The sequence below is a fragment of the Grammomys surdaster genome, unplaced genomic scaffold, assembly GCF_004785775.1.
Source record: "Grammomys surdaster isolate TR1022 unplaced genomic scaffold, NIH_TR_1.0 62, whole genome shotgun sequence".
In the NCBI taxonomy this organism is placed as follows: domain Eukaryota; kingdom Metazoa; phylum Chordata; class Mammalia; order Rodentia; family Muridae; genus Grammomys; species Grammomys surdaster.
Window position 1 is genome coordinate 13,475,274 of NW_021604564.1, and position 52,300 is coordinate 13,527,573.

The 52,300-nt window shown below is 40.9% G+C and overlaps 2 protein-coding genes across 3 annotated transcripts; both read left to right on the forward strand.

The window, feature by feature from the left end:
• Positions 1 to 3,489: 3,489 nt before the first annotated feature.
• Positions 3,490 to 14,333, forward strand: Eif5a2 (eukaryotic translation initiation factor 5A2). The gene is made up of 4 exons (XM_028754812.1): positions 3,490 to 3,654; positions 4,163 to 4,267; positions 13,404 to 13,535; positions 14,244 to 14,333. Exons 1-4 carry the CDS (start codon positions 3,490 to 3,492, stop codon positions 14,301 to 14,303), a joined length of 462 nt encoding a protein of 153 aa, XP_028610645.1. The 3' UTR covers positions 14,304 to 14,333.
• A 12,760-nt stretch (positions 14,334 to 27,093) lies between these two features.
• Rpl22l1 (ribosomal protein L22 like 1) lies at positions 27,094 to 29,059 on the forward strand. 2 transcript variants are annotated; one of them, XM_028763858.1, is made up of 4 exons: positions 27,094 to 27,203; positions 28,193 to 28,285; positions 28,430 to 28,551; positions 28,821 to 29,059. In XM_028763858.1, the coding sequence occupies exons 1-4, from the start codon at positions 27,195 to 27,197 to the stop codon at positions 28,963 to 28,965; spliced, it is 369 nt and encodes a 122-aa protein (XP_028619691.1). In that variant the 5' UTR covers positions 27,094 to 27,194; the 3' UTR covers positions 28,966 to 29,059. The 2 variants fall into 2 exon arrangements, with proteins under 2 accessions (XP_028619691.1, XP_028619699.1); XM_028763866.1 differs by having other exon boundaries at positions 27,174 to 27,203; positions 28,196 to 28,285.
• Positions 29,060 to 52,300: the final 23,241 nt, after the last annotated feature.

Here is a 52,300-nt window from a genome sequence, read left to right on the forward strand (position 1 = left end):
GAGTTTGTATCAGGAAGCATCTTCTCCCCATTACAGTAGAAGCAGAGAAGACAGAAAGATGCAAGGGAGAATATAACCTCAGAGGTTCTCATCAGTCAGGTCCCACCCACTAAAGTTTCCAGAAATCTTCCAAAATTGTGCTACCAGCTGAAGATCCAAGCTCTTGGTCTATCTGTCTTTTGGGAGAAACTGCACATCCAAACTTTAACAGCTTCCTACTGCTAGCTTCTACCCAAACTTCAACTCTCAAAGTAAGACTGTCCCCTCCAGAGAAGCTATAGCTGTACTTTCCAATCCGTGATATCCATCACCAGCTACAGACAGCTTACTATTCACCTGAAATGTGGCTACTGTGAAGTTAGATGTTAAAGGAAAAATACACACCAGATTGTAAAAACTTAGTACTAACTTAAAAAAAAGAATATACAACAGCTTAGTAATAATTTTATAGTTACATGTGGAAGAATATTGGAACATACTGACTAGGTTAAACTAAACATATTGATGGGACATTAATTTGAGCTTAAAAAAACTTTCGACCTATCTGAAAGAAACTCAAAAATTACATGCAGATCACCTTGGATTTCCCTTGATCAACACCCAGGCTAAAGAGGAGGAGCTCCTATTGTCAGTGTTTTGTAGTTATATCTGTACTAATTTATCTTTGGAAGTTACTAGACTGACAGCCTGCAAGCAGCCTATGACAAAGGGCTGACTTTATCTATCTAGAAATAAGTAAGTCAGTAAATTACAAAAAAAATAAATAACATACTCAGTCCTCACTATTTTTGGATTCTACATTTGTGGGTGTGCATAAAGACACTAAAGAAAACCTCCAGAACAACACGATTTCTGCATCAGGAGATCTGAGCTGAGGCCAAACAGCAGTCTTCTCTTTTATGGTTTCAACTATCAAACTGTGTGTACGTGTTCTTTCCGGTCTATTTACTATGTTTTTCAGAGCTTTGTTTTCTGATTTGCACTTTATGCCTTCTGATGGTGATTTTCCTGCTTGAAATGCCCCCCCAAATACCATGCTGAAAAGTTCTCTGGTGTTCCTATGCACAAGGTTCTGTTGTGTAGAATAGAGAAGACAAGTGTGTAGATAAAATACCTTCAGGCTCACCATGAAAATGTGGCCATGGGAACCTACAAGGAACCTAATACTGTAACTCTCCTAGAATCAAGGGCTCAGAATTTGCTACTTCAGTGTTCCAGAGATCTCAGGAGAAGTCACTGTATTTGTTTAATTAGTCATTTGGGTCCACATACAAATCTTATGTGAATATGGTGATAGACAAAGAAGTGATTTAACTTAAATTCTGACTTTTACAAGCTCTATGATTCAGGGCAACTTACTTCATTGTCTCAGTCTTTTCCCATAATTCAAAATGAGAATAAAAGAGTAACTGTTAATGATTGGCAGGTCTGGCTGGGTGCAAGGTGGAAAACAGAGCTGATGACCAAGAGGCACAGGAAATCTTAGAATGAGAAAATATTCTCTATTTCAATTATGGGGTTGGCTGTATATGATTTTCTTTTTCAAAACTCAGAACTAAAAGTAAAACTTATTTCATATAAATTCTAACATTAACCTTAGATTAAACAAAAACTTTAGTAGTCAAGATTAAATAATGGAGATGAAACAGTACACTATGTAATTCTTATTTAAGTATTATCAGCAGTATTAATAATAATAATAACAACAACAATAGTAGGGAAAAGTTTGGCAGTATAAGGAAAAGCAGCAGAAACTCAGAAGCCCGGGGTTCTAATTTGGCTTTTTCATATAGTAACAAGAGGTGGAGTTTACTTTAAGGAAGCTACGTGTTTACTGTTTCTAAACAACACAAGTGAAATATGTTCTGCATACGTAAATATGAGACTGGATTTGCTTACAAGATAGCAATACCAAATCACTGAAGGACATGAACTAGGTTGCGGGGTGTTAAGTTAATTACCTTGATTCTCTCCAAGGTAAGAGATGAAGATATGGTGAAACTCTGAAAGGAAAACACACTTCTCAGGGATCTTTGTCTATAATCCTTAACAATACAAACAACAACAAAACCCCAAACTCTAGGGCACACCGATGGCAGGAAGATCAAAAGAAAGTGTAGAATCTCGGAGCACATGGGGTTTCCTGCCCCTAGGAACACTGCTGTCTCTACAAGCTGTACCAGCACCTCACCATAGGGTGTTAGTCCCCTGAGGACCTACAATGGAAAGTCACAAAACAGCACACCACACCTAGAACTCTGCGAGCTCCAAGCATGGATTCCAACCCCAAGGAGGGCTGCACGCTGTACCAGAAGCTTGTATCAAAGTTCCACTCCACCGACAGTCGGGACACTTGCAAAATCCGCGGAATTTCAGAGCATTAAGACCATTAAGTGACAGCATCCATGCACCTGCGTACTAGGGCCCAGAGCGAGCTACCTGGTCCTAATGGTCGTCCCCAAGGTCATCTGGGCCCCAAACTTAAGATGAGGATGCATCCCGCCCGGGAACACAGCGAAGCTTCAAGCAGTCGACTGCAAGCAGCTCAGCACGCCGGAAGTGCACTAATCCGCAGCACGTGGGGTTGCCAGGGCGAGCTTCACGTGACTGGGCGGGACCTCGGGAAGCTTTGAGCCAATGGGAGATCTGGAGGCGGGGCCTGTGGCACGCCCCGGCCTATCCCGGAAGTGTGGCCGCGGCGGGGCGGGCCCGGGCGGGCCGGGCCGGGGCGGGGAGCCGAGTGTGGGAAGCGTGGCGGCCCCGCCCCGTCTCCTGGACCAGCCGCGGCCGCCAGCGCCGCCGCAGCCGCAGGGACCGGCGGACGCAGCAAAGACGTGCGGTGCGGGACGGAAGGTGAAGACCTGGGGCCGGGCCTCGGGGCGGGGGATGCAGCGGGTGATGCTGGGGTCCCGGCGAGGGGAGGAGCCGAGATGCTTGGAAACTAGAAGGCGGGCGAGCGCGGGACCGCCTGGGCTCGGGCCCTCGCCGCTGGGCCGAACCGGGATGCCAGGGCGGCGCCGCTGCGGGTCCTAGGCGCGCTGAGGGCCAGGTGCAGCCGGCCGGGTGCCCGTGCCCCGGTCTTCCCCAGACCTGCGGCCTGGCTGATGCCTTGGCAGCGGGGATGGGGCGGAGGGAGGCGCCGGGCCCCGCATCCCGGCGCAGGAAGGTCGTGGGCACTTCTTGTGGTGGGGTAGTGGGGACAGGACCTGCCGGCCCGGCGCGTGTCGCCTTCACTCTCAGGCGAGCTCTTCTGCGGCTTCCTTCCCCACCTCCCACCAAGGGCTGGAAAAGTTTTCAGAGGCCTGATTGGCAAAGTATTCACCACTCAGAGTGGGTGTCCTATAAATGCAAAAATAACGGGCTAGTGATGGTCCGCTCGTTACCTGTCTTCAAAATGAGACATACCCCTGCCTACATGCCCGTTATTAAAAAGCGAACAAACTTTTCGCAGAGTTCCCTCAGAAAACCCACACATCTCCCCAGCTCACCATGGCAGACGAAATTGATTTCACCACTGGAGACGCAGGGGCTTCCAGCACTTATCCTATGCAGTGCTCAGCCCTGCGCAAAAACGGCTTCGTGGTGCTCAAAGGGCGACCATGCAAAATCGTGGAGATGTCAACTTCCAAGACTGGGAAGCATGGTCATGCCAAGGTAGGCCCTTCCAGGTCATCCTTTGGCTTCACCAATAAGATCATTTGTGTTCCATTCTGCATCATGAGGTTTCTATATTTAAAATAACTTTTGTTTTCTTCCCTCAGTCTCTTGAATGATCAGGCATTACTCTCAATAAAGCTCTCCCTTAATTGGGCCCTTAGAATGTTTCATTAACTGGAAACTAAAACTTTTTTAATCCTGATGATCTAAAACATCTTCTTTAGTTGAAACAAGCCTGTTCTTGTAATTCTAAGAGACTTGGTTTTCACTTTCTGTGGACTCTTGTAATTGAAGTGCTGACATGTATGATGTCATGAAACTGTTCAGGTTTTGGGTACTTACTGAATCTCAGTTCTGTGCCACTGCAACTTTTTTAAAGAAAGTAAGATGACCTTGGAAAGAGATGAAAGGATCCATTACTATCAGTGTTAGGATTATGCTCCCGTATAGGGTGACATAGCTGACAGAGCTTAAACATGTTCCCTGTTGTTCTTTGCTCTGTCAGGTACACCTTGTTGGAATTGACATTTTCACTGGCAAAAAATATGAAGATATTTGCCCTTCTACTCACAACATGGATGTTCCAAATATTAAGAGAAATGATTATCAAGTAAGTACTGATTTCCTTAACAGTGTTTCAGAAGTGTGTAAACACCCTCTTTAGCAGTAGTTTGACAAGACTTGAGAGTAGTTTTATAGAGTATATTCCTTACCAATTACTAGACTTCACTTATACAGATTAGATAAATGGTGTTTTGTTTTGTTCTGTTCTGTTCTGTTGTTAATATTCTGTGCCTTTTTTCTTGTGAAATAGGGGATCATATATTTCAAGCTGGCCTTGAACTCACTATTCATCCAAGGATGATCTTCAGTTTCTGACCCTCCTACCCCTGTCTGTGAATGCTGAGATTATAGGTTGCATCTTCAAGCCTGACTATCCTATACTGGAGGTCAAAACCCAGGGCCTTGTGCATGCTTTAGACAAGCACCCTACAGTTGTGCTACATCTCCAGCCTCTATTCCTGCAATTTAAAAATGCTTTGTTGGACCAGTGAGTTGGCTTTAGTTAGTAAAGACACTTTCTGTGAAGCCTGATTCTGGAGCTCAATTCCAGAAGGAGAAAACTATTCTCCACATGTGAGCTGGGAAGCACACATACCCACATACATACATTCACTAGATAGATAAGTGTGAATAAGAATTTTAAATCCAGTATCCAGAGGCAGGGGAATCAGAAAGATTTAAGAAGGTTGATATCAACTGTATTTACTCAATGACTTCCTTTAATGCTATCCATGTATAAACATATTTTTCTAGTTTTAATTTGGTGAATTATTTTATATTTTCACAGTGACACTTATGAATGTCTTCTGTACAAATTTAGAATATTTTTGATAGTTATATCACCAAAGGAAGTGACATTTTGAGTCAAGTAGATCTGGGCTTGCTTGGGATCTAGTTCTGACACTTTCTAGTTAGATGGTCTTTTACAAAGTGTGTGTCTTCTCTAAACCACGGTGACGTGGGTGGGATGAGAGAGTGTGTGACCATAGCTAGCTATGCATAACAGCAAGTACTTTTGTTCTGCTTCACATTTCCTATATCAGAATCCTACTTTCATTCTTAGATCATTGGTTGTAGATGTGGCACATTGTAGGTGCTCAGGAAGCACCAGTTAAACAAATACACCTTTATTCAGTGTAGCAGTGTGTAAGATTAACAAGTCAGATTAAGGCTAAATACAGAATTGACTTTGGTCAGAATGGGTTTCTTTTCTCATCCTGCTTTGTGAGCTCTTTGAAATCTCAGTATTCATTATATCCAGTAGTTTTTATTCCATGTTTCTACCTGTTGGATGTTTCAGCAGGCTACACCAGCAGTTTACATGATAATATTACCAAATTAACAAACCATTGGATTGAAGCTTAAAATTTAACATCAGAGGACTAACTTTGTTTGGAGTTTATTTGGGTACTTAGTAAAGTCCCAGTGTACTCAACTCCTGTGCAGAAGTGGCACACACACAGTCTAATAACAATGCCAAGCCACATATCAGCCTTGGGCAGAAGAATTAGTAATTGTGGTCCTATCTCCATCTCAGATTCTTGTTTTGTCATGTGATTTTTACATTCTCATGTTAAGTTTTCCTTTAAGTGTTCTGTGGTTGAGGTGATTGGGTGCCTCCTCAAGCATGCACCAAGAAGGTACCTTGGTAGTTTCCCCTAGTCCTGCCCTAGAAGTCTACATGGCAGAGCAGATAGCCAAGGATGGTGTTGGTCAGGCCGCTGAATCTAGGTCTGTACTTTGGGACTCACTATGGTGTGACCTCAGTTGGCAAGTTACCTGACCTCTCTTGTCTCTTTTACTTGATAAAATTGAGAAGTGAAATCTAACCTCTCTAGGTTTGTTTTGAGGCTCAGTGGATACTTTGGACGTAGGAAGAACTCAGGACCTCAGTTTCCCTGTTATAAAATTGCCAGCAGATATTTATTTCTGGTCACTCATTTAAAAACTTAGTTCTGTGAGCTTTCTAGTTTATTTATTATGCACTGGTGATCTTCACTTTTCTATCCATGTTCCTTTGTTAAATCCCAGCTTCTGTTATTATCTGGCTACGTGCAGTTCCTTTACAGCTACTGAATTCAATATTTTGAGTGCCAGTTTGGCAGCCAGCCAAAGTGGATTGTGAACATCTATTCATTTTAATCATTTAAAAAAATAAAAGAATTGGGAGAAAATATGTTAATATTTACAGATGTAATTTGCATGTTCTTAAAATAAGTTCAGGATACAAAAAAAGTCTGTCTCCTGACTCCCATTCCAAGATTGGCTCAGATTACAATTGGTAATTTTCATTAGTTTTCTCAAAAGAAGTTATAATTGTCTGGGGCTCTCTGGTGGCATAAAATAGATCCCAGATCCTTTGAGGGCGTTCCCAATTTGTTAAATGTAGAAATGTCTTGTTTGGCTTCTTCTTTGGAATCATATTTTAAAAAAATGTCTGTACTGCTATACACTCTACTCTAAATCAAATATTTTCTGGGTTTGCTGTACTTTTATCTGTCATTTAAAGACCATTCCTTATAGGGAAAGCTTCATAGTATAGGAAATATAAAGTACATGTTATAGCTCTTCAGATGATTAGTGGATTGCCAGAACTAGGACTTTTAAATCCATATTATACATTTATTTCACTTAGTATATTTGTGTGCCTGCATGCACACATGCACATGTACATACACACCACATACACATGTGGAAGTCAGACTGTGTGTGTGTGTGTGTGTGTGTGTGTGTGTGCTCACACACATGTACACATGAAGGTCAAACATTTAGTGTATATGTGTACCTGCATGTGCACACACATGAGGAGGTCAGAGGCCTGTCCCCAGGAGTCAGTTCTCACTCCTAAAGATGTAGGTCCTAGGGACGTAAGGCAGGACGTCAGCCCTGTAGGCAAGCACCTTTACCCCCTGAGCCATCTCACAGACTCCATGCTGCAAGTTAAAATAGTAGTAACAAAGAAGGTATTGATGCTGTGATTTCCCTGTGCTTTAAAGCCTTTTTTATCATTTTAATGTGTTTGTGAATATCTCATGTTCTTCATGGAACCATTCTTTCTCTGGGAATGGAAAACCACTGTACCAGAAGAGCCCGGTGTTATAGGGAAAAGCAGCAAATGTGCTACAGGATTGTTAAGAATAACAATGAAAAAGTCATGTTAGGTTGCTAAGTCAGTATGTTCTACTTATAGGAAAAAGACCAGCATGTAATATACTGTAACCTGTAATACAGAACCCTAGACCCACAAACCATTACCCAGCAGGTACCATAAATGAGTCTTCAGGGTCAGTCCAGTAGGCAGTCTGTGCAGAGGTGGAGTTCATGAACCATCGACTTCTCAGTCCAGCATCTCACTGTTTCATTACTTTGCCTATAGCCAAGTATTTTACTCAGAAAGTATGAGGTGCTGTAACGGAGATAAGGCATACTCTTAAACCCTGGTGGAATTTTAGCAGAAGCACCACAGGCAGGAAGAGCAAAGCCATTTGCAGACTGAGTCTACTGGAAGAAGTGTAATGCCCTGCTTCTGCAGTGTTATCAAGTACTAGCTGTTCCCACTGGGCAAAGCTGCCACATCAGGGACCCTGTATCATTCCTTTCTGTGAAGCTTAGTGCCCTGTCAGCCTTAGTGAGAGAAAGCTGTGTCATTAAGCTGTTGAGGCAGCAATAACAAAAAGCTGAATGTCATCCTCTACTTTTTATCTAATTGAGAGCCTCAGATATACAGCTGGCACCCGCCACTGGACATCTGCTAACATTTGGAGAGGTCTGTACACGTACCACTACCCTAGACCTCACTGACAATTTCTGTAGCTTGGTTTTCTAGCATCCTTGACTTTGCAACCCAGCTCTTGACTCTTTGCCCATGTTCAGTAGAAATGCACACAGTACAAGTTTCCCCACCCCCACCATTTTTCACAGCCCTCTCTCCATGGTCCGTTGTATTATGCATGGCCATTATAAACCATTCTTGTTTTTACAGTCAACTGGTCAGGGAGAGTTCTCCATCAGAACACTGGTGTAAGCTCCAGGGGAGAAGTGGTCAGTGTGGGAGAAAGTACTTTCGGAGTTCGAGCCGTTTATCAAGCTGTTGGTGCTCTAGGACCCATTCACATCATCTCATGCAGGGTTTCTCCACATGCTGATGGCGTGTATTGTGCGCACCCAACATAGTGACTTGCTGGGTCTGAGGTTGTCTTATTTATTTAGGTGATATAATAATGTTCAAGAACTCACTGTTCCAGGGACCAGGAACTTCTGGGAAGTATCTGAGGGGTGCCAGGGGAAGAAGGCAGATGTTGACAGAAAGAAGTCTTACTGTGCATAGTGATGGCTGCTTGTTTTGGAATAGAACTCGAATCCCAAATTCAGAAGCTGGAGCTAAGGAAGCACTCGTATTGATAATCTTCCCCTGCCGTCTATAGTATATTAATAATACAAGCAGAGGCAAAAGGAAAAAAAACACCCTTCCCATAATCCCTGCCTCTATGTTCTTCTTACTTTGGGCACATCACTGGCAGGACCTGTAGCTACTCATGCCCCCTGAATCCTTCTGCATCCCTTCTTTCTCAGCCCACTGTGCCTCCGAGCTTTCTAGAATCCTGCATCCTTTTTTCCCATCCATCTTACTGTTTGATTTTGTTCTGGTGCCATGGTAGAAGTCAGTTCTCCCTCCACCATGGGGGTTCCTGCAATCAAACAAGACACCAGACTTCTGTAGCAAGCACTCTTACCTGCCAGACATTCTCCCTGGCTGTATTTTACTTTTGTGTGAGAGTTTTCTAAGTTTCAAAATCCTATATGCACATCAACCAGGTGCAATACTTATCAATATATGACAAATCTTGCCTTATCTGTACCCCATTCCTTGGAAAAACATTTTATTTATTCTTTGGTAATTCATAGACTAATGCAGTGGAGTTAGATGCTGTCCATTCCCTTTCTTCCAATTCCTCCTGGGCCAACCCGTCTCCTCCGAACTTCACATCAATGGATGGATAGATAGATAGATAGATGATAGATAGATAGATAGATGATAGGTAGATAGGTGGATAGATAATAGGTAGATAGATGGATAGATAGATAGATAATAGGTAGATAGGTAGATAGATGGATAGATAAATAGATGATTGATAGATTGATATACAATATTGTATATATACAATTGTATTAGTGCTGTCATATGCACATGGCATAGGGCACCATCCACAGGAGAATGGGAAACCAACCAAGGTCCACCCTGCTGAAGAAAACTGACTTTCTTTTCTAGTGGCCATCAACTGGCTTCGCAGTTAGCGTAGGGCCTCGTATGTTCTTTCCCTCTTTCTGTTGGAGTGTTGATGGCTTATCGTGTGCAAGTCTTGTGCAGGCAACCAGAGCCGCTGTGAGCCCATGAGTACAAGGCTCTTTTTGTCTAGATGATACTATTTCACACAGCAGTCATCCCAGACAGCTGTCTCTCAGTCTTTTCCTCCTCTTCTGTAATATTGCCTTTTTGTTATGACTGTTTGTTTTTGAGACAGGATCTCTTCAAGTACTAAGGTTAGCCTTGAACTCACAAACCTCTTGCTACCTCCCAGGTGCCAGGATTAAAGGCATGTGCTACTATGCTGGCCTGTATCCCACATTTGGTATTTCTTCATATGTTCTCCTCCTCTTGATTATTTTGAAGCAAATCTCAGATATTTAGCATTTTACCTATATTTTATTATAAATTTCTAAAGGCTAAGGACTGAACAAAGCCAGACCCACTTTTGGACCTAAAGCAGTTGTTAGTTCCTGGAGAGGGGCTCAGCATTCTCACAGTTTGCTGGTTGTTTTGGGTTGCTGTTGTGAGTGTGATAGTTCCTGGTTCTGATTTATAGTGTAGGAAACTAATGCAGGGCCTAACTAAGGTCTACACAGTGAGGTTGGTGTATAGGGCTCGTGAGTCTGTATTCTCTCACAGGCACTGAATTCTCTTCCTCCCCCTCCATCCCCGTTACCTGCCTTCAGGGTCTGAGTGAAGGGACTGGATCATTTGTTCTGTAGATTTGCAGTAGTCTACATGTTACTAACTGCGTGTCCTCACCATCTCCAGCTCCTCTTCTGTATTTCTAAGACAGAGAACTCAGAGTCAGATTAGCTCTTGTTTCCTTCTTTGTGGTCGTGGCTTCAGTAAGGCTACTCCACAGTTGAAGTTCTGTATACCCATCAGGTATTAGGTAAATTAATCTTACTTTTCTTCATTTTGTTTTTATTGTTGTTTTCGAGACAGGGTTTCTCTGTGTAGCCCTGGCTGTCCTGGAACTTGCTCTGTAGACCAGGCTAGCCTCAAACTCAGACCCACCTCCTCTGCCTCCTGGGTGCTGGGATTAAGGGGTCAAGGGCATGCACCCCCACACACACCCGTAGAATCGTACTTCTTTCTGTAAGGTTATTATATACATATCATCTTTGCCTCACTCCATTAACTTAAAGGAAAGAAAGAGTGATCATGATAGACACTCCTCCATTTCTTTGAGAGCCAGACTACTGCTATGGAAACTCTTCATCGATTGTTGGTTTGTTACCTCGAGGACCTGGGCTGTATCACCTGAGTACATCCTCGTGTGTGAGTATATACATACTATATACATACATACGAGGAAGCCAGGATAAATACTTCCCTCTGCCTTTTATTATCAGAGATTTTAATATTTGAAAAAACATTTATCTGTGTGTATGTATGCATGTGCACATACATGTGTACACAGAGGGCCACATACATATACTGTGATGTAACTGTCGAGGTCAGGAAAGCATAAAGGAGTTCTTTCTCCTTCTACTTTGTAAATCCTGGACATCAAACTCAAATTGTCATCCTTGGCAGCAAGTTCCTTTACCCACTGAAGCATCTCACCCTCTCCGGTTATCAGTTTTGAGATGACCTGTTCTCAGTACCAACTGAAGTTGACCAATAAATTGATATTTTACTATGAACTCAGGCAACAACACACTTGCATTTCAGTACATTTTTTTTGTCATCCATATTGATTTTTGGGTTGTTTTGTTACTGGCCAATGGGAGCTTAGTCATGCTAATTCCTGAGTCCTTTGGAATGTACCTAATTAATGATCTTGGTAGTTCCTCATCCTCTAGTAAAAAGCTCCCAGGTTCCCACTCTGGATGTGAGATTGCCTGTTTTCCAAGTAGCCCTCCATTATTTTAATAAGACCTTTCAGTAAAGAAAAGATGCTACATTCTAGTACCCTGCTTGTCAGGAGTCTGGAAAGGCCATGAGGAAAGATAGAATTTTGCACAAAACATACTCAAGATTTAACAGTAACACCATTGGCTTCGTCCTTCTTCTAAGAGCAAGTTATACTTAGACTATAAAGATCTTGCAGATACCACCCTTAGCAGCCAGTTGGTCAAAGTTAGCGTCCCCAGTAGTGGGATAGATACTCCGAGGACACATCATTTAGGTAGTATTTCTGCCCAAAGACGCATTACATGAATTTTGAGGTAACAAGGCAGATCCAGACTGAGAGACATTTTGTTAACCAAATGAGTGTCAGTGCCTTGAAAGACAGGATGATCAAACTGTTCCACGTAAAAGAAAACACAACCCACATGACAGCACTAAGCCATAGGTGTCATCCAGGAAAAGATCAGAACAACTGGCACATTTGGAAATGGATAACAGATTAGTTTGAAAAGTAACAAAGAGTGTGTCCTCATTCTTGGGATAACCACACTGTAGAATTTATGTCTGAAAATTGTGATCAGTGAAGTGGTGCAGATGGAGGAGCACTTGAACACTCCTCCTGCATGGTCTGCTGCCTTCTAATCACTCTGGTTAGAGACATCAAGGCCCATGGCTCATTCCTTTTATGTGTGCTAGCAGCAGATAGTCTGAGAGATAAATGGCTTTTGCAAAGTCTCTCAGACTTGTAGGCACACTGATGGTGGGGACTTGCTGTTTTCCTCCTTCCTGAAATAAAAGAGTTGTGTCAAGGGGCTGGAGACACAGCTCAGCAGTTAAGAGCAGGGACAACTATTCTGCAGGACCTAAGTTTGATTCCCAACACCCTGCCTGTACCTCCATCTTGAGGGGATCTAGGTACTTCGACTTCTGTGATCTGCACAGATACAGACACAGATGCACACAACTACACACAAATAGAAAAACTAATTTTTAAAGCATTATATCAAAATATGCTTTCTACAAGTTAGATCATGACTGGGTTTGTCTCATCAATAACATAAGATAAGGTCATGTTAAAAGTGTGTCACTGCTACCCCTCCCTGAGGGTCTATAGATGGTCACTGGGCACTAGTAGAAAGAGAGACATTTACTTCTGTCATGTAGCCACTGAGAAGGTGCCCAGGCTCCTGTAAAAAACCTCTTCCCCACTTCCATAAGCAATTCTAATGAAACTTACCAGGTCACCAAGAAATAAAAAAGACAAAAATAGAAGAGGCATTAATGAGATCAGCTGCAGAGGAGGGATCAAGAGATGGTAGTGTAGGTAAATAATAACAAAATATTATATATATGTAAATATTTTTTTAAATCTGTTAGCAATGGCCTGAAGACCAAAAGTTTCTACTTCACTTTGCTTGTAACCAAATTATAAAGTACGTCATTTTAATAGTGAAAAACTAATTTATGCCCACTAACAGGAAAATTTGCTCACAGTATATTCATGCACGTGTGTGGTGGTAAGAGGAAGATAGGCCTATATTTTCTGACTTGGATATTTTCTAAAGCATTTAAAAGCTTACTGAAATAGATGATTTTTCTTAAGAATAGCTCTGTGTGTATTGTGTGTGTGAATATAAATGCCTTGGCAGTGCAGAGAGTGAGGAGGCTGGTTCCAGGAAGTGAGTTACACATCTCTGCTAGGTGTGTCCCTGTCCTCCTGCGTTTTCCTGTTCGTTTTTGTTTGTTTTGTTTTTCTTTGTTTGTTTGAAACAGAGTCTCACTATTTAGTTCTGGCTTTCTGGCTTAGAGATTGCAGTGTAGACTAGGCTAGCCTCTGCATCCCTAATGCTAGTACTGAAGGCTTAAGCTGTGTTAGCATTTTTAAATGCCACAAATCTGTTAACATATTGCTGTGTTCTCATCCACACTAATGTGTGTTGCAGTTGAGCTGTGTAAACATGACAACAAGGTGGATGTGATCTAATCAGTATGCACCTGTAATTTCTTCTAATAGCTCATATGCATTCAGGATGGCTACCTTTCCCTGCTGACAGAAACTGGTGAAGTCCGGGAGGATCTTAAGCTGCCAGAAGGTGAACTGGGCAAAGAAATAGAAGGGAAATATAATGCAGGTGAAGATGTACAGGTAAGGCCTATGGTGGGCTGTGTCTTAGAACCATTGCAGAAACCGCAGGCCCTGGACAAGTTAGCATGAAAGACTATGGGAAACATCAGCTTCCCAGTGCCCCTCTGCTATGAGCAAGCTTTTTCTCTGTGCCTTGTTGTATGTGTGCTTCTTCACCTTCAATAAAAGGAATTTTTTGCCAGACACTGGTGGCGCACGCCTTTAATCCCAGCACTTGGGAGGCAGAGGCAGGCAGATTTCTGAGTTCAAGGCCAGCCTGGTCTACAGAGTGAGTTCCAGGACAGCCAGGACTACACAGAGAAACCCTGTCTCAGGGAAAAAAAAAAGGAATTTTTTTGTCTGGTAACATGCACAAACACAACAATAATATAAATTTCATAAACTGAACTGTAACTTCAAAGCACTGTTGAAATGTTGAAAGGATCTCCACACTCTTAAAGGCCTATGACCAGAGGAAGTAGCAAGTTTGGGAGGTGCTGTTGGTTGGTTGGTTGGTTTTCTTTCTTCGGGATTGACAGGGAACTCCATATTGTTTTGGAGATCCACCTATGAGTTTAAGAAATAGGAAGGTAGACGGGGAGGAGAATTTCTGTGGATTGTACCTTTCCCAATTCAACATAAAACATTTACAAGTATACAGTATTTACTCTGCACATCTTTCTTGTGTATGACCTCCTGAGTAACTCCGCCTGCCCTTTCTCCTCTTAGGTGTCTGTCATGTGCGCCATGAGTGAAGAATATGCTGTAGCCATAAAGCCCTGCAAATAGGCAGGACCATTGGCACAAGCAAGTCTACTGGGTCTGGATCTAGTTGTCCCAAAGCTATGGCCTTCATAAGCAACCTCATGTTTGTTATGTTTTTATTGTTTTAAAAATGTGCTGGCTTAGGTTTGCAAGCAGTAAGTTTAAATGAGTATACCAAGATGTATAATTTTATAAGTATCTTTCCTATAACACTCCTGTGGTTTTCATCATGTGACCATAAGAAACAAATACAACAGCTTCAGTAAATGTCACTTGTCTGAGCAAATCTCTCCTGAACTTAAGTGGTTAACAAACCAGGGTTTTAAATCAGCAATGTAGCATCTTGTGGAATGGAAATATCATGCATTTCATTTGAATTGCTTTGTGCTGATTTTAGACTTACTATCTAGAATTCATAGATTATAAAGTGGTCTGTGTAGCAAATACACATCTTGAAACTAAACTCTTGTTATCAAAAAAAAAATGTCATTCTCTTGGTGGCCAGGCATCCCATGTGTTACCTTCATCATGTTTTCCTGTGCCAGATTGGTGATGACAGACCTACATAGTGGTTTTGGTTGATTGTGGGAACAGAACTGCTGAGTAAGTCTGAGCAAGTCCTCCAAGCGGTGAGGAAGACACAGGGGCAGAGGCAATGCAGGGGTTAATGCTGGAGCTTTTATTTAAGACCTTTTAATCAGCACACAAAGTAAAGAAGCTCTGGTTGTTTTTTTGCTTTTGGCTATGTCCCCAGCCTCTGCCTCAGCACAGGAGTGACCTTTGCAGAGACGCCCACTACTTCCAGCCGTAATGCCTAAGTGGTCATGATGTTGGCAATCCAGCCCTTCCAGCATTTTTTAAAGTAATTTGTTTTCAACATTAGACTAAAATTAGGAATTTTAAAGTTGCTTTGGAATTCTTGACTTTAAATTGATTTTTAAATATATGTACACTTTTTCCATTGTGGAATAGGAGTAAACTATGGAAGAAAGATTACCTTATTTGAAAATTGTTTTGTGTGTGTATATACTTTTATTCTCTTGTGACTTAATTCTATTACTAATGTGAAATACAACTAGGAAAGGATTCTGTGACTCGGATTATTTTACTGTGTTGTAGGTAATGCTCCTGTTTCTCTTTAGACTTTTGGATCATGTGTAAATTGTGTCTAAAATTGTAGACATAGCTGTGGGCTTGGTGAGGAACAGACGAAGTAACAATCATGGCATTGGAGTGCAGCTTAGAGCAGAATCCTTCTCCATGACACCTTGATTCTCTGACGCTGGCTCTCAGGTCCCTTTCCTCATGTCTGGACCCTTGGTTCCCATCTAGAAAAAATGTGTAACAATGTGACTTATCTAATCAGCAACTTGAAATAGCATTATAAATGGAAGACTCCAAGATTTTAGATGTTTAATTTATGCAGTTTTAAATCTTGTCTTGTTATCAAAAAGTATCATTCTCTTTTTGATAACAAGAAAGACCAATCCACAGATGGAACAAGATCCTAGAAGAGAAGTGCCAGGAAAGCACAAGAAGGTGAAGTTGTAGCCAGTTGACTTTAGTGTGACCCTTTAGCTTTTGCCCATGCAAAGCACAATTAGGAATGAGGCTGAATTCTTTCCAGGTATCTGCTCTATCCCTCTTTAGATTTCTGCTGTTGGGATGTACCTTGGTGGGACTGATTAACATGGTACCCACAGGAATTCCAGGAAGTCATTTCTCTCTGCTGTCTTCTGGTCATTGTCTGGCCAATAAGTAGCCACACTGGTGTTTTGATTTCGTATTTCTTCAGGAGTAGCATGCCCTATCCTTCCTAACTTATCAAACTTCACATGCATCTCTATTTTTCATTGTAGTGTATGCATCTAAATTAGAGCAATGTACCTCTAGCTCCACACCTTGAATGGCAAAAGCTACTTAGGCCTAAGTATTTCATTTTAAATATATAAGTGTACATATTCCAACATGTAACTATAGGGTTTAAAGATACAGAACTGTTTATTTTCACATAAGTCAGGAGATGTTTCTCTTAAAGCAAAATATTTCATTGAGTAAAGCTTTATAAATTATATTAAAGGGAAGCAGGGAACAATTATTTTTTAACAGAAAAAAGAAATTACTTCTTTTGACATCAGAGAAATGCTAACAGTTGATTCCTAGTATTTATTGTACGTGTAGCAGATCTGCAGTCTCCCAGGCACCATGTCAGGAATGGAGGTCGTTGAGACATCCCCATGCATCCGCACCTACACGTTTCTTTCTTTCTTTGCCATTTAGACAGTATTAACAGGGTGAGCATTTGTGTTTGAATAACAGCTTAATTTCTGTCATGAAGATTTTGCCACACTGGTACAATTATTTGCCCTCCAACCTAGGTCAGACCATTTTGGCTTTGACTTGGCCTTTGTGTCCTTGATGCCCCCTAGGGGGCTGCCAGTCACTTGAAGTGGTTACCTAGCTCTTGACTCCGTTCCCCTTTGTAGTAAGATTTCTATACCAGTGCTTTATATCAGTGACCAAAATGCTGCAGCCAGATGTGATATCTTCAAGAGAACATGCTGCAATGCGATGTTTAGAAAATTTGGGGGCACATGCTTTTCATTAGCACACAGTGTGAGACTGTGTACAAACGCACATAGCTTTGTTCACTTCTCAAAGTCCTTCCAACTCTTAAATGTACTGTAGTCTGGTAGTGCCGCAAATGTTGGTTTGATTTTTGTTGTTTTTTAATTTATAAGTTTTCCAGAATTTGTTGTTGTACTTTTAAGGCTACTCAATTAGATTATGTCTAGTTGAGCTGGAATTCAAACGCACTGTTCTCAGGGCTGTTTGTGCTAGGAGCTAAAGTGTCATTATTTTAAAGAGAGCTGCCTGCAGATATATTGCAAGTTTTTCCCAAGTCATAATACTGTAATACATGCAAATAAAAATTCTTAGTATGAAATATTTAAGCTATCTGGTAAGCATTTTTAAAATGGGAGCATTAGTAGCAGCTGTCCTGGAATCTTGCCATATTGTTTACTTTAGAGTAAAATCCCAGGGATCTTACCATGGAACCCTGTCCTTGATGATGTATCTGACAGCATGCTTTTGGCCCAGACGCCAAAGAGAGTTTTGGAGCTGGACATTGATACAGTGGTTCTCGGGCACATTCAAGAACAACAGGCAGGAAATTCCTAACCCTTTTGGGTATCTTAAAATGTTTACATGCTGAATTCACACTTGCTATGAGAAGATATGGATGTCTAGTATAAGATCAAAGCTATCAAGGCATATTTCCATAAACAGTATATTATACTGATACAAACTTTTAAATCTTCTAATTTAAATATAATATTTCATAGTTCTCAAGCGCTTTTTCTGTTAACATTTCAATGAGTAAGCGGTAACAAAGACTTTTTTTAATCTATGGTAGACAAATCTTAAAATTGAATCTATTAACTTAAATCTGTGAAATGTACTCTCTGAATTGGACAAGCAGCATTATTATTTGATTGTAGAAGGCACATTGGGACTCAGCTTACGGAGCACAGATGTTCTGTGGAAACAGGGTTTGAAGTCACTAGGTAATTTAATTTTTCCACTAACCCAAACACCAACATAACTACCAAGTGAGGTCACACACATGAAAAGAGCTGTACATATCTAATAAATATGTTTTCTTCGTGTGGAGGGCACATCATAGGGCAGTGCACACAAGGCAATCACCTGTTCTAAATGTACTTATTGCCAAACCTCTCCATCACTACTGTTCACACTGAAAACAGGCCTGCACCTATTTCACAGTAACAAAGGAGACTCTTTCATGCATATGGCATGCTTAGAAACCATTTCTAGATGTCGGTGAGATTTGGTTCATCTTAGTTGAAACTGTACTTTTAAAAACACTGGATACTAAACTATTCAGCAGTGACTGAAGAGCCTATAAGAGATTGTGGCTGTGCTCTTTCTTAAGCTGATTCCTCATTGTGTTACTCTACTACACGTGAGCACTCTTCACTATTACAAAGACTACGTCACATTACCAGCTCTAAACCATGGTTAAAAAGTGACTATTTCCCTATTCTCATGGACTCTTACCCCGCTCCCTAGAAGAAAACAGATCAAATGGCATTGTCTAATCCGTTGGTACTTTGTTAGTATTATTTTTGTCTTACATATAGGATTTCTTGAATTTACTTGCAAATGTTTTGTTAAAACTTTAAAATTGTAAGATCTGACTATTATAATTGTGCGTTTTACATTTTAAAAGTAAGTAAACTTTGAATGTTAAATCTCTGGCTATACTAAAATATCCTTATCAATGATAACACTTTGTTACTTTAAACTATATGTCTATTAACTTCATGTTATAGTAAATGAAAATAAACTTAAAAGTGCACAATTCTTATATGTGTATGTTATTAAAATATTTTATATACAAAATTGTATTCACTATATCTAAAGCTTCTAAAAGAAAGTCTTCCGTTTTTATGACTTCATATGCGAGGCCCTTACTTTCAGTGTACTGCCTTTATGGCTAAGAATAGTAATTTGTTGAGTTCCAGGTTAGTTATGAACTTGTCTTCCTTTCAAATTCTGAATTTCTTTGCTAGACAGGCATGGTAGTGCACAGGAAGTTGTGGCAGGAGGGGATTCCTAAGTTGGAGGCCAACCTGAGCTATGTAGCAAGACCCTGACTCAAAAAATGGACTGTAGACTGGACAGAACCATTGCAAGCATGTTCACAGCCATAGTCACTGGACTGACCCCCCAGAGAACTGACCATATCAACTGTAACTCATGGAAGAAGTACACACAGGACCAACCTCTTTATTGCTGGACTATATTGATATTTTCTAGATGAGGGAAAAGTCATTGTTTCTACTTTGTGCACACTGCTGAGCCTACTAGTCTCCACCTTAAACTGGCCCTGGTTAAACTCAGTGAAGAAACGTGAACATAGGAAAGGGGTAGGAAAGTTAGAAGGCGGGATCGTGGGACATGAGATCTCTCAGTATGTGTTATGTATGTGTGTCACATCATCAGATCGTTTTCATTGCAAATATATATATAAAACTAAAACGGGTGTTTCTGTTTGATCTTGGCTTTCTCGTCCGCTTGCTTGGTTTTTGATATGTGCTCTCCTGTGTAGCCCATATTGACCTTGAATTTCGAATATTGACCTTGAATTTCGAATCCTCCTCCCTCCAAGTTCTCCAAGAATGCTAGGATTATACTAGCCCCATATGTGGCCATTTTTTTAAGTATATAAAATGGTTGCTTGGCTCAGGAGTCAGCATAAAATAGAAAATATCTTGCCATCTTCCTACCCACCCTCTCCACCATTCCAGAGACACCACTGGTGTCCCTACCCTGCCAGCAGGGATTGCTGTTCTCTCCACAGTGGCCTACTGATGAGTCCTTGAAGTGACCCTTCCTCACTGCAGACACCACATGACCAGGTTCACTGTAAGTAGCTCTGTGCCTCAGCTCACAAACTTTCTCTGGCACTATAGCCATGCCAGTTTACTTGTCAGTTATCACTGTATGTCCATGATCATTATTACTAATAACCTTAACCTGCCAGTTATACAAACCAGAGGTATACAGTGAAAGAAATCCACTTAGCCTCCCCTCCTCTGTCCCCACATTCTATTGTTACTTGCAGATACCAGGATCCCATTTCCCAGGAGTACATGTCAGAGAGGGAAAAGGTGAGAAGGGTAGATTATGGATTATGTGTCACTGTCTTTGGTCTCTTTATGTTCCTTCTTTGTTAGACATCCAAATAGGGAACCTTTTGTAGAGTCACCACATGTTAAGGTTATGCAGCCATGCTCCCTGGGAAATTAAAACATCTATTCCCGTAATACATTCAGCAGATGTTTGTAACTACAATCACTGGGGACTGTCTCAGAAGGCCAGCTACCAAGGTCTTATCTATCTCTTGGGAATTCTTTCTAAATGTAATCAAAATAATATTCTGATCATACTCAGAGATGATTTCCAGTACTCAAATGTGTCCTGAGTTCAGGAGAGTCCAAAAGGCTTGGCAACCCTGGTTACCATCAGATCCAACCTATTCTTGGTGGGAGAATGTCGTATGTGTGAGTAATGTTCATAACACATCAGTCTTTTTGTTTTCAATCGTGTGTACTTTCATTTAAATTGTGGGTGCCACCATTTTCATTCATGTGTAGGCACTCACATCACTAACATCCTGAATTAGGGAAATTACCTTTCCTTCCAAATCATATAGAACTTTCACACACACAAATATTAATACTAAGATATTGAGAACAGAAAGGAAATACAAGGTTCTGTAGAGATTTTAAAATTGTAGAGTAGAGGCTACCAGTCTAATCCCTAGTGCTTCTGACTCTGAGGCAAGATGGTGGATACAAGGCCAGCCTAGGCTACATAGCAAGATTCTTGTCTTTCACATGCAACTTGTGTTGTGCTACCAGTTCCAAGTGAAATTAAAAACAAAACTGGAAAAATAAAAGGAGTTTCTGCTTGAAAAAATTGGGAACATATTATACAATAAAATGAAAGTTTTTCTCAAAGCATATTTCAGAATCTCTATAAAGTAGCACTAGGAAAATTCATAGCATTTCTCTCTATATCAGTAAAAATGGAAGTGTGAATAAGAGTATTCATTCCTGAATCAAACAGCCAGCCAACAAACCAGAAGGAAGCACAAAGAAGGAAGCAACAGAGACAAAAGCAGGAACAAAGGAATTAGAGAAGTAGAGGTCCAACTGAATTTCTATTTTTTTAAAAAAAATGGGGATCAGGGGAGACGGATCTTTATGAGTTGAAGGCCAGCCTGGTCTACATAGCAAGTCCCAGGCCAACCATAACAGTGTGATGAGACTGACTCAAAAAAAAAAAAAAAAACAAAAGCTAACAAAATGAACAAATCAGAAAATTTAAGGAAAACAAAGGGATTATGTGACAACTCAGCAGGTGAAAGGTGCTTGTCACCGAGCCTAATGACCTAACTTGGACCCTCAGACCCACAGGATGGAGGACTCAATCCACAACTTGTCCTCTGTGTGCCTTGGCTGTGTGTGCACATTCATAGATCCCAGTACAGAAACATGAAGCAAGTGAACGTGATGATTTACAAATCAGCAAATCTAGCAAAGAGATGGGATTTTACGAATAAGTAAATTAAAGAGACACAAAGACCATGTGCTTTGCATGCTACATGATCCCTGGTATTGCTAATGAACAGAGAGACCTTTCAAAAGAAGGCCCTACAGAACATGAAACGTTTGCTGTGTAAGAACTGTCATCTGATGCACAAGCCCAGAACAGCTGGAGCTGCAGCTGTGAGAATGCAAAGGGATCATAGTAAAACCCTGTTCAGAGCTCTCCTGCTGTATTTGTTGCAGTTTTTCATGGTGCAAAATACATATTGGCATATATTCAAGTGTTTATGAGATCACTTATTTGTATTTATAAGCCGTTTATCTTTCCAGTACAAAACAGTAATGTGGGCTTCATGTTCTCTACTCACCGATGCTTTTACATGTGTACAATGGTTTCTGGCTTACATACTTTTACCATGAGAAGTAATGAGGGTTGTATGGATTCTTTTCCCCACTGTTGAGAACTTCTGTTTTACCATAACTGACAAACACACTCACACATGTCTGGGAACTCTCCATTTCATATATCTACCCACAAAACACTATTTTTCTGTTGCAATTAAAGTGTCAAAATTTCCTAATTTCATAGAAAAGCCTTCCATTATTTTTCTTCAAATACACCTCTTCTACTCAGTTATCTTCGTTCTTCCATGCAAATTTTAATTGCTTTGTCAGAACAGTGATGAGGACACGAAGCTATTGCTTTAAACCACATTAATCTACAGTACTGGGGCACTGACTTCTTTACTGTACTGGACTTTCAGTCCATGAACATTGGATTTTTTATTCAACTTCCTTTATCCAATTTCTCTCAATTAAATTCTACAGTTTCTACATACAGATCCTGTATATCTTTTGACACCTTTCCCTTCAGGGTTTGTTATGTTTTGTTCTATTAGAGATAATGTCTTCTTCAAATTCTGCTTTCTAGTTTGTTGCTGGTACAGAAATATACAATTTGTTTTGCACATTTTGTATCCAGCAATCTTGACAAGCTCACATACCAATTCTGACCATTTTTATGTAGATTTTAAGCTTGTTCAACAGCACTTCTTTAAACCACACATTGTTATAGAATGCCCAGTTTGCTGCATGTCACATTGCTAAGTATGGTTTACTAATAATTTGTGAGCATCGTTTGTGTGTGTGTGTGTGTGTGTGTGTGTGTGTGTGTGTGTGTGTAGGCCAGAGTTGATTCTCTCCTACCTTAAGATCTACGGATTGACTTCACTTCTTCAGGCTTGCATACCAAGTGCTCTTAACTGCTAATCCGTCTTGCCAGCTCCTAAATTGTTTGTTATCTGGAAGGTTGGGTAAATCCATGCCATCACCTATTAGCTGTATGTAGCTGGTTTACTTAGGAATGGTCCATGGTAACAGAAGTAGGAATGTAGGAGGCAGCAGAAGCAACTAGCAATACACGAGTTACAAGCAAGGCTCAGTCCTGCTAGAGTCTTGCACACAGCCATGCAGGGTACACGTCTGAACTGCAGATACAGCTTGACCAAAACGCCTTGCAAACTACTCACTTCTACCTAAGGGATTCTGGGACATGAAACATGGCGTACTCGTGGGAACTCACACTTCCTACCAGGACTCACACAGACAGCCTGAAAGTACGAGGGTTTAACTCCTTAAGTGCAGCATATATCCTTGGGGGGCAGGAAACTGGGTGAATGATCCTCTTCTAGAAAAAAAAAAAAAAAAAGACTAAACATGAGTTTGAACATAAAGCTAATATAACTGGCATTATTTCTTCCTTGAATGTTTGTTAGAAGTGACCAGTGAAGCTATATGACTGTTTTTCTTGTGTGGAGGTCTTATTTACAAAACGGATCCATTTGAGAGATACAGAACTATTCAGATACTCTGTTTCTTGTTATGGAAGTTCTGGTAAGTTTATTTTCCTGGAAATTTTACACCTACTTTGCCATATTTTTTCATAGAATAACATACTTTTAACTGTTTTGATTCACATGGAACATGTGTGGGACTTTTGGTTGCTTGGTTTTGTTTGGTTTTCTGCACAGTGTTTCCCTGTAGCCCTGGCTGTCTTAAAATTCGCTCTAGACCAGGCTGGGTAAAAATGCCTTAAATGCACCTTCCAGTTTTATTCTTGTGGGTTTTTGTCTGTTTTTGTTTTTTTCTTTTTGCTTTTTTTGTTTTGTTTTTTGGGTTTGTTTTTGTTTTTTTGAGACAGGGTTTCTCTGTGTAGCCCTGGCTGTCCTGGAACTCACTCTGTAGACCAGGCTGGCCTCAAACTCAGAAATCCGCCTGCCTCTGCCTCTCAAGTGCTGAAATTAAAGACGTGTGCCACCACTGCCCGGCCAGTTTTATTCTTTATAGCTGTCACATTTTTTTTGATTTATTGCTGTTTGTGTGATATTTTGGATCCCTCTCTGTACTGTTTGGAAATAATTGTGTTTTGATACCTTGAAGGGCTCCCTAAATCCGAGAATTCAACCATTTATTGGTCTTTTCCCAATATCTCTGGTTCATCCCACTGGATCTCCCAGCTAGTACAAATAGTAAGAATTCTGACATTCTTGTCTTTACTTTTTGTATCTATGATTTCTTTGCTTGCTTGCTTGCTTCCTTGCATTCTTCCTCTCTCCTTTTTTTCCAACTTTATTACGTGTGTGTGTGTGTGTGTGTGTGTAAATGTGATTCCTGTGTCTGAGGAGTCTCCTTCCACCATGGGTTCTGAAACTGAACTCAGCTCAATAGGCTTGCAGAACAAGCACTTTACCTGCTAGACCTTCAGATCAGTCTTCTCACCCCAGCCCCTCCCGTCCCTCCTTTGCCTTCTTTCTCCTTCCTATTTTGTTATTGTTGTTGTTGTTTTTCTTCTAAGTTTCAGTCCATTATCAGCTGATCTCAAACCCGTGGAACCACGGTGCCTCCTACTACAACCTCAGCAGTAGCCGGATTACTGGGATCACTCACTAGGCTCAACTTAGCATAAAATAATTATAATTCAGCTCTTGTAATTTTAAATGCAAGAAGTACTTTTGGTGGTTTCTGTTTTAAATACTGACAAAATTTAACTATCTCTTTCTCCCTCATACTTTGAAATACTTTTAGCTCTTAATCATACTGAAAATACTTATTTTATGTTCTGGTATTTTCAACATATGTAGGCTCTGTTGATCTTATTTTATAGGTATAGGTAGTTGATCTTTATTCATAGTGGTTTGTATTTAGTGATTTTAAAAGCTGCCAGCTCATATTTCTGAAAGCTTAGCTCAGGGAATTCTTCCTGACAATATCAAAGGTGAATTTCTCCAGAGAGTACTTGTACTTCTTCCTGGCATCAGTCCAAGCACATATTTTATTTTATTTTATTTTATTTTATTTTATTTTATTTTATTTTGTTAGTTAGTTTTTTGGTTTTTGGTTTTTGATTTTTGAGACAGGGTTTCTCTGTGTAGCCCTGGCTGTCCTGGAACTCACTCTGTAGACCAGGCTGGCCTTGAACTCAGAAATCCACCTGCCTCTGCCTCCCAAGTGCTGGGATTAAAGGTGTGCGCCACCACCGCCCGGCCAGTCCAAGCACATATTAACTGCAGATTTAGGAGGTTTTTATTCTATCTTGGTAGAGCTAATTCAAACTCCAGATATGCATGAGCATAGCTTGTTTTTTGGCCTCCAACATATTCTTTTACTTCACTATCAGATTAACTGTATAATGCAAGTCATTTATAATATTATCATACCCATTTTCGGTGGCCATATAAAATGAAGTTTTACAATAAACTTAATCTACAATATCCTGTATTTTTTAACTTATCCAGCTATTCATAATCCAATATCAAGTATATCCAGTGAGTTAAGTTTATAATCTATTAAAAATATATCTGCCCACCAGGCATGATGGTATACATCTTTGATCCCAGCACTTACAAAGCAGAGGCTGGAGTATCTTTGTGGGTTCAAACCCTACCTAGTCTTCATAGCTCCTATGGTAGCCACAGCTTCATACTGAGACCCTATCTCAGAGAGAGAGACAGAGACAGATAGACAGACAGACAAAGAGAGACAGAGACAGAGAGACAGACAGAAAAACAGAGGCAGATTTGTAATGTAATAATTTTCAAGTATCTGGGACTACATTTGCCCTCAGTCTCATTTTTCTCAGCTTTTTAAAACCAAAAAACAAAAACAAAAAACAAAAAACAAGCAAGAACTGGTGGTTTAAATGACAATGCCCCTCACCCCACCTCACCCCACCTCACCCCACCCCGTAAGCTCATACATTTGAGTGCCCCAGTCGGGAAGGATGGAAATGTGAGCCTGTTGGAGATGTGTCACTGAGGGTAGGCTTCTAGGATTCAAAGGCCCACAGCCTTCCCAGTTCATCCTTTCTGCTTTGTGCTTGTGTAAGATGTAAGCTTTCTGCTAGTGCTCCAGTGCCATAACTGCCTGCCTGTCTGCCTGCTGCCACACTCCCCACTCTGATGGTCAGGGACTCACCCTCTGAAACTATGTACGTCACCAACAAACTTTCTTCTATAAATTGCATGGTGTCTGCACGACAGTAGAATAGTAACTGAGACAGGTGTACATGTCAAGATACACTCTTTAGGAAATCCAGGGCTTAAAAAGAACATTAATTCTTGCTATCTAAAAAGTCTAATCATTTTCACCCATTATGGTTTCTAATTTAGTATTTGGAAGATGACCAGTTATTTAGAATCACATACTGTTTTTATGTTTCCTTTATATAAATATTTGGCTTAAGTGCTTATTGTTATGAGATAGAAAGTTGCCAAAGATAAGCAAAACAAAAATTTTAAATGTTAGTTAATGACTTATTTTCAAAATATCTAATGACCCAAATATCATTTTGCTCTGCAGAACAGGAAGCCCTTTAGAAAGAAATGTCAACCTTGGTCCCTGCCTGGACATTTGGAACGGAAAGTTTTTGTGGTTCTTAAGGCAAACAGATTTTAAATTTTAATGAAATTGATTTCTTCTAAAACGTCAGCACCACTAGCACGTATTAACTACACTGTATTAACGCCTATAACCAATCACTTGAATAGAACACAAACACAACTCGTACATTCTAGGGCCTTTTCCAAATCAACAACTAAAGTTCATCCCATCTCCTGTCCCTAAATACTAGAGTTTCCCACCCACAGAAACGTATTACTGCTAAACAGCAACAGGCTCACCACTTTTCTGGCCTGGCGTCAATTTACAACCACTCAAAATTCAAAGGTTGTTTTTTTTTCTGTCATCAAGATACCTCCATCCTAGTGTACTTTGTAAATATTGTTAGGTCTTGGCAGATTGTGAAGTCAGTAAGTAGAAAGTAGAATAAATAGTGCCCATCCTGTAAACCCAAAGTGTACTCAACCTGTTTTTCTCAGAAGGACATCCTCTACCTTAGAACCTAGACAAAACATAGAACTTTTTCTCTGATGGATTATAATCGCAATATTATAGAGACGGTCATGAAGCAACACTGAGATTCTGCCTTGCCCTGAACTGTGACATCCATTGAACATACTTTACTCTGGTTAAGTTTGGAAAAGACCACAGACAGAGCACAGAATTTGATCAACTCCTGCCGCCCGCTAGATGGCGCAGCCGGGGCATCCGCTCCCTCGACGCCACGCCTCCGTTTCCTAGGTGATTGCCGTGCACTCCAGTGTACATCCGGTTCCTAGTTGCGCAGCGCGGACGCTCTGCGTATGACGCAGCACGTTTCTATATAAAAGCGTGCGTGCAGCGGCGGCCTGTTCTCTTCCCACGGCTGCAGCTCAATATGGCGCCGGTAAGTACACGCGGGTGTGCCTGTCTAGGGTGCTACAAGTAGCTTTTGCGTCTAGCGAGTGGGAGCGCCGCAGTAGAGAAGGCGGTGGTAGTAGAGTCTGCGCGGGGGTCTCTACTGGTACGGTAGAATCCGAGTGGCTGAGCCGTCCGCGTGTGCCGTGCGGCCTGCGGGGCTGGAGCCCGGCCCGCGACTAGTTCATTATTGGCAAGCGAGGTCGGTCTCTGGGCCTCTTGGTTTCTCTCTAGTCCTGATGGCCTGTGGTCACTATGTGACCGGAAGAAAGGCTAGGTGGCCAGGTCCTCGGTTGCAATGACGTTAGCAATTTGAAGGGCGTGATCTAAACATTTGGAAAGTCAATTTAACCAGATACTGTTAAAAATAAGATTGCTGGGTAAGCATTCAAAACTGAGTGATGTCTGATGATAAACCTACCGAGATTACCTGCTCATTTCACGGCAGTGAGCAAATCCAGTCCTGTCATTTACTCAAATGCTAGTTCCGGGTTTGTGATAATTGAGGGTGGTGAGGACGTAGACTATTACTAATTGGTAACCATTTAGGTGCCTCTGGACCAATTACAACAAAGCATAATGAAGCCTACTACTTTAAAAATGGTGTTTTAAGTTCAGATAAAACTAAAAACACCACTCAGGTGGGTGTTTTGATTTGAAATTGGAAGTACATTGGTTTTCTGTTACAGTAGGAAGCAGTTCTTTAGAATCAAGGAAATTTTCTCACTATATATTCTAATATACACATTTGGGAGGCACTTACTGGCAAAATGAAGTTTCCATGGGATTTGAGGAAACCTTGGATTAAACCAAGTTAGTGAGTACCCTTTCCATATAGTACAGGCTCCTTTAGGTGTTGGTTAGTTCTGTGTATAACCCCCTTATACAATATATGCTGCGTTGTTGGTAAGTTTTTCTTGTGAATTCAGTATCTAAGCTGAATAAACTGCTTTAATGCCATCATAATTGTGTTTGTAGCAGAAGGACAAGAAACCTAAGAAGTCAACCTGGCGGTTTCATTTGGACCTCACTCATCCAGTAGAAGATGGAATTTTTGATTCTGGAAATTTTGTAAGTGTCTCTCTGTAATTGTATAGTTGTTGGCATCTAAATACAGTACCTGATATTAACCTAAGCTGTACTCCTAGGGTACCTTCCCTAGTGACTATCTAGGGTTTTCTTCCCTAGTTTTGCATTCTTTCTGTTTGAAAATAGGAACAGTTTCTACGGGAGAAGGTTAAAGTCAATGGAAAAACTGGAAATCTTGGAAATGTTGTTCACATTGAACGCCTGAAGAATAAAATCACAGTTGTTTCTGAGAAACAGTTCTCAAAAAGGTCAGTTTTAACTTGGGATATCTTGCAGGCGTTCTGCTAAAATGGCTGATAATCTGTAAAGGTTTTTGTATACAGTGTCAGGATGACTCTTATCTACTTAGTTGCAAATGGGGAATGTTAGTATATTTTAGGTAGAGAGTCAGCAGATGTCATGGTGTGTTGTACTAGGATTGAGAGGTTGCTTCTTGAAATCAAAGTTGGTGAATTGGAATTACAAGACAGATATGGCTTGATCATACATCTAATAAAATTGTGGTTTTGTCTCAAAGGTATTTGAAATATCTTACCAAGAAATACCTTAAGAAGAATAATCTCCGTGATTGGCTTCGTGTGGTCGCGTCTGACAAGGAGACTTACGAACTTCGTTATTTCCAGATCAGTCAAGATGAAGATGGTTCAGAGTCTGAGGACTAATTGGCCTTTGCTTTTAATAAAATGGAAGTATGCAAAAGAAACCTAAAATCGGACGTTATGGGCAAATAAAAGTCATTTTACTCTATAAAAGCAAGTATGGTTCATCTCAGTGTGTTATAGATAACTAGAAAAAGAGTTGGGGTACCGAGTGATTCATACCTCTTAATTAACAGAAAGGCTCCCTGTGGGTGGATTGCTCATGGTTATTGCCTTTAGTAACCATGTAGATGGGGGCCACTGAAGAGTAACTTCTGAGTTCCTGCCTCCATGGGCCATTATTCCCCATTAAGTGGGATTTGAAAGCTTTGAAGCAAAATCCAGATTGTGGAGATTAGCAGTCTTCTAATTGCAGTGTTTTTCTTGTATTCTGGTTCCTACAAAGTCCTTGATGTGTCTTCCACCTTGGTTTGTAGATTTCAGTGGTTGTCTTTGAGGTGCCAGGTGCTTACTAGTTTTCCTGAACAACCTTAGTGTGAAAAAACTTGTGAATTTTCTTAGCTTTGTATCCTAATCCAGTTTTCCACAAAGTAGGATACCTGCTTATGTATTTTTTTGACATTGGGCTAGTTGGTGTAAGACTGTAAATAAACATCCTGTCTATCACAAGAATTGATAAATACTTGGCACGACAAATGAATTGTACATTGATACATTTTGTTAGGTAAGGCAACGAAAACGTGGGTCTGTCCTAGGCAACATCAGGGGAAAGGAAGTAGATTGGAGAAATAACTCAGAATGATTCCAGGTGTTGGCATCTGATAGAGCGAGGCTGAGTGTGTGCAGTGTTTTGGGACAAGGGAGGGAATCAGAAATGGGTAGATTCATCTTGCTTTAGCTTAGCTTAGTGTCAGGTTTTGTAATCATCTGTGATCTTGTATCCTAATCACCTCCCAAGTACCTCACCACCTGTCACTTGATTTTAATGTGGCATGGGCCCTGGATAAAGGGAGAGATGTCACTGGTAATTCAGTTCCTCTTTTAGATGTCATTCCCAAAAAAGTGATTTCAGTTCATCAGTGCCCAAATGAATCTCATTAACAGTGAAAATATAATTACCTTGAGTGATTCATTTGTATAGAACATTTCTCAAAATAAGCAACCTGCAAGAAGTATGTTTTTTTAAAAAAAAGATTTATTTCATGTATGTGAGTACACTGTTGCTGTCTTCAGACACACCAAAAGAGGGCATCAGATCCCCATTACAGGTGGTTGTGAGCCACCATGTGTTTGCTGGGAATTGAACTCACGACCTCTGGAAGAGTAGTCCATGCTCTTAACTGCTGAGCCATCCCTCCAGCCCAGAAGTATAGTTTGTAAAAGAGAAAGAATTAAAAGGAAAAGAGAATTAAATATTTTTAAAGTAATAGTTGTTAAATTTACTGGATATGATTGTGATACTATAGTTATATTTTTATTATTATTTTATGTGTATGGGTATTTTGCCTGCATATATGTATGTCCATGTAGCATAGTGTGTGTCCTCAAGAGGGAGATACTTTTAAAATAAAATGCCCCTTCATATGAACTCTTCTTATTAAAAATCTCAAGGAAGACTCAGCTTTTTAAAACATAAAATTAGTAAGAGAAATGTCAATGGAAATGCATTTAGAATTGAGAGTTCTTTCTAGCCAATGTGATTCACAAATATCAACAAAACTGGAAGAAGTACTTTCTACAGGGAAGCTTGAGCTTCCCTTACTTAACATGACAGCCATCAAGAGGAAGTCAGAGTTTTGAAGAGATGAATTGCAGCTGCGAGCCCTTCTCCCCCACCCTGCCTTCCAATCGACTTCTGTTAGGTCTCTCCTCCTTCCCCCTGCAGAAGGGCTGGGGAGACTGCTCAGCATTAAGGATGATAATGCTCTTACAGAAGACCAGAGTTTGATTCCCAGGACAACACACAACAGCTCACAAACACCTATAAATCCAGTTCCAGCAGATGCTGTACCTCTGCCCTGTGTAGGACCCTGTACTCATAGCACATACCCAACCCTATACACAGTACACATAACTAAAAATAAACAAATCTTAAAATACAGAAGCTACTTCCAAGTTACCTGTCAAAATGGCTACAAACTCACGCTGTGGCATGGGTATGCTTGTGTGTCCCCTTCCCAAGACGAAAATAAATAAAATCTGGTTGGAAAAACAAAACCTTTGAGCAGTCTCCCCCACCCCCCACCCCTTTTGGCTTAAGGCTGTGTATAACAGTAGATCAAAGCCTATAATTTGGTTGGGGGAGGGGACTAGTTTGTGGCCATTCTGGGGAACACACTGGCATAGAGGTACTAGTTCTGTGGAGGACATCTGAGTATAAGGTTGCAATGACTTCAAGGTAGTAGGCATTTGCTCAGGTTAGGGCTTCTAGGAAGTACTAGTTGTCCTATGACTAGACACTGCGTTAGTCAGGGCTCTCTACAGGAACAGCAAGACAGAATGAATATGTATTTTAAAAGGAGTTACACAATATGGCTGGAGTAACCCAGCAATGGCTGTCTCGCCCCCAGAGAGGCTGTGGTTTCTCAGCAAAGGCTGAGAGCCTTGGCCGGTCCTGGAGAGCTGTGGGTCTAGTGCTCTGTTGAAAGCATGTAGAAGCTGGTTCTGTTAGCAAACGGATCAGCAGAGCAAGACCAGGTGAACCTGCAACAAGAATGGAGGAGCCCATGAACAAGAAACCTTTCTTTTTCTATGTCCTTTCCTATTGTGCTTCCACCACAAGGTGCCCTCCACATTTAAATCGAGCTTCTCACTTTAAATAATCTGATCAAGAAAACCTCTCAATGAGTGGGGCACTGGTGGCACAGGCCTTTAATCCCAGCACCCAGGAGGCAGGGGCAGGTAGATCTATCTCTGTGAGTTCCAGGCCAGCCTGGTGTAGAAAGCAAGTTCCAGGACAGTCAGGGCCACACAGAAAAACTCTGTCTTGAAAAAGGAAAAGAAAACAGACAAAAGCCCACAAAACAAAACAAAAACCCTCACTGGAGTGCCAGTGGCTAGCCTGCTTCCAGATCAGTCAAGTTGACAAGCAAGTTCAGCCACCACAGGCACCTCTATGATTTTACCTCAGAAGATCAGTCGCCTAAGGCTGTCCCACAGCCTGAAACAACAGCAGTTCCTTATATTGGCTGAGAAGGGATATACTTTGTTACTTTGTGGGTTTGTCAGCATTCTTGATTTTGTGCTCAGACATAATTCTGAATTGCTTTGTCTCTCGTTGCTTTGCTGCTTCACCATGAGCGCACCTGTGTCTGCAGGACATGTTTTATGAAAATTGTTCTGTTTTACAGAGAATGTGGCTGTAGCTGGGAATGTCAAGCTCTTAGCTGCTTTTCTGTCTCTCAGTGGCTAAGTGCCAATAAGTTGGAAACAATAGAAAAACAAAACAAACAAACAAACACAACAACAAAAACCCTATCTGACAAGCAAAAAGAAAGTTCAGGGCTAAAGTCTCCTTGGTTGGAACTAGGCCAAGTGTCCTTCCCTAAGGCAATCCTGAGAGTAAACCAATGGGCTTAATTCAATCTTGGTGTAACTCTGGAGGAAAGGGTGGCAGGCAGGTGGAGTGTAGCTGCTACTCCCACCACATGTGAAATGGAAGATGTAGATCTCACTAAGGAAATCAAGAGGCCACTCATTTTCACTTGAAAAAAAAACACTGTGAATGCTAAAATTTATATAAAGATTAAGGATCCATAACAATTAAAACATTTTGAACTGAAGTACAATGGGAGAAAACCGATTTCAAGACTTATTACCCAGGTACATGAATCAAGATCACGTTGTGTTAGTGGAGACAGTAAAGCCCAATGCTATGTTGGAACAGCCAGAATCTGAAGCTCTTGCCATCAGCCTGATATCACACTCTCTGTTCTACCGAGGCACATCTCTGAGGTGTGAACAAACAGGAGGAAACAGGGCTCAGGCACGGAGGGACTGGAAGGAGAAGGAAACACAGGAGAAAGCCTGGCGAGTTAGCGGAAAGAGGGCAAGAACCTGAAACGGAAATGTGTGCATTTGTATAGGAAAATGTAACACTTCAGGCTGAAAATATCATGCAAAATATATTTGTAGAATGACACTAATTAGCAAAATGGCTGGAGAAATTAGCCAAAGGCTAAAAGACTTGTGAGAAAAGAAAAATGAAGAGAGAGCTAATAATGGTAACTCAGACGGGGACTGGTCAGGGGTTATCTCAAGTATGCGTAATCAACATGGTAAACCTTTCTTTGTTTCTTTTCTTCAAAAATTTCGCATACATTTATTGTTTACTATATATAAACATGATATTTCTCTTAGATATATAGGTGATATAGATGTATGCTTTATCCACACAGATTTTACGTAAAGCACTACAGGACTTGATCATGGCATGTAGAAAGGAATGAACCATAGATGGAGATAAAATTTATTACAGATTTAACTTCAAGATTAAGAAATGAGGACAAACTTTTATTTTGGACATCACTGAATTTGAGTTTTGAAATACATGTAAGGAAAGTCTTACACACAAAAGGGTAGGAGGTTGGAGAGACGGCTCAGTGCACAGTGCTCTTGAAAACCTGGGTTTGATTCCCAGAACCTATACCTGTATCTTATGGTCTTTAGCTCCTGGGGATCTGTGACCTCTGACCTCTGGATACAAACTGGTACGTGTGCCTATACCCATACACAGGTACCTACACATCATTGAAAATACTAATAATCAGTTTTTAAAATTTAAAATAAATGGTGGGTAAGATCACTACTGTGCAAAGGGCAAAACTCTGGTTTCTTTTGTGTCAGAGTCTCTAACACTCTAACGACAGATGTGCTTACCTGCAGTGGGTTCTGGTTTCCTCCGTGTAAACTATGTCTGCTGCCTTGTCATTTGCTTTAGTCTAATCCCAGATCTACAATGAAACCCCTCCAGGGATATGGCACCCACGCTGGGCCTCTCCCTGATGAAGTGTACAAGAATATATCAGAAATCTTTTTTTTAACTTTCTTAGATGGGTCTCAGATGGGGTGCAGGACCCCTATCCTTCTCTGATTCTCCAAATCAGAAAGTTAAGCGTTGAGGATTCCAGTGTAAAAGACAAATGGGAACCGGGGAGTGGAAACAAGCTTAGGGAGCTGATAATTGTGTAGGGCAAAAACTAATATGTCATAGTCCAACCCGTGGAAAAGAGAGGCTCTTAAAAGAACCAGACTGGGCATTTTGAATCTCATATAATTACAAAAAGGAGAAGTCTAAAATGGCATGGTCCACGTACATGGTCCGCCCAAACGTGCCATTTTGCTAACATGTTGTAACTACTCCGGGAATTGCATTGACTACTCCGGGATCCATAAAGGCTGCAATTACGATTTCTGCCACAAGGTGGAGCTATGGCTTCGATGCAGCACATTTTTGTGCCACATAAGAGGATTATTTTATAGAGAATGAATTTTAAAGCAAAACAGGAAAGAATTGTTTATAAAAGTGCATGCCAAAAAAAATTTTTTAGAATTGCCATGTTATTTCAAGCATTTGAATCTCTAGTCGTTGATCTGGTTGGTTTTGCTGCAGATATAGGCATACTAATACTTTTTTTTTTGCCTTTGACACTTTTCAAAAGTCACTATAGTTTAGGAAGAACAATCTTAATAGTATTTCAATTAAGATGCTTCTAGATAGACTTTATTAATCCCTTATTTGCAACTCAAAAATTCAACAAGTCATATTTGAAAATTAGAAAAAAATACATTTAAGTTACACTTGAATTCAAGATATAAACTGACCCCTGTTAGTGTGTATTACAGACAGCATTTGAGATGTATATTAACAGATAGATGCCCCCAACCCTCTTACTTACACACAACACAAATGAATCAAACAAAACAAACAATTTATTGTTTATAAGAAATTTTCCTGATTATTTTCCTGATAAACTTTCTAGTTAAGAAATGAAGGTTTTTAAAAATCAAAATATAACTTAAATTGCGGTGAAGTTCTTCATAGCCTTAAATCAGTTTGCATTAATACATGTATCATGGCAAAGATACTGCTTTTGGTTAGTGAAAATATTGTCCCAGATTTCACGAAGAGTATTATATGATTTTTTATATTTGTAACACACACATACACAACACACACACACACACACACACACACACAAACACATCTGTATTTATATATGGTAATACATACAAGCTTTTTTTCTTAAAACAGAGCTTCTTTTAAAAACATCTTTTAAACTTAAAAAAAATCAGAATTGTATTGCTATGCATAAAGTTCTTTGATCACAATGGCCCATTACTGTCCTCTCATGCTTTCCCAAGTCCCCCGCCCCTTCGCGGCTTACTTGTGTGTTTTGTGACCATTCCATTAGCATTCAATTAGGATTATCTGCATGCTACCGGGATGCTATTAGGGAGAAAAGCCGTGAACTGTAATAACAACCTGGACGGGAGATGTGCACATGAGTGCGAGTCATGGCTCCAGTGCTATGTGAGTACTCACCAACCACGTCCTCATTAGGGCTAACTCCACAGGAGGGACACATGCTTAGTACTGTAAACCTGACCAACGCCTATGGATAGGGAGCTCACAGGCCCCAGGTGTGAACCTATTACCATCATTCTGTTAAACGAATAGAGCAACAAACTAACCTCTAAGTTTATGTCTCTCAACCCATAGATTTGTGGCACTCTGAGACCTCATCAGAAAGGTCTCTTTGTACAGTGCTTAATGGAGAAACTCAAAACTGGTCAAACTGGTCAGTGGCGTCCTCAGGCACAAATGGGACATCAATATCATACGTCTTTCCATGGCTTGGGGACCATCACAGGAGAGGGGGCAGAAAGGCTGTTGAGTCAGAGGCCAGGGAAGACTGGAGTGAGGCAGTGTGCTCTGGACATGACAGACTCCTATGCTCATGGACTCCCACAGCTATGGATGCCTGTACTAGATCTGCACAAACCAAGCCATCAACATTCCAGCTCGCAGTGGAAGGAGTCGATGAGTCCAGATGCCTGAGGAGCCATGGAGAGTTGATGACTTCCGAGGGAGGGAGTCGGTTTACTTTGAGGGTGTGGCTCCTGGTCAACCTACTCCAGTGGGTAGCCTCACACCCAGAAGTATATAGGCAACACACATTGGAGTTGATGGGTTATTTCAAAAGACACAGATGATATGAAGTAGGGGATGGGAGGGTAATTGAAAAGAGAAAGAGTTGTGGTGAATATGATCAAAATGTATTGAATGAAATTCTCGAAGAATTAATGTAGTATTTTAATTAATTTAAAAAGACAGAGAAAGTTAAAGAGCAAGCGTAATACACAGTGATGGACAGACTGTGTGCACTGTACTTTTTACATGTGGATGGACAGATCTGTATGCTGCTGTGGACGCACTTAAGACAAATCATGAAGCCACATTAATTGTGGAAAATGACTGTCCACCTTTCCCATAAACATCCTCATTCTCAAGTGCCAAGTCAGTTCCCTTCAGTTCCTGTCTCCAGACATGAGTTCCCTCTGCGGGTTTTCATTGTAATCATTTCCCTAGCATTATTATTATTCTAAGACAGCATCTTTTAGAATTTGGGATGGTTAGCTCTTTCTACTATGTTGTTTCTGATGCATATCCAAGAATTATGCTCATAGCCTTTTCAGTGTTCTAAAAGGTCTTTTCCTGACATGTCCTTTTTAAATAACAAACTGATTCCATCTAATAACATTTTAAAAAGAGGGCTGAGGGTCTGACTCAGTGTTTAAGAACACTTGCTACATGTGGTTGCACACACATGGTACACATATAGGCAAACACTTCGTACACATAAAATTAAAAAAATAAAGTTTTTATGAAATGTAGGCCCTAATTTTTAATATAAACGCCCCATATAAATTTTGTTTCTATCTTCTAACTTTATAAAAATAAACTCAACAATTTATTAAATACATTTGTGTTGTTAACATACATAGTAGGCTTTTGTTGCTATGGCAACATACCTGAGTTAAACAACTTAAAAGAGGAAGGATTTATTTTTGGCTCATTGTTTCTGTCCATCTCGGCAGGGAAGTCATGGCAATATCACAGCAGCTGACATCATGGCAACCAAGAAGCAGAGAGAGATGATGCCTGTACTCGGGGTTTTCTTTGTTTACCTCTTTAATTCCCTCCGCGTCCCAGCCTATGAGATGGTGCTGTGCACACTCAGTACAGCTCTTCCCCGTTCGATTAACCTTCTCTGGACATGCCTTCATAGATTCACCCAGAGATGGTCTTTACTAATACCCTAACCATTCTCAATCTAGTCAGGTTGATACAGTTAACCATCCCAAGTACATGGCTTGACTGCATGCCACCCAAACACATTTTATTTTTTAAAAAAGATTTATGTATTTACATACATGAATGTTTTGTCTACATGTGCACCTATGCACACCAGAATAGAGCACTGAATTCCATGAGACTACAGTTATGGATGGTTGTGAGTTGCCATGTTCGTGCTGGGAATTGAACTCAGGACCTCTGGAAGAACAGCTCTTAACCACTGAGCTATCTCTGAAGTCCCCAAACACATTTTCTTAAACTATAACTTTTACTGCTGGCTCACAAATGAGTCATGTCCATCACTCCAAAGACAAGAGTTCCCATTGCCTCAATAGTTTGAACATTGTTCAAAAACCCAAGCTCAAAGTCCTTCTAAGACTCAAGGCAAACTTAGCTGTGACGTCTATAAAACTTAAACAGCAAGTCACAAGCTTCCAGCAAATAATTTACATTCTATTGGGGTGAAAGAAGAAATAGAAAACAATGCAACCAAAACAAGTTCCGAATCAGCAAGGCTGACATGAAGTCTCATAGATGCATGACATGTCATGGCACATGGCCAGGTATCCACTCCCAAGAGATTGGGCATCTTTGTCCCAATGGGTTTAGTAATTGCAATCTGCCTGGTCTCTCCTCTGGACTGGCTTGAAGCATTGTCTATGGCTTTCCTAAGCAGATATTATGTGATCTAGAACGTCTACCTCCCTGAGATCTTCATTTCACTTTTAACTTCATCCCTCCTCCCCAATGCTTCACACATCACACTCTCAGGGGTTACCTGCAGGAATTCTAACCCTGTCACACATTGCTAGACTCCCAGGATTTCCCTTGAAACCTGAGTTGAAACCTCTATCAGCTTGTAACTTTTGTATTTTGCCAAATAGACATTGCCGAGGTTTGCTGCCATCTCAAGTTGTAACAAGGCTCCCTTCGACTACAGTTATAGCAACTTTGGGGTTCATGTGAGACTTTTTAAATTTGCTCTATGCAATCAAGGTACCCAGGAGATTCTCTCTTGTCAAGGAAAAGGCTTTCAAATGCATTTACTTTTTTCGTACTCCGGAGCATGCAATGGGTAGAGTATCCTTAGTTCCATATGCCATTGCCCTGATGCAAAATTCTTGGCTTCTTTTTTAATGCTAGTAGTCTTTTTAGAAATTGTGGTTTAGGGACTAGGAAGATGACTCAGTGATTAAGAACCATACTGTTCTTGTAGAGGACCCTTAATGGGGAGATGATTAATTTTGGCTCACATTTGCAGATGTTTCAGTCCATCATATAAAGTGTAGAACACAACAACTCACATTGTGGTGGTCAGCAGGAAGACTGAAAAGTGTCTTTGTTTCAGGCTTTCTCCTTCCCCACAGTTTATGCCACCCAGACACACAGACTGTAAAGTAGTGCTATCTACCTTCAGCAAAGTTCTCTCTTACCCTTCATTAGTCCTCTCAGGAAACAGCCTCACAGAAACACCCATAGATGTGCTTTCCTAGTAATCTAAGTGCTTCTTAACCCAGTCAAGTTGGAAATTAAGGTTAACCATCACAGCAAATTTGTAGTTTTCTGTATGATAATTAAGAATATAGTTCATTGCTCATGTCAGTATAAAAATCATCATATCAAGCCGGGCGGTGGTGGCACACACCTTTAATCCCAGCACTTGGGAGGCACAGGCAGGAGGATTTCTGAGTTCGAGAGTTCGAGGCTAGCCTGGTCTACAGAGTGAGTTCCAGGACAGCCAGGACTACACAGAGAAACTCTGTCTCGAAAAACCGAAAAAAAAAATCATCATATCAAAAGGGAAACAAGACTTGTTTAGCACCATAGTCTGAAGTATTTTGTTCACATAATAACACACACATACACTCAACCTGGATTTTATTATATTGGATAAATTGTATGGCTTTTGAAAGTTAATATTTTAAAAGGTATTTCATATAAATTTACTATAATTTGCTTAAATGATTCTTTTGCTATTGAACATTTAGCCTGTCTAAAATAATTTTACCACCATATACAGTTTGACAATGAACACAATGTCTCAGTTAAAAACATTTGGTATTCTTTAGGCTAGATTTTTAGTAGATAAATTGATAGATAAAGAGAAAAAGATAATTTCAATCTCTTCTTCCCAAAGAATTGTGCCAAACTATATTTCCATAAAATATAGAGAAGTGGATCTTCCTGGATTGGCTTATTACTTAAATAGGGCGATCTCTTTCTTAAGAATTTTTGATGAGTCTTTACACTACTCAGCACTGTAGCCAAAGACCTTGTGTGTTTAGTTTCTTTCCCACATCAACAGAAAAGGATATAAAATATAAAATGGGAAAATTGATTTGTTTGTAGTCTTGAGCATTCCTGGGAATCGGGCCACTCTTTCTCTCCCTTTCTCCATAGCAGCGTTAAAACATATACAAGGGATTTTGAAATGGTCTGGGGCTATGCACAGATAGGTCCAGCTGTGAACCCCAGTGAGTGTGGCTGAAGGGTAGGCCCTCCTGTCTCCAGGGGCCAGAGCTTCTAGGCATGCACACTCTCCTTTCAGTGTGATGTTTCCCACACTGAGCAGTAACTAAAACCAATTGCTTTAAATATCATAATTTAAAGGTAGTTACTTTACAATTATTTGAAAATTTTACTTCTCGGTGACTAAGGACATTATCTGAAAAATGGCTGAATCTATTTTGTAACAAATTATATGCAATTAAACTCTTTTTCCCCTTTTATTGAAAATAGATTTTTCCGTCACATAATGAACGTATCCTGATTACAGTTCCCCCTCCCTCTACTCCTCCCAGTCCCTCCCACCTCCTTTGCCATCTGGATCCACCCACTCTCTCCCTGTCTCTCATTAGAAAAGGACAGGATTCTAATGGATAGTCATAAAATCAAGTAGGATAAAATAAAAACTAGTACATTTGAATTGGGCAAAACAAACAGAAGGAAAGGACCCCAAGAAAAGGCACAAGAAACAGACCCATTCATTAGCACACTCAGGAATCACAGGAAGCCGGAAGCCACAATGCGTAAGCAGAGGACCTGGTGTAGACCTGGGCAGGCCCTGTTCATGCAGCTTCACTCTCTGTGAGTTCCTATGCGCATGGATCATGCTTCTCTAGAGGGCCTTGTTTTCTAGGTGTCCCTCAGCTCTTACACTCGCTCTGCCTCCTCTTCCACAAGCTTCCCTGATCCCTGAGAAGAGGGATTTGATGGAGTCTTCTCGTTTAGGTCTGAGTGTTCTAATGGCCTCTCGTTCTCTGCATAATGTCTAGCTCTGAGTTTCTCTATTTGCTCCCGTCTGCTGTAGGAGGAAGCTTCTCTGATCATGGCTAAGCAGGGCACTGATCTATGTGTGTAGTAGAATGTCGTTAGGAGTTATTCTGTTGCTACATTTTGTTGTTCTTTTCTTTTTAGAACAGCAGTGTTTGGTTTTCCCCTAGGTCCCTGAGCCATCTAGTCTCAGGTCCTTCATCACCCAAGCAGTGTCGGGTATGCGTTTCATCTCCTGGAGTAGGCCTTAAGTCAAATCAGATATTGGTTGGTTATTCCTACAAGCTGTGAGGCACCACTGCCCTGGCATACCTTGCAGATAGGATATGATTATAGACCAAAGGGTTTGGGGCTGGCTGGATGTTTACATTTCTCTTTTGGTAGTGTGCAGAGTACCTTCCTATACCAGAAATGTTAGCACGTGGGAGTGGAGGCTCCATGTGGGCTCCAGCTTGATTTCCCCATGTTCAATGAGTTGTGCGCATGTTATCTTCAGCAATGGGGTCTTGCTATCAGTTTATGGAGAGCAACCTATAGTCTTGGTAACAGCCTGGGTAGTTTGGGGATTCCCATGGGACTCTAGGCTTCAATTTTTAAAAATCTACTTTTAATAAGGGTTTCAGAATGCTTCAACTCACTACTAGCCCACTGTCCAAAGGTAGGGAAGAAAAGATGGTAAATAAGACAAAGGGACATGGACCTGTTTGGAAGTAGTTATTTCAGACGATTCCTATCTCCAGTTGTCTGGATATCAGCGGTACAGTTCAGTAGTGTCAGGATACCGAACTTGAATCAGCACTGGTAGCAAGATCCAGCAGAAAGAGTTAGGCCTCCATCAAATCAGCACAAATCAGTGAGAATGACCAGAGCCAGCCAGGACACCAGGAAAAGTTCTCTCCCTTCTCTCTCAAGGAAGACTCAAGACCAACGAAGCATTGCAAAACTATGCAACTGCCCCCATTACTGTCTGTTGAGTCCTACTTATACACTCTCCAAACAGCACGTGTCCTCCCACGGGTCTTGCCTCAGCAAAACACCGCGGGAGTCTGCATCACATGACATATCCAGAAACCTTCACTTCCGGACCCCTTTGGTCAATAGTTACTAAGCGCCTCTGTGTTGATCCCATGATATATTCATGTACAGTCAGAAGTGAAGAATTTCTAATATTTATTCCAGTCTCTCTTTATTAAGGAGTGGAAGACCCACGGGGAAACTAACTCAAATGGCCGATGCCATGCGTGCAGGCATATAGAGAGCCTTGGGAACCTCTGAAAGCACAGAAATTAAGGATGAACATTGTGCATGCGCCCCTATTAAGTTGGCATTGCAGTTCCTTACGGTGCCCGTAGAGCTCATTCCTCTATTTCTCTTTCTGAACATATAATGAAATTACTCCTTTTTCCAACTTCCCTTTGAGGTTATCACTATCCCAGTGATTTGTTCTGATCCATGAGAGAGAAGAGTGGAATGACAGCTGTCTGAATGGAAATTCTAAAAGCTAGTTTATATTTTGTCACTTTCTGTTCAATTGTAGAAGCCTGTGTTGATGTGGACACTCTACGAGCCATGTTCCTGACTGATTGTAGGAAACAGAACATGCTTCTCAAACTCTGAGAAATGTATAAATGCTAGTGAAAAATAAACACTTGTTATTGTAAACCCCAGGGTCTTTTAAACATTCTTTGTTTCTGCAGCAAGTTCTAGTTCATACTAAGTGGTGGACTCCTCAGGTGATCTTCCCCTGGGAGAACGAGCAGTCCTCCTGGAAGGTGAACAAGTGAGTAATCTCACTCCTGTGGATAGGTCTCTAGGAGTTCCCATGTCAGCTCCATTGTAGCCTTGCTTTGCTGCAAAGCACACAGGCTGTCTGTTCTTGTATCACATGGTAGCTAGATTTCCTTTAACAACTGTGTTTCCTCTGTTTAAATGCAAGAAAAAGGAAGAGGTTACATGTGTGTAAGGATATAAACAAAAACTGGGGGTATGGAAAAAAACTCACTGGCAGTTTCCATGGGGCTTTTTTTTTGTCTAGTAAGCCCATCATTGGGCTGCACCCCCACTTTCTCTTCCCTTGGGGGTCACTCATACTTTTATAGCTGTGCTTTTTCAAAAACTCAGAGAAGTAAATAACAACTAATGATAATGTAGATTTTTTTCAGTTTCTCAGCCACAGATTTTGAAGTGTAGTTCCATTTCTGTTAATTTGGTAAGCTACCCTGGCAATAAGCAGCTTAGAGGAGAAGGAGTTTATTTTTGCTCACAGCTTCTGGATATAACCCTTCATGATGAGGAAGCCAATGTAAGAACCTGGATCAGCTAGCCATGTGAGATCTACAGTCAAGAGCTGAGAGGAATGCACGCATGCTCACTTGCTTCCTTGTTTGCACTCAGCCTTATTTCTCCATTCTTACATAGTTCAGGACTTCATGCCTAGGGAATAGTGCTGCCCACAATGGGCTGGGCCTTCCCACATCAGTTGACTTAATTAAGGCAATTTACTCACAGACATGCCCATAGAACAATCAAATGCAGAAAATCCTTCACTGAGATTCTCTTTCCAGGTGTTTCTAAGTCCTGTTAAGACTTCTTAGGACCCGCACTCTGCACTGCTAGGCGTATGGACCTTTGCACTCAAAGCATGTGCTACAGCATATATCTCTATAGTGCTGGAGGTTAAAAACAAATGGTTCCGAGTATCCGTGTCGGATGCTAAAATTGCTCTACTTTTTGTGTGACCCTGAAAGATTGTATAGACTTAACTCTGTGTGTGTGTGTGTGTGTGTGTATAAAAGAGAAAGCATGCTTCAAAAGTTGAATTTGACTTTAAAATGCTTTTCTTCATTATTAAAAAAACCAAAAAGAATAATACCATACTTCTTTTTATTCTTGCATTAAAGAAAGCTACAACCCTGGAGAGATGACTTATAAGTTAAGAGCACTGACTGATATTTCAGAGGACCATTGTTTGACTTCCACTACACACATGGTGGCTCACAGCTGTCTGCGATTCCAGTTCTAGAGGCTCTGGTACTGCTCCCCTCCCCCCCCCCCGGCCTCTGTGAGTACCAGGCACACATGTGGTACACATAAGTACATGCAGACAAAACACTCATATACATAAAGTAAAAATAAATATTTTTTAAAAATTAGATCTTGTATATAAAGCTGTCCATGTCTCAGTTCTTGGGCATTTCACACTCATTTGTGTGAGGTTTATATAGATACCTTGTGACCACACAAGGAAACATTGTTTAGTGCTGAAGCTCTGAACAGAGCCTGTATGAGTGGCCTTTTTCAGTGTAAATTGAGAATGATGAAACCTATCTAAAGCTCTGCTTTGTGCAACACTATGGATGGAACCACAGAAAATAAATAAGCTGGTAATCTCGCCTCCCTTTCTAAAGAGAGCTTTTAAATTGCCAGTAACTGGGCTAAAATGATATACATGGGTAGTGTAAAGATGATAAAGCACATATTAACATTATTTTTATTATTTTGTGTATATGAGTGTTTTGCCTGCATGTGTGTCTACACATGCCTGGTATCCATGGAGGTCACCTCTCAAACTGGACTTGCCAATGGTTGAGAGCCCCTGTATGGGTGCTGGGAATTAAACTCCAGTTTTCTGTAAGAGCAAGTGCTCTTAACCACTGAGCCAACTCTACGTTCTTAAAGTGCTAATGTCTTGAGAAGCCCACATCTGTGATTTCTGGAGTGCCTTACTTTCTTCTCAAGTACTTCTTAACCCTTGTGCTTAAAAATCTGTATTTAAAATGTCTTTTATGAAAGCCCCAATTCAGGTACATATTGCCTCTAGATCCAGATTTTTGCTTGTTTACTTGATTTTGTTTAGTCTTTATTTCAACTATTTTGAGACAGGGTTTTGCTATGTAGCTCCAGATGTCCTGGAACTCGCTATCCACACCAGACCAGTCTGGCCTCAGATTCCCAGAGCTCTACCTGCCTCTGCCTCCTGTGTGCTGTGATTAAAGATGTGTGGCACCATGCCCAGCTTAAGGATCCTGTTTTACCTGAGTAGAATTCTTAAACATTAATTCATCAGACTGCTGAGGAGTGCCTCTGCCCCTGCTGCTCTGACAGCTTAAATGCCCATTAATTTTATGATAAATCATGTCTTAGTGTTACTGAATGGTCGTCAATTGATATGGAGGAAATCAGGATCCCCTCTTGCAGTTTGTACTAGGATGGATTGTTGCTGCCGCCGCTGCCGCTGCCGCTGCTGCTGCTGCTGTTTTCAGCTTGACACAAGCCAGGGGTATCTGAGAAAATGTTCCCATCACATTGCTCTGTAGGCAAGTCTGTGGGACATTTTTTTTTATATAAATGATGATGTGGGAGGGGCCACAGCCCATTGTGAGCAGTGCCACCCTTGGTCAGATGGTCCTGTGTTGTATAAGAAAGCAAGCTGGGCAAGCTGGGAGAATAAAGCTGATAAGCAGCACTCCTCCATGGTCTGTTTCCATTTCTGCCTCCAGGTTCCTGCCTTGCTGCCTTGCATTGACTTTTACAGATAATGAACAATAAACCCTTTCCTACCCAAGCTGCTTTTGGTCATGGTGTTTGTGACAGCAACAGAAAACAAGCTGAGACAGGGTGCTTGGTCTCAATTTTTAAAAAGATGTACTCATATAAAGATGTTCAAGGACAATTGTCTCCACATTTAAAAGAACACCCTTGAGGTAGACAATGTCTGTACATCTCAACAGCTACCTGGAGAATGAAGGAGAGAAGGAAAGCACCGGCGCTGTGTAAGGTGACATGGAGGTTAGACACATGCTTGACCTCCGTGCTCTACAGGAGGATGTACTCCTGATGGCTGAGCCGTCTCTGCATCTTTTTAACATTCTTGAAATTCATACAGCTTTTCATTCTTTGTAATTATTCCGTAACTACCACAGAACTTAAGAGTGAGGAACTGCAGAAGTAACATTGACATTTTTTTCTAATTATCTTTTATTTTACGTGTCTGAATGTTTTGCCTGCATGGATTTATGTGTATCACATGCATGCCTATGCTGGCAGAAAACCAAACCCAGGTTCTCTGGAAGAACAGCCATCTCTTCAGCTTCCAACATTGACTTCTTTAAATGATCTACACTTAAGTTATTTAGATCATCTGTTTAATTATGAGGAAAGAATTAACTGCTTCAGATAATCAGGACTGACACACATGTGTGACCAAGCAGAGAAAAATATCAATTTTGTCATGAAACAATGACTTACTGTCATGAAACAATGTTAGTCCTTTCACTATTATGAATTTGTATTTTGACTATGTATGATGTATTTCTCATACTGTGCTGTTTGTTATAGTGTATATAGTGTCCCTCCACTTTTTCACAGGCTGTATTCACCCTGGGTTGCTCTTCTGCTCTAGCTAGGAGAGATAAGATGGAAATGAATGAAAATATAATTTAAGTTATTTGGACTTGATATATTGACACATATTACTAAATTTTTGTAGGAGTATAGCTCTGTGGGATTTGTCTAGTAGATTTGAAGCTCTGGATTCCACCCAGGCACTACCAAAAGTAGAATAAAAATTATTAAGTCATATGTGCATAGTCACAAAGTGGCCGGTGTTACTACAGAATCTGTACACATGTCTACTTTAGGATGTTTGACACATTTTGATGAGTTTAATCATAGAAAGATTAACACAAACTCTACATACAACTCAGTGGAGCAGTGTTTGTGTTGTAGGCAGGGTCTCACTCTACAGACTTGACCGGCCTGGAACTCACTATGTGGATCAGGGTGGCCTTGAACTCACGGAGATCTGCCTGCTGCCACTGCTAGGATTAAAGGTGTGGGCCATCACACCCACCCATTTTTTTTGTGGCTGTAATATTTTTATTAATTGGGAGCAATGTTTTACATGAGATTGTTTAGCTCCCTCTAGTGGAGAAGTCCAGCAGAAAGTCCTTGACTATGTTGATTAGCTTATAAAATCCATCTAAATAGGTGAATTTTCTCAAGCACACTTAACTTGCTAATTAGTTTTCACTCAGCTAACAAAAGAAAACTAACTGGCCTCCACGGTCACCTCTAGAAAAAGCCTTCTTTCTTGTCTTAGTTAGGGTTTGCATTGCTGAGAAGAGACACCATGACCAAGGCAACTCTTATAAAGGAAAACATTTAACTGGGACTGGCTTACAGATTTATTGGCTCGGTCCACTATCACCATGGCAGGAAGCATGGCAGCATCCAGGCAGGAATGGCGCTAAAGATAGCTGAGAGTGCTACATCTTGTTCTGAAAGCAAACAGGAAGAGACTCTCTCTCCAGGCAGCTAGGAGGAGGTTCTCAAAGGCCACCCCTACAGTGACACATTTCCTCCAACAAGGCCACATCCACTCCAACAAGGCCACACCTATTCCAACATAGCAATTAACTGAGCTGGGCACAATAACTTCTGCCTGTAGTCTCAGCTACTTGGGAGGCTGAGCAGGAAATCCTTTTGAGCCCAGGAGTTTGTGACCAGGTATGGCAATATGATGAGACAGCAGTTCAAAAATAATAAAATAAAATAATACTATAAAGTTACCAAAATATCAGTAGCATATTTTATTTCTTAGTCGATCAACTATGGTGAATACTGAAGACATACCAATCACTCTCAGTTAGTGCGGGGCAGAGGGTTGATCTTTGGGTTTTCTTCAGGGTTTAAACACCAAGTCTTACTGTCTCACGATGGGCGCTAGTGAAGTGAGGAGATGCACACAGTCTCTGAATGCAGCTATGCTGTTGCTGCATTTAGAAAGAAAAGTCCGTTTTCATAAAGAAGCTGCTGCTGGCAGTGTCCAGGCATCGTTGGACATCTGCTCAGCCTGGATAGCATGTAACTCCAACACATTTGTTCTCTCAGAATCCTTAAGGGGCTCTGGGCGCTCTCTGTGCCAAAGATAACATCTAGACCAGCTATTTCTCATAAATCACTGGAACATGGAACATGAAACAACAAGAAGAAAAAACAGAAATTCAATAATAAATATGGCAAGGTGCACAAACAAGAGAATTGAAACCAGATGAAAAGGAGCCCTTCAGCACAGAAGGTCAGGGAGTGCCTTCCCGCTCCCTGGAGCTGCAGAACAATCCCCAATTGTGCCTTCACTCAGCCATCTTATGCTCCAAGATGGTTTGGAAATCCTTTTGAGGAGAATTTAAGGCTTTAACGTACAACTGGAAAAATTAGTGCAGTTTATTTTAGCTTGTACAAGGCCTCAGCTCATTATGCAACAAATGGAAAATTGTGTTTATTATCTTTTGAAAAGCACAGTGCTTATTGGCCTTGAAATACGTTTTAGATATGTTTATACACAGATAGCCACATTTATGCTGTATTTGTATACTTAAACATGAAATCAGGTGCTTGATATAATAATGTGACAGTTTGCCTAAAAACAGATATTGTAGAAAACAAACATATAAAATAGGGTTGATAGTCCTTCTACATAATTTACCCAGTATGTAAAGTTGAATGTTGGGATTTTGGGGGTGGGGGTTAAGATTAGGGAAGACTTTGCTCTTCCTTATAAAAAAGAGCCTCATTTTGTTCTGTAGTTGAATATTTCTATTAATTTGAAATGCATAAAAAGAGACACCTTTAAAGACATCCTATAGGATGTAGATCAGCTTGCCTGATGCTGCACTCCCAAGCACAAAGCCCCGTCCAGTGTCCTCAGCATGATGACTTACCCCTGTAACCCCAGTACTTTGCGGGAGGTGGAGGCAGAAGGTCACAAGTTCAAGGTCACCCTCAGTTACTGGTTTATATAAGGACAGTCTGGGCTATGTGATACTCTGTCTCAAAAACAAAACAAAAACTACTAATTAAATAAAAGACATCCTAAGCAGTCTTTGAAGCCTAAAACCCACGTATCCACTGCAGGCTCAGATATACACACACTTACATGCTTGCCTTCAAAAACCTGAGTGAGCCAGGTATGGTGGTCCATGCCTTTAACTGAAGCATTCAGGAGGCAGAGCCAGAGGCAGAGGCAGAAGGATATCTGTAAGTGTGAGGATTTGTTCTGTCCCCTTCATGACCACTTTAAGATTCTCCTCACTTGTGGCTTCAGTTCTCTTTCTTAGGGTGTTGGAACTAAATCCTTGCAATGCTGGCAGAGCCCCTGTGTTCCACTTTCTTGAATTTCCCCTGAGGGTTATTTCTTCCCATGCTGAATACATTTCTCTACTCCAACACTGAATGAACTCCATTTTGTTTCTGGGGTTCATGCATGTGGGTTGGTGCTATCTTACATGGGGCTAAGTCTTTGGTTCTGGATCTGGTGAAAAACTCTGCTCTTCTTTTTCCTAACCATGTGTCAAATCCAATCTGCTTAGTTGCTTAGCTGTGCTGGGCTTCACTGTTGCAGACAAATTGAAAGTTACTATACTCCTAATCTATGGGATGTAAGTTTTAATGAGATAGGATTTCTGCATGTGGCAAGCCTCAGCAGGCATTTGCCATTTCTAGTCCACTAAAACAAGTACAGAATGAGCCTTCCTGCTATCCAATTGGCCCTCTACATCTACCATGGTAGAAAATAGCTTTTAAAACATTATTTTATCTGCTGTGTAATCTGTGCAGCCTCCATTTTTGTCACCAGTCTCTAAGCAATACAGGAAGCAGCTATTACATGCCACTTGGACTGTATTGGGTATTGCTAGTGACTTAGAGATGATGTAATTCATTGGAAAGGTGTGTGGAAAGAAAAGAAAAACTATGATGAGCACAATCCTAAAAGAGCCCTCCAGGAGGAGCCGCAACATCGCATAGCATGGCTTAGGCACAGAGCCTGCTGCTGCTGTCCGGAAGTGTGAATTCTGGTTACTTTTGGTTACCAGACAATCGATATCTACATACACCCAGAGGTTGTCAGACTATGCACTCATTCATGAACATTTTTACAACATATGTACGTTTTTAAAATTTTCCTCATGGTCACGTGAACCCTGCCACATAGCACCATTCTCTCCCTCTGTCAGAAGGTGTTCCTTAAAGGGGGATTTTTATTATTATTATTATTATTATTATTGCTTTGTCCTGACAGGTCATGAGGTTCCCACTTCATGTGCATCTTGTGAAAATTTACTGAGCTACTGACTGTGATCCCAAGGACCCCTCCCACAAAAGCCTCTTTGCTTTTACAGTTCCTGACTTCGAATTGATCAGCATTTACAAGGGACTTGAGTGTGTGTATTTTGGTAACCGTGAAGTCCTGCAGCCAGTTACCCATGGGTGTTGAGAAATGAAGCTATATGTATTTTTCTTTTTAACGTAAGTTTAATTTTAGCTGATATATAATATATATAATACATATTTATGACATATCATGTGCTATTTTAATATGTGTATATAGTTACATAATGTTTAAATATGGATAACTGTATCAGTCACTTCAAACATTTATCATTGCTTTACTCTGAAAATATTCAAAATTTGTTCTTTTAGATTTTTAAAATATATGGGCACTCTTTTTAGGTTTATAGATGTATAAAGAACACATTTTTTATGACTGTAAATATAGTTTATAGCTGTTGATATCCATTTATAAATGTGTCATAGTTAACTACATTAATTTCTTATATTAAATATTTATATTGTTTCTAAAGTTTTGCTGTTATAAATAACAACTTTTATCATCCCAGTTTCCTTAAAATAATTGGAGTTTCAGGGCTAGAGAGATGGCTCAACAGTTAAGAGCACTGCCTGCTCTTCCTGAGAAACCAGGTTGGGTTCCCAGCACCCACATCTCAGCTCCTGTCCTGTAACTTCAATCTCAGGAGATGTGGGCCTCTTCTGGTCCCTGAAGATCATGGCCTGTAGAACGGTGACACGGGAGATTCACTGTTGCTACAGTGGGAAGACAACTGATACAGGGGTGCAACGACCTCTCAACTTCATTTTCAGGTTCCTGACACGAGACTTAGATTTAAACAGAGAGCAAGAGTATGTGACATTGCTCGTTGGGTAAAAGCATGTGCAGCCAAGCCTGGGAATTCCATTGTTGGTACCCACATGGTGAAAGCTGAAAGTTGACTTCTTTGGGTTGACCTCTGACCTCCATACATGTGCCATGCTACATGCACCATGGTATGTATACACACACACACACACACACACATATGTACACATACCATACTAAACACAAACATAATTTTTGTTCCTATTTTATTGAAAATAAAAATTTCATAAAATATATTCTGATCATGGTTTTCCTTCCCCAACTCTGCTCAGAGCCTTCCCACCCACCCCCACTTCACACCTTTCCCACCCACCCAACTCCACATCTTCTTTCTCTTTCTTTTTAGAAAACAAACAAGCAAACAAAATAAATAAACCAGATATTTTTTTAAATGAAGAAAAATAAAGAAATCACAAGAGGCATGCACAATACACAAAACCAAGGCCCATAAAAACACAAAATTGGAAACCATAATATACAAGACCAGTAAGACAGAAACATGCCTAAACAAAACACTGTGAGGCAAAACATCGACAAAAATGACATTGGTTTCCTTTTGTGTGGGCCATGTTGCATATCCAGCCCACACTAGTTTTTATAGCTGGCGTGGGGCCTGTCATTAGGTGTGCTTAGCACACCCCACGAGACTCTACTAGTGAAAACTAAGTTTTCCTTTTCGAGTGGTTACAAATTTCAGATGGCTCCTGGTTGGGAACAGAAGCTGGTATCCACTTCTCATCTCAGTGCTGGGACCTCTTCCGGCTTGGACCTGTGCAGGCCCTGTGCATGCTGTGTCTGTCTCTGCGTGTTCACATGCTCTTCGATCCTGCTGTGTTTCCTTGAAGTTGATCACCCTGAAGTTAGCTTTTACAATTTTTCCACCATGTCTTCCGCATCGCTCCCTGAGCCCTGAGACAAGCGCTTTGACGAAGCGTCCCATTGAGGACTGAGCATGGCAAAGCCTCTGGCTCTGAACATCGTCCAGTCATGGCTCTCTGTGTTTGTTCCCAAAATGTAATAAAAGTTTAAATCAAGGGCCTGAGGCATCAGAGTGAAGCAATTCTGATCAAGGTCCCACCTGTCCTTGGCCTTTGTAGACTTCTTTCTACTCTCTCAGGTTCAACATTTAAGAGGGACCTGAGGCAGACTGGGTAAGTCATTTATCAGAACAAGCACAGGACGGCAGTGGATCTGAGAGAAACTGGGCCCATGTGATAGAGTCCCTCGGTAAGTTTCTGAGGGAGATTTCAGCAAGGGCCTGCAGTTAGGCTCTCCCATTCCCCAACAGCCAGTGGGGAAGGGGTCAGAGGGCCGGATATGTGACCAGTAGCAGCCCCTTGATGTGTCTGAGCCTCTAAACTCACTTTCCCAAGTCGGAAATCAGAGTATCTGGAAGACAGATTCGTGAACACACACACCTCTCAGTCGGGGGGCCTGGCAAAGTCTGTGAAAGGGAAGAGGGGTCTGTGGGTGTTGCTACCTGGGCATAGTCTGGCCTAACAAAGCCAAAATAACCTGCTGATCTGAGTTTGGTCTCTGGAATCCATATCAAAAGCCCGTTGCGATTTCCTAGAAAATGACTGCAATGTTAGCTCTCCTGCCTGGAGACAGAGAAGAGCAAGTATCCTGGAGTATACAACCCAGAACAAAGGCAACAAGACAGACTGCCTTAAAGATGAAAGGAGGGACCTGGCTTCTGAATGTCCCCTGACTTCTATATGCAGGCCATAGCATGTGCCCCTCTCCCTCTCCCTCTCCCTCTCCCTCTCCCT

Bases quoted from the DNA above. Each gene is read 5' to 3' on its own strand.
- Eif5a2 (XM_028754812.1), top strand. From the start codon at position 3,490: ATGGCAGACGAAATTGATTTCACCACTGGAGACGCAGGGGCTTCCAGC. The intron at 3,655-4,162 runs GTAGGCCCTTCC...TTGCTCTGTCAG, and splicing joins GGAAGCATGGTCATGCCAAG to GTACACCTTGTTGGAATTGA. The intron at 4,268-13,403 runs GTAAGTACTGAT...TTCTTCTAATAG, and splicing joins TTAAGAGAAATGATTATCAA to CTCATATGCATTCAGGATGG.
- Rpl22l1 (XM_028763858.1), top strand. The intron at 28,286-28,429 runs GTAAGTGTCTCT...GTTTGAAAATAG, and splicing joins TTTTTGATTCTGGAAATTTT to GAACAGTTTCTACGGGAGAA. The intron at 28,552-28,820 runs GTCAGTTTTAAC...TTTGTCTCAAAG, and splicing joins GAGAAACAGTTCTCAAAAAG to GTATTTGAAATATCTTACCA.